Below are 72,089 nucleotides of genomic sequence, written 5' to 3'. Positions count from 1 at the left end.
AAAGGAAAATGCCATGAAACTGGACGCTTGGGATATGCAGAGAAGAAATCCACAAAAAGGAAAACGCCATGAAACTGGACGCTAGAGAAATGCAGAGAAGAAATTCGCAAAAAGAAATTCACAAAAAGGAAAACGCAATGAAATTGGATAGAGATATGCTGAAAAGAAATTTCCAAAAAGGAAAATGCAATGAAATAGAAAATAGTGAAAAAAGATTTGGGTTTGCTATGCAGAGAAGAAGAAAATGCAAAAAAGGAAAACGCAAAAAAGCAAAACTCAAAGAAGGAAAACGCAAAAAAGCAAAATGCAAAAAAGGAAAATACAAGATCAGAGCTGAGGGAGTTTGCTATGCAGAGAAGAGGGTATTTTCCAGCGAAGAAGCTTACAGATCTAAACACCGCCGTTTAAAGAGTGTTTTGGGGGTTGAATCGAGAGGCTCGGGTGCTGCCGCCATTGTTGCTGCTGGGTTTCGTAGTTTGTAGTTTTCTTATTGAAGAGTTTGTGCTGGGCAGGTCAAAGCTTGGGGATGCCTCTTCTCGGCTCGAGATCTCCTTCAATCCCAAGAGTCCAAGTCATTTCTAGAGGCAATTTCTGGAAGCAATAAAAGAATAATAATCATTTTATGTGAGTGAATTAACTCGTTTCTGGAAGCACGGAAACAATGTTGTTTTTAAAGGTCAGGTCATATGGGTTCGACCCGATTTGATTTTCTTCGGGTTGGTATGAGTCGGTTTGGCGCCTTAAATGGAGTTATTCGAGTCGGGTCAGGTGAAAACCCATTTGAAACAGACCGGGTTGCAAGCCTAGTCCAAACCGTGAGCTTCATTTTGGGCTTTCTTGTTGATTGTGTTCTTGCCGTAAGCTTTGTTTTGAGTCATTATCTTCTAGATTTTTATTCTAGTAAATCAGCCCTTTTATTTCATGAAAATTTCCTTGATTTCGAAATGTCCCAAAAATTGTGATTTTTTGGTGATTTATTTTCAAGCACGCTTTTGGCATTAAACTGGATGCTTGATCTTTCAAAATTTTGCTTTTAGCACTGTAAGTAATTTTCTAAAGAACCTTTTTGAGGTTTAAATATATTTTATACTAACAATCTTTTGTGATTTGGTTGGTTTTGCCGAACGTTGAGCCTGAGGAGTTTGGGGGTCAGTTGGATTGGAGGATGGAGTTGCTTATGAAATTGGATTATGGTGGAATATTTTATTTGTGGTGTTCGATTTCTTGGCATTTATCATTGTGTTCATGCATGTTCATGTGTTACAAATGAAAACTTGATTTTAATGTGTAAAATGATTTTTGGGTGCGTGTGTATCATGACCCCAAGCCGAGATGGGGCATTATCTTAGTAGAACTCATTTGGTCACTCGAGAGCATAATATAATAAGTGACATCCCCTGAGTTGTCGCTGGGCGACAAAAGGGTCAAATGGGATGGTAACGCTCTCATGCTGACTTTGTGGCCCCTCTGCTGGCGGTAGCTAGAGGATGCTTGGCCACGAACGGGCTGGACAAGGAACTGGGCATCGCTGGTTACGAAATCACATGTATGGTCGTTACCTATGTTGTGACAAAGTGAGATAGGGTGTGTAGATGATCCCTATGGGAGATCATGGTGCATACGGTTTAAAATTAGATTTTATACCAGGCCATTTTCTGGGAAAATGGCCGATAGTATTTTTAATGGACTTGATTTTTGGGCCAAATGGGATTTTGGCGTGTGTATGAAAATAATTATTTTTTGGAAATGATGATTTTTTGGTCTCATGCATATTTCATCATATACATGCATATTTGTTGTTGCATGAATGTATTTTCATATCTTGGGCTGTTTGGTTTATTATTTGCTGAGACTCGCAATCTCATGGTATTCGATACCCTGCAGTACCATTTTATAGTACTGTAAATTTTGATGCAGCGGATGAAGTAGAGCCTGAGGATGCGGCTCTGCTGGAGGAGTGATCGGGGATCACTTTCTCGTGTATCGGGATTTGTTTCCTCCTTTTGGTTATTGTATTTTGTTTTATTTATCTTTTCATCGGATAACTGTAATACTTTTAAAACGCTTGCATTTAAGTGAATTTGTATTTAACAATTTTGGTACTTAATTGATTGACTTTAACTTATCCGCTATGTCTTTTGTCCTACACGTGTTGCATGTGCACACACTTTGCATTTATCGTTGGGGTGCGTGACCCATGTGTTCATCATCCAAACGTCTCAATTCTCGCACTCTCGTATGTGGGAGTTGGGAGCGTCACACAAATATAGATCGAAATGGGAGGAGAAAAAAATAGTGCGAGGGAGAGGGAAAACCAGAGAGAGAGAGAGAGAGAGAGACCAAGGGACCTACCAGCCGATCTTTGGGGTCGGGTGGGGACGGTGGACAATGGCATTGATGCCAAAGATAGGAGAGAAGAGAAAGAGAGGTATGAGAGAAATCTAGGGGTGAAAAAAAGACTTGTAAATTGGACCGAACCAAACCAGTGTACCAGGTTCGGTCTGGTCCGGTACCAATTCCATTTTTCTCAAAACCAGTCAAAATCAGTCTGGTTCTAATTTTCATTTTTCTAACACGAGGCCGGACCAGTTCATATATATATATATATTAATTTTTTATATTATATAAAATATTTTTTATATTATGTATAATTTTTATATATAATTATATATAAAATAATTTTGTATTATATGATAAATTACTAATGAATATAATTTTAAATTTTAAATCCTATATAAATAACTATATATTATAATATACTATAATATATCAATATAGTCTACTATACAATTATATTATATATTATAATATACTACAATATATTATCACTATATTTTTGTTTTGGCAAAAAGGAATATTATCACTATATTATTATTATTATTATTATTATTATTATTATTATTATTATTATTATTATTATATTATATAATATACCGGACAAACCGGATTGGAACGAAGTACCGGTTTAATAGTGTTACCGATGCGGTATAGGTTCTTCAAGTCTCGAAACTAGTATATACATGTTCGATTCTAAAATATGTCCACCCTAGAGAAATCGAAGGTAGGGATAGTGAGACCAAGAGATGAGAGGAGAGTGGGCTTTCCCACGAGGCAGAGGAGCATGGTGGTAGTGTAGTGGGTGGTGTGATTCTCAATACTAAGAGCAATCGTAAGACAGAGGCAGAGACGTAGATGTAGAAAAAGACTTACCAGCGTGTAGAAGATTGGAGACAACAAAATGTGGCGGCACATGTGGCAACAAAAATAAAAACATAGAGAAGTGAGAGAGAAACATAGAAATGGAGAGATAAGAGAGAGAATGCAAGTGGGAGAAGAGTAATTGAGAGACAGATAGGTGGGGGACAAGGAGATGAAGTGGAGTTAGTGGAGAGGGAGACAGAGAAGGAGAAAGAGAGAGGTCAGGAGAAAGAAAAGAAGAATTTAGGGTGTTAGGAAGTGAGATGAAATGAGAATTTTGTGAATAATAGTAAGATAATTTGTGAATAGTAGTAAAATAGTTTGAATTTAATAATTTTTGGATTTTAGAAAATGAGAAAGAAAAAGTTGAATAACAAGTACTAGAAAGTCAAAATATTGTTAGAATATAATTTTATAATATTATTTTTGTTTGGGGATTTGAAAAAATTGAATTATTTTTTATTTGAAAGTTTATGAAAGTTGTAATAATTAGTTTGAAAAAGTTGTAATGATCAGTTTGAAAATTTTGTATTCAAATTATGTTTGGAAAGAATATGGAATGAGATGAGATGAGAATTTTGGGATAAGATCTATTTCCAAACGAGCCCTTATTCCACCTTTTTTTTCTCTCTCTTGAGTGAGCTGAGCCAAAGGGTTGGATTATCACACTAGTGGGTTGGGCCTAAGTTTGGGCGAGGCTTCATAGTATCCTATTAAAGGACAAAGTAGGTTGTATCTACCTTGCAAGATGCTTTTATGAAAGGGAGAAGCTTCACACAATACATCCTTATGTACAATGATCATGATAGAGTTATAGATTCAATGTACATAAGATAAACTCATGAAAAGTGTTTCATTGTTCCTCTAAACAATGAAAACACTCAACAAAACAAACTTGACTTTTAGAGACAAAATTTCAATTTTGTCCGTTCAAACGTTTATAATTAGGGACAAAATCATTTGTCCCTAAAAGTGATTGTCCGCTCTGATGATTTACTATAGTTGTTCGAATGATGATAATCATTTGAGTGTTTGAATGGTTTACTAATACATATAAACTTGAACACCCCATACCTAAAGGCCCAGGGAGTTAGTTCCTGCCACTTAAAATCACAACCCAACAATATAGGCATAAACTTCAAAGGCTTTCTAACACGTCAAACTAAACATATACATTCTTCTCTAGCGACATCAATTAAATCCTACAACATATATAATAAAAAACTCCACAAAGTCTCAATAAAATCACTCACTACAAGAGAATTAGTTTTTTGAGACAAAAACTTTTGTCTCAAAAAATCCAAATTTCGTCCCTAGAAATTTTTGGAGATGAAAAATTTTTGTCTCGTCTCGAAAAGAATTTGGAGACAAAAATTGATTTTCATTTCTAAAAAGTAATTTTAGGGATGAAATTGGGCAGAACCAGTCGAAATCGTTCAAACGGATTTTTTTTAGACAAAAAAATGTCATCTCAGAATCAAGTTCGAATGAAAAAAATTTTATTCGAACTTACACTTTTGTTTGAACAACATGAAATATTAATTCGAACCTATAACCATATTTGATCCTGTTTGTTCGAACCAACATACTTTTCAAGTGACTTTTGTTCGAAGATAAATATCAACCGTTCGAACAGACAATCTATTTTTGAAAATCTTCTTTCGAACGGAGTTTTGAAAAATAACGTTGTTCGAATAAATATTTAATTATTCAAACGAACGTACGGAATGTATTTCCCGATACGTTCGAATGGGTTGCTTTTGTTCGAATGGGTCTATTTTTGTTATAATGGATGCATAAATGGTAATTCACCATTCGAATGAGTCATTTAACGTTCAAAAGGTATTGGTCAAACAGATCAAAATTTAATTAAAAAGAACATACTAATATTACACAAATTGTAATGATATATACATCAATTGTTCAAATGTTTATGAATATCATAAATAAAGGCAATTAAAAAAAATTAAGTGAATTATGATTGTGGTGATGATGGTGGCATAGAGTTTTGGGACATCATTAACTAGAATTGTTCAAACATTTTGTAGTTATTTAATGGAGCCTCTCTTTTAATCTTGTCTCTAAATCTGCTGCTTGATCTAATTGGGTCAGCAACTCTTCTTCCTTCAACATCAATCGTTCTATCTCAAGTGCAAATTCATCTAATTCCTTAGTCCTGTCGTCATTTGATATGGCTTTCAAAGAGGATGATGATGTTAAGAATGAATTTACACAATGTCCTAAGCCCCTCAAATATCCAGAACGTGATCTTAGAACTTGAGAAAAGATTTGAGCATCGTTGACAGATGATTCATCAGATGGACTCGTAGCAGTTTCCTTAAGAGATATCATCTTGTCCTACAAAAAAAAATATTAAAATTAGTATAGGTAACAAAAATATCTTTAGACAATGGAATTAAAGAAACTTAAACTTACATAATTTGCCTCTGCCTCAGGATTGCTCCAAACACCATCACGATTTTTATGTATTTTAGCATACAATTGGATCAGATCATAGTTAGCAAGACTTTTTTCTTGTTGCAAAATGAAAATCTATATCATAATTTAAATCAGAAAAGTGTATATGTTAATATTTAATGGGAATTAGAATAACTTACCATTTTTTTTACAAGCGATGAAAAGATCGAGAACCCGCATGATGGTGTATCATTAAATTTGATCTATTTGCTTTGTTCACTGTACTCCGTTGCTAAAAAAAGGTATTATAATTTTATGTTTAATACATCTATCATATATTATTAAAAAAAGATAACAGCGAAATTACTTGATAAGCAGGATCTTCAAACAGATCACAAAATTTCTCTCATTCGTTTGGTGGCATTGCTTGGAATGGACTTTGACGCGCCTCTGTCGTAGTACTGAACTTCTGATAGTGTGCATGACATCGACCTTTGTACCTCCAGAATGCATTCGACATCAGTTCCTAAATTGTTAGTCGATCCTCTCGCCAGCCAAAATTTAGTTCAAACTCATCCTTAAAAAAATTATAAACAATTAGTATAAATACAAAAGTTGTTTAAATCAACATGTTATACAAAGTAACTTATTACCAGGCAATGATTTTTTATGTGGTCTTTCACATCTTTGGGAACTTTAGTCTAGGAGGATGTAGCCATCGGTGCATACGTGCGAGTAAGAGTACCAACATAAGAAGCAAGCCAAGATGCCATGTGACGCCCCCAAATCCCCATGCCCGAACACGGGGAAATCGAGACGTCCGGACGGTGACAACCCGGGTCACCATCCTATCGACGGGTGCCGAGTGTGTGCAAGGCAACATATGTGTACAAAGAAACACGCAGCGGATAACGAAAGTCATAACTAAGTACCATAATTTTTCTTAACGTAATACAAGCTGTTTAAAACATACATAAATAAAATATTACAAAAACACAAATACAGTTTTAAACCAAATATAAATCATAGCATTAGCAACCCGGCGGAGCCGCATCCTCGGGCTCAGCCTCCTCCTCTTCGTCCTCTAACTCTGCACCAAAAGCTACGGAACCAAAAATGGTACCGCAGGTAAGTAAAACCCAAACACTACCAGATAAAAACACATATAGAACTCAAACAATATGCATGAAACATGCCCAATGCACAAAGCCCATAAAACATAATTTTTCACACACGCCAAAAACCCATTTGGCCCAAAAACACATCCTTTCCGAAAAACACTCCAAAAGTCACATTTGGCCTTTGTCCGACTCAAACCATTATCCATATAAACCGTATGCACCATAACCTCCCCTAGGGGTCATCCGCACACCCTGGCTCCAGTGCCACACCGCAGAGTACCACCACGCATGTGACACCTAACGAGCGATGCCCAGTTCCGTGCCCCGCACGTTCGTAGCCAAGCATCCTCTAGCCCTCACCAGCGAAGGGCCACGGAGTCGGTGCGTAGAGCGATGCCCGGTTCCGCGCCCAGCGCGTTCATAGCCAAGCAACCCCTAGCCCCCGCTCTCGTCGTCTAGCGACAACTCAGGGGACATCACTCAGTTTATTCCACTCCCGAGTGACTAGAGGAGCTCCACCGGAATAATACCTCATCCCGGCTTGGGGTCGTGATACACACGCACCCGTAAGACCACTTACGCCAATACACAGGCTTTTCACACATAAACAAAAACACACATGCATGCACCATGTAATGCCATATCAATGCATAATAAAATAATCCAACACACATAAATCAATAAAACAAGTAACTCCGTCCTCCATCCATCCGACCCCCGAACTCCTCGGACTCAGTCCGGAATCAGCCAACCAACAGATAAAATTATTGAATGAGCAATATATATTTAAATCTGAAAATAGGGTTTGGAAAATACTTACAGCGCTATATGGCAATTTTAGAAAACACGAGGCGTTGCAAACGGCGGTGAAAAAGCAACGTCACAATGAAAATTCACTGTGGCCGTGGGTTGTGAAAAATCCACTTTTGAACGGGGACAAACTAGGGCTTGGGATTGATAGGGAATGGTCTAGGGATGGTTGTGAAGCTATTGGAAGTGGTGGTTGGCCGTGGGTGGCGGCGGAATCGCCGGAAAGAGACCGGATTTCCCAAAAAGGAAAGCTAGCTCGTAGGAGCTGTTCCGGTGGTCGTTGGAGGCCGAAAATAGGTGGGTTAGGACGGCAAGGGACCGGTGATGAAGTGGTGAGGAAATGGTGGCCGGAGGTGGAGCGACGGCGGCGGATCGGAGCCAAAGCCGTGCGGGCTTTAAGGAGGATTTCCGGCCAAACGGCCGGTCGGTTGGGGGTGAGTTTCGGTGGGGAGGTGCGCCAGAGGGAGACGAAGCGAATGGGACTGGCGGTGAGTCGCATGGTGGCCGGACGGCGGCAAACCGGGGGTGAGAAGCTTCCGACGTGAGGGAGAGAGAAGAGAGAGAGAGAGACCGGGGGGTCTCGAGCGGGAAAGAGAGAGAGAAAAAGAAAGAAAGAAAAAAAAAAGAAAAAGAAAGGAAAAAGAAAGAAGGAAAAAGAGAAAAAAGAAAAAGAAAAGGAAAAAGGGAAAGAGATGTAGGGAAAAGACGAGGTCTAATCCTCAGTCCGGGAAAAACAACACTAAACCGCCGCGAAGATATTAAAAACTACAAAACAACTAAAAGAAATAAAACACAACATCAATTAAATAAAAAAAATAATTTTAAAACGCAAATAAATTAAAATAAATAACTAAAATATTAATTAAAATAAAACAACTATTTCAGCGAAAATACACTCAAAAGCGGGTCATCACATGCCAAATCCTCAGAGCCACCGGTGTGATCATCAGGTATATCAACTTTAATTATGCTCAATTTCCTTACTTTCTCTATGCAGACACCCCTTGTAATGTCTCTAACTCGGAGCTGGTTTACAACAGCTATATATACAATAATTAAAACATATATTTTAATTAAATTATTTTATTTGAAAGATATACAGTGATAAAATACCTTGTTCTGGTTCTTGTTATGTTGGCCCACCATTGTTGGTAGGTGAACCACACGAGGAGTTAGTACGTGGTGGGAATAGCTCACGTGTTCTTTTGCGTTTAGGAGGCATATCTGTTAGAAATTATAATAAATTATTATTTGAACAAAATACATTATGGATTTTTGTAAGAATTAAAAATACACAAATATCTGTTTCAAAATCATTCAGTATCAGTTTTGTTGGACCAGTCGCTCTCATCTTCAGTAGACACTTCAATTGATTCATGTTCTTCCTACATTTCACATTCAATTACTTCGGGTTGAACATCTTCTCTATGCAATGGGACCATGTCATATTGGCTTAGATCAACAAATAGATCGATGTCTGATTCATTTTCTTGATATGCTTCTTCATGATATAGACTAACAACTTCTTCATGTGGTTTGTCTACCTCAGGAATATAATCATATACATTTCTTGATGCAAACTTCTCGACTACCCACCATGGATTTCCGTACTCCAGATCATCTAAATAAAAAACCTGATTTGCTTGGCAAACGAGAACGAAAGGATCCTCCTCATACCATTTGCGAGATGTATTGACACTTACAACATATTCATCCTTAGGCACTCCCAACCTAAGATTTGAGACATCCCACCAATTAAATTTAAATAACCAGACTTTAACGCTATGATATCTTCCACAATTCCGTAAAAATTGATATTATCATCCTCCTAACTTCCTTCAACTACGATTCCACAATTTTGAATTTTCCTATATCGTTCTCTGTTTGCTGTGTGAAATCTATATCCATGCACCAAACATCCTGAATATTGGATGGCTCGCTTAGACGGACCACATGCCAAAGCATACACTTATGGTGAGATTTCACTTGAATTTTCACTATATTTCGAAACAACCTACCTCAATAAATATTATTCTACTTATATCAATATCTTATATATGGTGCCATTCAAGGTATAAAGTTCAAAAAAATTCTGCATGTTTTTTTTAGTAATACTGTATGTTTAAACCACAAGGCAAATTCTTCTTCGTACGTCTTTTCTACGTTAGTCACACCATTCATGCGAAGTAGTTGTATATGTTCACTGCGTAAGTTAATATGAACTATTAATTTGTATCAATATATACTATATTATTATAAATGCACTTAAAAATACTATTGAATTAGATGACTATCACTAACTTCAAATAGTGGTCAATCTCTTCACAGTTATTCATGACATACCATCAACCCCTTGTGCACCTATGAGACGTACTTTCTGGGAAAACACGATAAATACTGAAGAAACTTCCATTTGTCCACCTTCATAATTTCAATCCGGTCTCATAAATCTAGTATCAACCCCATGAAAATATATTGAACAAAATGTATACCACACATTATCAATGTATGACTCTGCGATCGGTCCTTCCGAACGAGCCTTATTCCCCACAGATTGCTTAAGTTTTCCTAAAAACTGTTCAATAGGATACATCCATCTATACTGAACGGGGCCAGCAACTAAAGCCTCACGAGGTGGATGCACAGCCAAATGAACCATTACATCAAAGAATGAAGGCGGGTACAAACTCTCCAACTTGCACAATATCAATGCAATATTAGCTTCCATTTTTAATAAGGCATCAATTTTCAATGTTCTACTGCAAATACTCATAAAAGTCTCCTTGAATCTGTGAGAGTTGTACGAAGATCTCGAGTAAGCTTTCTGCGCATACCAACTAGCAACAATCGCTGCAAAAATATGTGGTAGTCGTGACTTTTGAGACAAGTTATCTTCTAATCACGAGTTCGGATACATCTTGACATATTCGAAGCATAACTGATTGAGCGGAAATATTGCATAGTTTAGCTATTTAAAACCAACGTATTTTAAATTCTTTGTGACACTATTATTGGTTTTAGATAGAAAAATGGTTAATAAGCATAAATACGAGTTGTGATTTTTAATTGATTGATATCATGTTTATGCTTAATTTTATAACTATGATTAATAGGACAATATTTCCTAACATATATAGTTTATTTTTGATAATCTATTTTTCTTTTAATTTATTTTTGAGTGTTATTTCTTTTTTCTTATTTTCAGCTTAAATAAAATTCAAATGGGATCCAGTTGGGACTTTTGACTAAAAGTTGAGAAGAATGAAGAGAAGGAAGTGTACTTGGAAACTGAAAAAAAGATACTGAAGATGACTTTTTGGTGGTGACTTTCTTATCTTGATTGCTTATAAACACATGAGATGAAGAAAATGTTTTGCGGTGGACAAATACATGCAAAGTTAAAGTCTAAAAAGGGAGGTGCCGTGCATTACTTGGATTGGAGGGAGTTGTACATTGAATCTATAATGAAGAGTGCCGTGCTTGACTTGTGGAGTTGGTGGTGATTATTTGTGAGAAGTCGGCTGGAGTGAATTGGGATTGGAGGAGTTTGGCACCGACTTGAGGCAGCTATATATATATATATATTGCTGGACGGAGAAGAAAAGGTGAGTTGGTGAGTAGTAAGGGTAGAGAACGTGAGGGAGTGCGTGCTTGGTTTGAATTGAGGAGAGGAAATCGGTGCTTGATTGAATAGATGAGAGAGGAGAAATCGGTGGGATTATTTCTTTATTCTCCAGTCGGTGTCTAGCTGGGAAAAGTGGAGTGTGAACATAAGGCTGCGGCAACTTCTTGTTATTTAGCTTGGCTTTTACGTTGATAAGAGGTGAAGACTAAAAGTGTAGCTTTCATTTCGGTGCTAAAAACGTGGTAAGCAGATCAATCAAATATTTGGAAGCTCTCGTGTGGGTTGGTGCAGCTAAAGTGGACGGAATTGGAGGATATTTTCGGTGGAGTCTTCAAATTGTAGTTCCCTTCAGTTATTTAATGATATATTCTTTTTTCTATAAAAGGGATGGTGAGTAGAGTGAAGAAAAAGGTGGGGAAGCCCCTCCTGGCTGGAGTGAGACTGGCTGGGGGAGGGAAGACGTGGAAAGGGAGAAGAGACATAGAGAGAGTTACGTGGGATACGGTTGGAGGTTGTACGTGGAAGGTAATTTATTTTCTTGGTGGGAGAGAAAATAAATAGAGCAGGTTACGTGGAGAGACATTGAGAGAATTAGAGTTGGATGTGAGTAGAGTCGGTGGTTGCTTTTGAGTTGAGAAGTGTCGGTCAATGCAGGCGAGAAAGAGGATTGAAGGAGTGAAAGAGTTAGTTGGTGGGTGCATGATTAGAGAGAGACGTGTAGAATCGGTGGGGAGTTTCCAGAATTAGAGAGGGAGACGTGTAGGGAGTGAGAATTGATTAAAAGAAGGAATAGGCTGGGATTGTTGTACGTGGAAGTCTATAGAAAGGGAAGAAAGTGCATTGCCGTGTTTGACTTGGTTTGTGTGAGGTGTCTTAATAGGTGAGTCGGTCATTTGGTTGGAGGAAAGGTAGTGAACGTGAAGTGGGAATTTGGAGGAGAGCAGTCGGTGGTTGCTTTTCCAGGAGAGTAGAAGGGGTGTCGGCTAAAAGGGAATTGATGTGGAGGGAGTTCTTGCCCAACCTTGCTAGCTTCATTTCTATTTTATGCAGTTCAACGATGACGTGGACTTTATTCTCTCAGCATCAACTGGATTCCAAATTTTGTTATTTCTAAATTGTTGCTTAGTATTTCTTATGTTTTATTTTAGTTTTCTAATGAAGAATATTTATGTGATTTCTATAGTACCTGTAATGAATATGTTTGGCTAAATTTTCATGCTAAGGTTAGAGGTAAAGTTTAATGATTTAAATATTATTTTCGGATCCACGTAAAAATTTATTCTGCGAACTTGATCGATTGAAGGATTTTATTATTGGATATATTGATTATCTATATATTTATCTTGATTCATTGTGATTTTCGAATACAGTGAATGCTTGAGAAATCCCTGTGATATTCAAATAGATTTGTGAAGTTTTTTAATCATCAATCATTCATGCTCAATCATAAGCGACTATTTTTTCTTGATCTTAAATGCTAAATCTTCCAATTAAACGGAATCATTATTCTAGTTTAATTGAAGTAAATCGATCGGAAATAATATCATAAATTATTAGATGGATCCTCGAAGTCTTAGTCTTTCTCCATATCAATTCATTTTATCATTTTAGTTTGATTCAGTTATTTTATCAATCTTCATTTGATTGCACGGTTCTTTTAGTCATTTCGTTTCATTGTCTGAATTTATTTTCTTTATCACAAAAGTCAATCCCTATGGATTCGATCCTGTAAGATACTACAATACCTGTATACTTGCAGATAAAACTGCACTAAATTTTTGATTCATTTAATTTGAGTCAAAGTTTAGGCGCAACAATAACCATTGGGTAAATTGATTGTCATGAACCATTCACAGAATTTCTCTTTCATCACTTGAAAGTGTATACCATCCAAGGGGCATATAGGCTGACGACCCAGTGTATTGCAAATGCAACTCCGATCTTATCCCAACTCTTTCAAATCTTTACGAGAGTTGACTGTATCTTTTGTCTTCCCTTGTATTGACATCAAGGTGCCCAAAATATTCTCACATATATTTTTTTAATGTGCATAACGTCTATATTGTGATACAGTGTTAAGGTAGACTAGTATGGCAACTCAAAGAAAATACACTTTTTTGTCCAATTCAACTCCACTGCTTATCATTTCCACTTTTGACATCTTGCATCATTCCCAAATCTGTTGTCTGGAACATATTCCAATTACGTGAGAATATCACCACCAGAATACTCTGGCGGTGATGACCTGTGCTCAACCCTTCCATCAAATATTGCTTTATTTGAATGCCATCTATGATCATGAGGTAGATATCGATGATATCTCATGAAACATAATTTTCAGCCATTCGTTAAATGCTGAGACTGTGTATCTTTGTTACAAACAAGACAAGCCATTTTTCCTTTTTTACTCCACCCAGACAAGTTCCCGTATGCTGGAAAAACATTTATTGTCCAAAGTACTACAGCATGCATCTTGAATTCACATTACAAAGTCTCATCATATGTATTGACACCCTGTTCCCACAACTCTTTCAACTCTGCCATCATTGACTACAAATATACGTCTATTTCATTTTCTGGTGACCTTGATCCTGGGATCAAAAGAGTCATCATAAAATAAGTATCCTTCATACACTTCTATGGTGGCAAATTATAGGGCATTAATATGACAGGCTAGGTGCTATGAGAATTACTCATGCTCCCAAATAGATTAAAGCCATCAGTTGCTAAACCAAGACGTACATTGCGAGGTTCTCCAGCAAACCATGGATACTTGTCATCCAATGTAGGTTCTCCAGCAAACCATGGATACTTGTCATCAAATTTCTTCCATTGAAAGGAATCTACATGATGCGTGAGGAATTGATCATTTTGGACTCTTTCTGTGTGATGCCAAGTCATATCTGTCGCAGTCATCAAGGAAGTAAACAATCTCCGAAGTTGAGTAATCAACGGAAAATGTCTTAGCACTTTATGGGGTACATTACGCTTATCTGATGTCCATCTTGCCTCATGACACACTAGACATGAACCAAATTCTGCATATTGCTTCCAGAAGGGAACACAATCATTCTTACATGCGTGGATGATATTATAATCAAATCCTGTGATGACCCGCTTTTGAGTGTATTTTCGCTGAAATGATTGTTTTTATTTTAATTAATATATTAGTTTATTATTTTAATTTATTTGCGTTTTAAAATTATTTTTTTTAATTTATTTGATGTTGTGTTTTATTTCTTTTAGTTGTTTTGTGGTTTTTAATCTCGTTTCGGCGGTTTAGTTTTGTTTTCCGGAGTGAGGATTAGACCTCATCTTTTTTTCCCTACACCTCTTTTCCTTTTTCCTCTTCTTTTTCCTTTTTCTCTTTTTTCTTCTTTCTTTTTCCTTTCTTTTTCTCTTTTTTCTTTCTTTTTCTTTTTCCTCTCCTTTCCCGCTCGACCCCCGTCCCTCTCTCTCTCCTCCTCTCTCACGCCGGAGCCTTCAACCCCTTGACCTGCCGCCGTCCGGCCACCGTATGGCTCACCGCCGGCACAGTTCGACTCCCCTCCCTCCGGCACACCTTCCCACCAAAACTCACCCCTCCAAAGGCTGCACGGCTTTTGCTCTGATCCGCCGCCGTCGCTCCACCTCCGGCCACCATTTCTTCACGACTTCATCACCGGTCCTTTGCCGTCCTAACCCACCTATTTTCGGCCTCCAACAACCACCGGAACAGCTCCTACGAGCTAGCTTTCCTTTTTGGGAAATCCGGCCTCCCACCGCCGTTTCTGCCGCCACCCACGGCCAACCACCACTTCCAATAGCTTCACAATCATCCCTAGACCATTTCCTATCGATCCCAAGCCCTGGTTTGTCCCCGTTCAAAAGTGGGTTTTTCACAACCCACGGCCACAGTGAATTTTCACTGTGACGTTGCTTTTTCTCCGCCATTTGCAACGCCGCGTGTTTTCTAAAATTGCCATATAGCGCTGTAAGTATTTTCCAAACCCTATTTTCAGATTTAAATATATATTACTCATTCTATTTATTTTATCTGTTGGTTGGCTGATTCCGGACTGAATCCAAGGAGTTCGAGGGTCGGATGGATGGAGGACGGAGTTGCCTGTTTATTTGATTTATGTTGTTGGATTATTTTTATGCATTGTTATGGCATTGCATGGTGCATGCACGTGTGTTTGTGAAATAGTGTGAAAAGCCTGTGTATTGGCGTAAGTGGTCTTACGGGTGCGTGTGTATCACGACCCCAAGCCGGGATGGGGTATTATCCCGGTGGAGCTCCTCTAGTCACTCAGGAGCGGAATAAACTGAGTGATGTCCCCTGGGTTGTCGCTAGACGACGGGAGCGGGGGTTAGGGGTTGCTTGGCTACGAACGCGCCGGGTGCGAAACCGGGCATCGCCCTACGCACCGACTCCGTGGCCCTTCGCTGGTGACGGCTAGAGGATGCTTGGCTACGAACACGCAGGGTGTGAAACTGGGCATCGCTCGTTAGGTGTCACATGCGTAGTGATACTCTGCGGTGTGGCACTGGAGCCAGGGTGTGCGGATGACCCCTAGGGGAGGTCATGGTGCATACGGATAAAATGGATTCTGGTTTGAGTCGGATAAAGGCCAATTGTGGCTTTTGGCGTGTTTTTCGGAAAGGATGTGTTTTTGGGCCAAATGGGTTTTTTTGGCATGTGTGGAAAAATTATGTTTTATGGGCTTTGTGCATTGGGCATGTTTCATGCATATTGTTTGAGTTCTATATGTTTTTACTTGGTAGTGTTTGGGTTTTACTTACCTGCGGTACCATTTTTGGTTCCGTAGCTTTTGGTGCAGAGTTTGAGGATGAAGAGGAGGAGGCTGAGCCCGAGGATGCGGCTTCGCCGGGTTGCTGATGCTATGCTTTATATTTGGTTTAAAGCTGTATTTGTGTTTTTGTAATATTTTATTTATGTATGTTTTAAATAGCTTGTATTACGTTAAGAAAAAATTCTGGTACTTAGTTATGACTTCCGTTATCCGCTGCGTGTTTCTTTGTGCACATATGTTGCCTTTGCACACACTTGGCACCTGTCGATAGGATGGTGACCCGGGTTGTCACCATCCGGACGTCTCGATTTCCCCGTGTTCGGGCGTGGGGATTTGGGGGCGTCACAGGTGGTATCAGAGCGGTTTGGCTCTGGGTAAAACCACATGTCCCGTAGGTAGTACCGGAATGCTTTTAAAGTTGTGTTTTAAAAATTATGTTAAGTACAGTTGTTTTATTTGTTTTATTTGTTTGAGCTTGTTTGCTTGTTTTTATTTATTTGGTTATGTTTTTGCAAGCTGGTTTCTTTTGTTTCTTGCTGTGTGGTGTTGGTTTTATTTTTGTTGGTTTTATGATGGTTTTATTTGTTTTCTTAAAGGAGGGTCAAGAGTGGTGTTGTGGCAGGAAAATGGGGAGACCAAAGAAATCTACTCAGGAGCCACGGGACAATACATCAAGAGATGACTCCATAGCTCAAGCCATACGGCAGATGACGGAGTTTATGCAGCAAAATTATAGGCCACAACAGACAGGGCCTTGGCCACAACCAGGGGGACCTTGGCCACAACAAGGGGGTCCCTGGCCGCCACAAGGAGGGCCTTGTCTGCAACAAGAAGGATTTTGGCCGCAACCAGGAGGTCCTTGGCCATATCAGGGAGGGCCTTGGCCTTACCTGGGAGGATCTAGCAGCATGGTGCAAGTCGGGTGCACCTATGAGCGCTTCCTGGCGCATAGGACTCCCCACTTCACTGGAGAAGAGGATCCGCTTCGAGCTGGAAAGTGGATCAAGGACCTGGAGAGAACATTTGAGGTGTGTGGATGCACCGAGGCGCAACAGGTACTCTATGCCAGCTATCTCTTGCAAGGTACTGCTTCTGATTGGTGGGATACCAAGAGGGTAATGCTGGAATCTGAATTGGGATCTTTCGCTGCGGTGACCTGGCAGCATTTCAAGAAGGAGTTCAATGACCGCTTCTTTCCCGCATCGGTAAGGAAGCAAAAGGCCAGAGAGTTCTCAAATCTAGTCCAAGGGGGCGTGACAGTGGAACAATACGGCCGGAGATTCATAGAACTTGGGCGATTTGCTCCTCACCTTATCGCCACTGAGGAGATGCGAGCAGATCGTTTTCAAGAAGGGCTATGCCATGACATACGCCGTATGGTGGTCAGCCATCAGATATCCACTTTTCAGGAATTAGTGGATGTGGCCACCCTTGTGGAGCGGGAAAATAATCTGAGTGTGGGCTCCCCTCCAGGGCATAAGAGGCGGGGTTTTTCTGGTGAAGGAAGCAGCTCGGGTTCGCCCCAGAAATTTGTTTAGCGGACCGGAACTCGACCTCAAACGTCCTCAGGTGTTCGTATGGCAGGACGGGTGCCTATTTGTGGAGCTTGTAATAGAGCTCATGAGGGCGAGTGTCGGATGAGTAGCGGACCCCAGTGTTACCGGTGCGGCCAAGTGGGACATATCGCTCGGGATTGCCCCGTCAGAGTTCAAGGAAGCTGTGGAGGTAGACACGGTGGAAGAACCAACCCGAGACAAGCAGTGCAAGCCCGGGTTTATGCTGTCACACCCGGAGAGGTGGATGATGAGGCGCCAGCGACCCATGATGCTGGAGTAATTACAGGTATGGATTAATTTAATTTTAAGTTGGATTTAATTTTTGGTGTATTTGGTTTATTCTTTGCTTTTTGGATTTCATGGGTTGATGTGTTTGGTTCAGGAAGAGTCCGTTTGTATGAGTTTTATGCTTGCACTTTGTTTGATTCCGGTGCGTCGCAGTCATTTGTATCTTCCACGTTTGCTCGGGTGTGTAATTTGGTCACGGAACCGTTGCCGAAGTCTATGGTAGTGGCTCTACCCCATGGTGAGATGGTGTGGTGTTCCAAGGTTGCTTTGGGATGCCCCATTAAATTTTGAGGGAAGATTCTTGGATGCTGATTTGTTGGTGTTCAAGCTGTTGGGCTTTGATATCATCCTTGGGATGGATTGGCTATACCGATATTCTGCGAGTATTAATTGCAGAAGTTGGATAATTAGCTTCTAGCTTCCAGATGGTGATTGTCTGGAATTTGCGGGGAGTAAATTAAAAGAAAAGCCGATGATTATATCGGCGATTCAGGCAAGAAGAGAGATTGCATGGGGAGCGGATGCGTTCTTGGTTCAGATGGTGTCTACGCCGTCTGAGAAGAAGTCTTTGGCAGACATTCCAGTTGTGGAAGAATTCCCCAATGTGTTTGTGGATGACTTGCCCGGACTACCCCCTGTGCGAGAGATGGAATTTGTTATAGACTTGGAACCTGGAGCGGCTCCTGTGCATAAAGCTCCTTATCGCATGGCACCGGCTGAATTAAAAGAGTTGAAAACTCAGTTGCAAGAACTGGTAGAGAAGGGATTTATTCAACCTAGTACGTCGCCGTGGGGTGCACCAGTTTTATTTGTTAAAAAGAAAGATGGAACCCTCCGTATGTGCATTGATTATCGGGAATTGAACAAGGTGACCATCAAAAATAAATATCCTCTCCCGCGGATAGATGATTTATTTGATCAGCTTCAAGGAGCAGCCGTGTTCTCTAAAATTGATCTGAGGTCGGGATACTACCAGCTGAGAATCAGAGACCAGGATGTGCCTAAAACTGCTTTCAGGTCGAGGTATGGGCATTATGAATTTAAGGTGATGCCGTTTGGGTTAGCTAATGCCCCTGCTGCTTTCATGGATTTAATGAATCGAGTATTTCCACCTTATCTGGATTCTTTTGTGGTAGTATTTATTGATGATATTCTGATTTATTCCCGAGATGTTGAAGAGCATGTGTATCATCTTCGTCTGGTACTTGGGAAATTGAGAGAACACCAACTGTACGCCAAGCTCAGTAAGTGTGAATTCTGGTTGGAAGAAGTTAAATTTCTTGGGCATGTAATTTCCCGAGACGGAGTGGCTGTTGATCCTAGTAAGGTAGAAGCCATTTTGTCATGGCCGCGCCCGACTACAGTGCGCGAGATTCGGAGTTTCTTGGGGCTGGCCGGGTATTACCGAAGATTTGTAGAGGGTTTTGCTCGCCTATCCGGACCTCTCACAGCTTTGACTCGGAAGAATACAGAATTTGTTTGGTCAGATAAGTGAGAGAGAAGCTTCCAAGAATTAAAGAACCGGTTGACGACGGCACCAGTGTTAGCGCTCCCAGAACCGCATAAGCCATTCGTAGTCTTCAGTGATGCGTCTAAGTTTGGTTTGGATTGTGTCCTTATGCAGGAAGGACGGGTTGTAGCCTATGCATCTCGTCAGCTAAAGGACCATGAGAAGAATTATCCGATGCACGATCTAGAATTGGCTGCGATTGTTTTTGCCCTCAAGATCTGGTGGTACTTCTTGTATGGGGAAGCTTGCGAGGTATTTACTGATCACAAGAGCTTGAAGCATTTGTTTTCCCAGAAAAATCTGAATATGAGGCAGAGGTGATGGCTGGAGCTAATTAGTGACTATCAGTGTGAGATCAAATACCACCCGGGGAAGGCTAATATAGTTGCTGATGCTTTGAGCCGGAAGTCACACTTGGAAGATGAAGCCGAGCCGTCAGAATTGGATTTGTTGCTTTGTGGGATGAGAAGGCTCCTTATAGAGAGTTCGCAGCAAGTGGAGATTTTATCTTCAGTTCTTGATATTCGGGTAACTGATTTTGAAGAATTGAAGACTCTCCAAAGAAAGGATCCGAAGCTGCTGAACATCAGAAAAAGAGTCAGAAAATCTCGAGGGCCGTTGCATTATAGCATGGATAACGATGGGATACTTTGGTTCCGAGATCGCAAAGTGGTCCCCAAGGACTCAGATTTCAAAGAACGGATCATGGCAGAAGCTCATGCGGCCCCTTATTCAGTTCATCCCGGCAGTACAAAGATGTATCGGGACTTGAAGAAAAATTACTGGTGGGATGGAATGAAGAAGGACATTGCCTTATATGTTGAGAAATACCACACATGCCGTCAGGTGAAGGCCGAGCATCGAAGACCTGCAGGTATGCTCCAACCCCTCCCTATTCCTGAGTGGAAGTGGGATGACATCACGATGGACTTTGTAGTGGGTTTGCCGAGAACGCCTAGTGGGAAAAATTCTGTTTGGGTGATTGTTGACCGGTTAACGAAGAGTGCTCATTTTCTGCCTGTTAATAACACCGACTCTTTGGGTAAGTTGACCTGCTTGTATGTCAAAGAGATAGTGCGACTACACGGCATACCAAAGAGTATAGTGTCGGATCGAGACCCGAGGTTCACGTCGCAGTTCTGGAAGAGTTTGCAGGCAGCTTTGGGTACTAAGTTGAAGTTCAGTACTGCTTATCACCCGCAGACAGACGGCCAGTCAGAGCGCACCATTCAGACCCTGGAAGACATGTTGCGAGCATGTGTCATGGAATTCCAAGGGAGTTGGGAAAATCATTTGCCGCTCATCGAGTTTGCATACAATAACAGCTTCCATGCGACCATTCAGATGGCTCCCTATGAAGCTCTTTATGGGAGAAAGTGCAGGTCGCCCTTGTGTTGGGATGAAGTTGGGGAGAGTAGGATAATTGGACCCGAAATAATTCTAGAGATGCAAAGCCAAGTCCGGATCATCAGAGATAAAATGGCGGCAGCTCAGAGTCGCCAGAAAAGTTACGCTGATACTAGGAGGAGAGAGTTGTCTTTTGAAGTTGGTGATTGGGTTTACCTTAAAGTCTCTCCCATGAGAGGTGTTAAGCGTTTTGGTAAGAAGAGGAAGCTAGATCCGAGGTATGTCGGCCCTTTTCAGATTCTGGAGAAGGTAGGGTCCGTCGCCTATAGAGTTGCTTTGCCAGTTTATTTTGGGGATGTTCATGATGTCTTCCACGTATCATCCCTGAAGAAGAGCTTTGGACAGCAAGAGCCACGCTTCGTCGACCCAGCGGGTATTCAGTTGCAACCGGATCTCACTTATGAAGTTGTTCCGTCGCAGATCTTGGATTGGAAGGAGCAACAGTTGAGGTCCAAGACGATACCTTTGGTTAAAGTGGCTTGGGGAGATCCGTTAGCTCAAGATTTCTCTTGGGAGCGAGCAGCGGACATGAGGGAGCAGTACCCGTATTTGTTCGAATAAAGAAGGTATGTATCTTAATCTTGGTCACAGTTGGTTTATGTGCTTTCATGTGGCTTGCTTTAAGTTGATGGTTGATCTTGCAAATTTCGAGGACGAAATTTGTTTTTAAGGAGGGGAGGATGTGATGACCCGCTTTTGAGTGTATTTTCACTGAAATGGTTGTTTTTATTTTAATTAATATATTAGTTTATTATTTTAATTTATTTGCATTTTAAAATTATTTTTTTTAATTTATTTGATGTTGTGTTTTATTTCTTTTAGTTGTTTTGTGGTTTTTAATCTGGTTTCGGCGGTTTAGTTTTGTTTTCCGGAGTGAGGATTAGACCTCATCTTTTTTTCCCTACACCTCTTTTCCTTTTTCCTCTTCTTTTTCCTTTTTCTCTTTTTTCTTCTTTCTTTTTCCTTTCTTTTTCTCTTTTTTCTTTCTTTTTCTTTTTCCTCTCCTTTCCCGCTCGACCCCCGTCCCTCTCTCTCTCCTCCTCTCTCATGCCGGAGCCTTCAATCCCTCGACCTGCCGCCGTCCGGCCACCGTGCGGCTCACCGCCGGCACCGTTCGACTCCCCTCCCTCCGGCGCACCTTCCCACCAAAACTCACCCCCATCCGGCTGGCCATTTGGCCGGAAAAGCCCTCCAAAGGCTGCACGGCTTTTGCTCTGATCTGCCGCCGTCGCTCCACCTCCGGCCACCATTTCTTCACCACTTCATCACCGGTCCCTTGTCGTCCTAACCCACCTATTTTCGGCCTCCAACAACCACCGGAACAGCTCCTACGAGCTAGCTTTCCTTTTTGGGAAATCCGGCCTCCCACCGCCGTTTCTGCCGCCACCCACGGCCAACCACCACTTCCAATAGCTTTACAATTATCCCTAGACCATTCCCTATCGATCCCAAGCCCTGGTTTGTCCCCGTTCAAAAGTGGGTTTTTCACAACCCACGGCCACAGTGAATTTTCACTGTGACGTTTCTTTTTCTCCGCCGTTTGCAACGCCGCGTGTTTTCTAAAATTGCCATATAGCGCTGTAAGTATTTTCCAAACCCTATTTTCAGATTTAAATATATATTACTCATTCTATTTATTTTATCTGTTGGTTGGCTGATTCCGGACTGAGTCTGAGGAGTTCGGGGGTCGGATGGATGGAGGACGGAGTTGCCTGTTTATTTGATTTATGTTGTTGGATTATTTTTATGCATTGTTATGGCATTGCATGGTGCATCCACATGTGTTTGTGAAATAGTGTGAAAAGCTTGTGTATTGGCGTAAGTGGTCTTATGGGTGCGTGTGTATCACGACCCCAAGCCGGGATGGGGTATTATCCCGGTGGAGCTCCTCTGGTCATTCGGGAGCGGAATAAACTGAGTGATGTCCCCTGGGTTGTCGCTAGACGACGGGAGCGGGGGCTAGGGGTTGCTTGGCTACAAACACGCCGGGCATCGCCCTAGGCACCGACTCCGTGGCCCTTCGCTGGTGAGGGCTAGAGGATGCTTGGCTACGAACACGCGGGGCGTGGAACTGGGCATCACTCGTTAGGTGTCACATGCGTAGTGGTACTCTGCGGTGTGGCACTGGAGCCAGGGTGTGCGGATGACCCCTAGGGGAGGTCATGGTGCATACGGATAAAATGGATTCTGGTTTGAGTCGGATAAAGGCCAAATGTGACTTTTGGCGTGTTTTTCGGAAAGGATGTGCTTTTGGGCCAAATGGGTTTTTTTAGCGTGTGTGGAAAAATTATGTTTTATGGGCTTTGTGCATTGGGCATGTTTCATGCATATTGTTTGAGTTCTATGTGTTTTTACCTGGTAGTGTTTGAGTTTTACTTACCTACGGTACCATTGTTGGTTCCGTAGCTTTTGGTGCAGAGTTTGAGGATGAAGAGGAGGAGGCTGAGCCCGAGGATGCGGTTCCGCCGGGTTGCTGATGCTATGCTTTATATTTGGTTTAAAGCTGTATTTGTGTTTTTGTAATATTTTATTTATGTATGTTTTAAACAGCTTGTATTACGTTAAGAAAAAATTCTGGTACTTAGTTATGACTTTCTTTATCCGCTGCTTGTTTCTTTGTGCACATATGTTGCCTTTGCACACACTTAGCACCCGTCGATAGGATGGTGACCCGGGTTGTCACCATCCGGATGTCTCGATTTTCCCGTGTTCGGGCGTGAGGATTTGGGGGCGTCACAAATCTCAACCCTAGCTTCAATTTCTTTGCTTCATAAAAATTTCGAGGTACTACGTTATCCTGTGGGAGAGCCTCTTTAAATAATTCAAGTAGCATATTAATGACGTTTGTAGAAATACGACAAATAGACTTAATATGGAGCAGCCTGACAGTGAATGACAACTTGCTATGATGGGTGCACCCTTCGTACATTTCTCATTGTGCATCCTCTCACAATGATCCAAAGTCTTCATTTCCCTCAAATCATTTTGTAGATGTTATTTCTCCATCCCTGGCACCAAATATGTCCGCGCCAAAATCTCCTAACATCTTAGTCATATCTTCTCCATTATCATAACTATCATTAGAAACATCAACATTTATGTCCCCCATGTCTATCTCATTACATTCATCCATCTGATTGAACTGATTGCCCAATCTAACTCCTTTAGGAAATGGTTCACCATGTAAAACCCAATGTGAGTTTTTAGGATCAATTCTATTTATGAATAAATAATCCTCCACTACGATCATATTATATGAACTAAGGTTTTTGCACTTCTTGCATGAGCATCTTATAAATCCTCGACTGTCAACACTTCCACAAGCAAATTCTAAGAAAGACTTCACCCCTTGTGCATACTCTTTATAGTCTCGACCAAGTCTATCTCCCAACAGCATCAAACTTTTATCCATCTATAAAAAATCCAATTCATGCGATAAATACTATCAAGAAACTACTACAATATACATGCTTAATTACTATATATTTTTAAGGTAGTTGGTCCTATCCCATTCAAGAGACTATCATCTATATCGCATATATACTTAGTCCAAAACTCATAAGTTAGTAAAACTTTCGGCAGCATTTCCTTACAATTCTCCAAGTATGCTAATCACGACAAGTCGTCGACCCTATTCATGCGCCAAGAAACTTACGAACTACACATCCGAAGAATGTAAGAAAATGTTAAACCAAAATTTTAATTAACTAACACAAGAGTTTTAACTGAATATATATGCCATATAAATGATAGAATCCCAAACTCTCCACTTTGACAATCCAAGAGTTGTACCCAAACATTTTTTAAGAGAATATTTGGCTACAACTCTCGAACGGGTCTAAGGTTTAACTACATGTAAAAATAACTAGTAAATCCAACAGCTTAGTAGTAAACATAACAATTGTTATAATCACATTCCAAATCACAAATACATTGCAAAATTACATTACGAATGATTTTAATTAAACAGCTTAAAGATATTTATTTATACATTATAATTTTTTAATTAAATATTTATAAGTATATTTCAAGTATTATAAATGTTTTTAATTAGAGTGCTTAAAGATTTTTAATTATATATTATATTATTTTAATCAAATATTTTATAAGTATATTTTAAGTATTACAAATGGTTTTTATTAAAGTGCTTAATGATTTTTAATTATACATTATAATTTTTTAATTAAATATTTTATAAGTATATTTTAAGTATTACAAATTGTTTTAATTAGAGTGCTTAAAGATTTTTAATTATACATTATAATCTTTTAATTAAATATTTTATAAGTATATTTCAAGTATTACAAATGGTTTTAATTAGAGTGCTTAAAGATTTTTAATTATATATTATATTATTTTAATCAAATATTTTATAAGTATATTTTAAGTATTACAAATGGTTTTAATTAAAGTGCTTAATGATTTTTAATTATACATTATAATTTTTTAATTAAATATTTTATAAGTATATTTTAAGTATTACAAATGGTTTTAATTAGAGTGCTTAAAGATTTTTAATTATACATTATAATCTTTTAATTAAATATTTTATAAGTATATTTAAGTATTAATCATTTTAATTAGAGTGCTTAAAGATTTTTAATTATACATCGTAATTTTTTTAATCAAATATTTTATAAGTATATTTTAAGTATTAATCACTTTAATTAGAGTGTTTAAAGGGTTTGATTCTATTCGAACAAATTAGCCAAATGCCCGAATAGAATTCTGTTTGAACTGGGTAAATTTAATTCGAATGGGATTCAGAGTGTTCGAATGGGACCAACTTAGAGCCCAATCACGAAATAGAGCAAAAAACTGAACCACAAAATCTAATTTTCACATATATGATGGCATATTTCAATATAATACATTGAAAACTATATGACTATACCTAAATATGATTATTAAATAACTTAGAAAACTATAAAAACTTACTTTTAATTTTTGCAATCCGATAAAAATATCAATCCACAATACCTATATATGCATAAAACACCTTAAACCTCTGTTCTATCTCAATAATAAATGCAACAAATATCCATAAATACGTAAACGAAAATCGGAATGAAAAATAACAAATATAAACATATGACCTCTTGGTGCACCTCTTTTCTCTCTTAAGAATCTCTTTTCTCTCACTTCTTTCTCTCTCCACAACACTCTCTCAAAGTCATCTGCCACGTTCTCTTTCTCTCAAACTTCAATCCGAGTGAAAATGAAATGAAATAACCATGTTAATAATATGTGGATTTCCGTTCGAACGGATTTTTTAGAAATTCGAACGCGAAAATAAAAAAATCTGCGAATTTTTCCCACAATATTTTCCCTTTCAAACGGATAATATTAGCGTTCAAACAAAAAATGAAATATTCTCCAACATATACCTATAATTTGGCGGGAAATTTCCCTCCAAACAAAAAAAATACTTTCGAACAAACTTAATCTCCATTCGAGCTTATTTGAAGTGAGCTCGAACATATAATTATAGCAATATATAAGTATACATAATACACCCGATATTATTATTAGTATATATTAAAACTATATACACTATATAATACTAAGTGTCACTAATAGTATAATATTTTATTTAGTATTACTAATAGTGTTATACTTATTAGTATCACTATAAGTAATAATATAGTATAAATAGCATAAATATATGAAAACTAATAGTACTATAATACTTTATAATATATTCTAAGTACTTAGCATATTACTAATATACAATATAAGTATATTAAATATAAGTATTTATACTTATATTTAATGCAATGTTTTACTATATACCATTTTATACTCATCTAATGCAATATATATATATACTATATTATATATATACTAGTTACTTATAGTATATATAGGATATATATAATACTCTATACTATATACTATATATAGTTATCTAATATATATTATATATATACACTATATTATATATACTAGTCCAGAAATTTTTTATTAATACTAATATTAGTATTATATACTAGTATTAGTAATATAAAACGCATTTTTTTTACCTGTTGTACTTATATATAGTTTTTCTCATTATTATATATTTCATTCAAATGAACATCCTTACCGTTCGAACTGATACCCTTTCCATTCGATCGAAATGACGTTATATAAGTCGTGATACAGTTTCTTCTCCATTCATTTCGTGTTCTCTCATTCTAACCAAAGGATCGTCTCCTCCGCTGTTCACAACCACAACGCCGCCACCAACTCCGACCAAATCCTCAAATCTCAATGAACAAGAGGTATGGGTCCTCATCTTGTCCGTTGGTTTGTTGTTTTTTTAAAATAAACATAGATTTTGAGGGGGTGGGATTTTGAATCAATCTGACCCCATTTTGTTGTTTTGGGGCCAAATAACACAAAAGTAATCGGTAGAAATGATGGGGCTTCACTCCTAAATCATTTCTACCGATTAAAACCAAGGATTATCAAGAATCCTTGATTTTTAAATTTGGGACTAAGTTGACTCAGCCATGTCTATTTGGTTCAGTTTCGTTCGAATGGAATTAAATGTCATTTGAATGGAATTTAAGGTCATTCGAATGGAATTTAAGGTCAATCAAATGGAATTTAATGTCATTCAAATGGAATTTAAGGTCATTCGAATGAAATTTAAGGTCATTCGAACTAAAGATGATGTTTGCCAGTGATTATTCGAACAAATTGGAATCCATTCGAATAAGCAGTTGCCAAACACTCGACAAACAGCATCAAGCTTCTTCACCTTAATTAGATTACATAATTATTTTGTGGATCAACAGTATATTAATGGCAAGCAGCAGCGGAAGAAAACATTTCCAACCCCAGACAGGCCAAAGTAGAGGAGCAGCTCCTTCTCAGCTGGCTGTGAGATCTATATTAGTTGAGCGGGAGATCATTTTGGATGACTTTAGCGATCTTACCTAGAAGGGATGGAGCATACATGACATCATCACCGATCGTGGATGGACACCAATCTGTTGGTAGAGGGGCACATCATATCCGGAGAAGGTCGGTGAGTTTTACCGTGCCATGGGAAAGTAGTCTGGTGAGGCTCTGTGCCACAACTTTGTAGTCTGAGGAGTGAGTATTATCTTCTCTCCCCGTGTTATTACTGAGTTTCTTGATTTGTGGTGGGAGCCCGGTGCATATCCTGTAGCAGTAGTGGTAGCACCGAGAGCAACGACTACACCAGCTAATGAGGAAACACTAGTCGTTTCCTCATCACCAGTGTCGGGTGTAGAGACCGCTGAGCTGAATGCTAGCTCGGATGATAGTGAGAACAGCGATGAGGTACCTGATGATAGTCTCACAAACGATCAGGTTCGTAAGCTAGTGCAATGACATAAAGTGATCCGACAGGCCGACTGTATAGCATTTTTCAGAATGCTTAATTTGATTGTCGGGTTTAACATTGATCCGAAAAAACACAAGACTGATTTCGGGGTCGAGCGGGCCAGATTTTTGTTATGGATAGCACAGGAGGAGCCAATTGATTTGGCATTCTATTTGTTCCCCCGCATTCGAATAGAGTCATACTATTCGAGTGGAGGTAGTTTACCATTTGCACTGCTGATATCTAACCTCCTACTCCAATTGGGGGTTACAATGACTTCGAGTGAGTGGAGGTCGCCACAGGTGGGGTCCGTTAACAAGATCACATTCAACAAGAGCAAGGGTCACTTGCCGAATACTCATGCAGTACATGATTTGCCTCCGCCTACTGATCCAGCTTCTACTGCTGTTGCCCGTGTTGAGAGACAGCCTGTTGGGGCTACTTTGGATGAGGTACGAGCTCTATTGGTAGAGCACCACCAAATTATGAAGAAGGAGTTTATTGAGCCCATCATGGAAAAGCTTAAGGACCTGAATGGATGCTTATATACCTTACAAGAGGATTTTCATTTACTTAACAAATAGATATTCTTAGTTATTATTTTACTTTTTTTATGTTGTATAGAACGTCTAACTCATTTTGGCATGTAATTAATCATGTATAATTTTTATTTTTAGTATTTTCTAGCTTCTTTATTGTTAATTATGTTTTCTTTTCATTATACTTAATGTTCACGATAATAGAAAAAATGACACTATCTTTAAAGTAATATTTATTTAACTAAAATATTTTTAAATTAATTACATAAAATTAATTTATGAATTCGTAAATATTTTAATTCATTGTAAATCATAATATATAATATATAGACATTTTTATTTACTTTGAAAATGATAACAAATTAATAAAAAAAATATGTATTACATTAATATTTTAGACCTGTTTAACAATATATTATTACAATTAAATAATCCCATTCGAACAAGGAAATAATCATTCGAACATATTATATTGCATTTGAATAGATTAATTATCTGTTTGAATTAAATTTTATTAGTTCGAACGGTTTAGACATTTGGAAAAGATCTAACTCGTCCCAGAATCTCCGGTTCGAACTAATATGTATTCGTTTGAACGGATTTATAAGATTTTCCATTTTTTGAGACAAAATTTAAATTTCGTCTCTAAAAAGTACTTTTAGAGACGAAATAAATTTCATCCCTAAAAATCAAATTTGTTGTAGTGACTCATATCCCAAATTTCCAATCCGAAGAAAATAACAATTTTTTTGAATAAGACCCTCTATTATTTCTTGTACCTTTGGCACTTATCCCAGTATGTGAATTCACTTGTATGTCTGAGGCACTACTCCACTACTTTCTACTATTTTTTTCCATGCTTCCTATTCATGATCATCACCTAAAGCATCAAAATTATCTAAACAATAATGGAGATAATTGGATAAGTTAACAACAACTCCGTAGGCACTGAACATATACTAGTGATCATGTGTAAACCTAAGTCAGTTACATAATTCATAAAAATGGAACATCAAAACAACCGAGGGACGGTTCAAAACATAATCAAATGGGCAGAGACAGAGAAGCAGGAGAAGTTTACCAAAGAAGATAATCAAAAGGGTTGTTGTCGTTGGACACAAGGGCATGGGAGAGTTGGAAGTAGATTAGGGCACGAGAGATAATGAGAAACATAGGAGGTTGATCAACCAAAAGAGAAGTGTATTTTAATCTTTTGGGGATCTACAATAGAGACCCATGATATATAGAGATCTACTGTGATTGCCCCAAAATATTTTTCCAAAATGTTCATTCGGATGTGGGCTCAAACGGAAGAATCCCCAAAACTTTTACCATAGTTTTGCTAAAAGTTAAAGTTACTTGTTTTGATCTGCCAGATTTGGATACTCAATATTTTGGTGCACCTTTGAGCACTCAATAAAAAAAGATACCCATCTAGGACAGGTACTTACTCGACAGTAGGAGAAAATCCCTCAGAATATCCTATCTGGGTTACCTCTTTACATGTAGTCACTACAACAAAAATAGGTTTTAGTGACAGATGAAACTGTCACAAGAAATGGAAAAAATGTCACGAAATATATTTTGTGACAGTTTCTGACCGTCACCACCACTGTCACGTAATGTGCATCACGGATTACATTTGGTGACAATTTACTGTACAAGCGTCACTAAAAATATTTTTAGTGACGGTTGGGGATATGCCGTTTGAAATAACGTTCGAACGTATTATTTTCTGTGACGGTTAGAATCTGTCACAAAAAATAACGTTCGAACTTAAAATATTACGTTCGAACGTAAAAAAGACGAGCTAACATCCGAACGAGAAAAGGTAACGTTTGTTGATTATAGTTCGGACGTATAATGTAAACGTTCGAACGTTTATACGTGCGAAAGTTACGTTCAAATCTCAAATCCAACGAAAAGGAAATAATGTCTGAACGTTTGTATCATAACGTTCGGACGTTAATTCGAATGCTAAGAGAGTAGACTTCGAACGTAAAGTGTACGTTCGGATGTTTGGAACGTTAAACTTTGTTGACATTCGAACGTTTTTTTAATTTGGGTTTAAACGTTCAAACGTTTTGTTACTATTTTGTATGGTTACGTTCGAACGTATTTTTGAATGTGTAATACTGTTGAAACGTATTTTATTTACATTTGAATGTACATATCAGAAATGCTAAACTCATCAACTTAATAAACAAACCAATTGTTTCATATTACAGTACATATTTCATAACCAACATTGTTTGAAACCATTTTCAAATTAGATGTTAAAAACGTAATACAGAAATAAAATTCATTTCTTTTTCTTTCCTCGCCCAGCACGATTTTGTTGCAATGACATAACACGCTCCATTTGCAGCATCATCTTCCGCTGCACATGCTCTTGGACCTCACTACGGATTCTTTCCTCCTGGTCGCTTTGTTGGTCCTGCAAACGCGTCTCTAAATGAGACTGTCGCTCTAACAGGGACTCCAACTCTTGCTGTCTAGACCTCATATACTCATTCTCGCGTCGTGCAGCTTCTAAATCTTTGGTAAGATTATTAATTTGTGATGTCGATGAGGTTGAGGAAGATGAACCGGAATGCTTAAAAGATCGTCCCAAACCTCTTGCCATACTAGAGTTGGGCCCAAGCACCTGTGAAAACATGTCCAAGTCACTAGGAGAGGAATCCCCAGAAGCTGACTGCATCTCCATCTTTTTTCCCTGCAGTTTGAAAGATCAAAACACACAATAAGTAACATATTAAAAGAAATACAAATAAAAAATAATTTAATCACATGTTACATAATTTATTTAACAAAAGGAACACCGCTTACATAATTAATTGCAGCTGCAAGATCCATCCACTCACTATGCTCATTAGTGTGAGCAGCAGCATAGACATGAATGAGGGAAAAGTTTTCAGGATCATCACGTTTCTAAGAAAACGACATTAGCAATTTGAAAAAGACAGTGTTAGTACTTATATAAAAGAATAATAAGAAAAAATATGAATTATTGCGTTTATTAATTACCATTTTTTCAGCAAGATGATGGAATGATCTTGAACCAGCACGATGGTGAATAGTCAGAGCAGATCTATTATTTGCATTTGTAGAACTTAAGTGATACAAAAATAATTCCCACCGTTAATTGTAATATATGTACATACATATAATATAAACAACAAATATAAACGTAAATAATTATAGAAAATAAATCTAGAATACCTGATATTCTAGAGAGGCAAAAAGATCACAACACTTTATCCAGTCGTCTAATTTCATCTGTTGGAAAGGGGACTGTGCAGCCTCTTCAAATGTCTCAAATTTCTTGAAATGGTCGTGACATCGTCCCTTGTGACGTCGGAATAGTGTAGCCATTAACTCATTCACAGTTCTCAAATCCTCGCTACGACCAAAGTCGAGGTCAAATTCATTCTAATTATAAATTAATTACGTTAAAAATATGATAAACTAATGTAGGTGAAAAAAATGATATAATAAGTAAACTCACCAGCACACGACTCCGAATGTGTTCCTTAATCTCATTCGGCACATCTCTCCAGGAGCGCACATAAAATGGAGCGTAATCTCGAACTACTGTGCCAATATAGGAGGAAAGCGCCACTGCACTATCATTCACTCCTCCAGTGGAATTATCAGGAATTGTGATTTTCAGTTTACCATGCCTTCGATTTTTCTCAAGTGAGATGCCGCGTGTATAGCCATGACCGCGACGAGCCAATTGTTCATCAACTAATAGATGATACTATAATTTTGAAGGTTATATATATATTATTTATTGAAACAAACCTCTTGATTATATATAGTATTAACGTAAACATTCCTTACCGGTAGGTGTCGACTGTGCATCATTCTCTATAATGTTAACTTCATCTTCAGGAACGAACTCCTCAGGTGGGGAGTCCTCAATGGGTTCAGGACTTGGACTCGGTGGAGGAGGCACATTTCTCCTTTGTCTTTTTGGCGGCATACTTGGAAATGATTATATATAACAAAAAAAATATTATTAGAATAAATTTATATTTATTATAAAATTCTATAATGGCTGTATATGAATAAACTTTTTAGTACTTTTAGTCTTCATCTTCGGATGTATTTTCCATGTTTATTTCAGAATCTCTCTGTATAACATCTTCATCATCATCATCAAGCTCTTCTTCGTCATCCTTATCCACTTCCCCCCCGGGATTCTTGTTCGTCTTTTTCTTCTGACTCTTCTTCTGTACTTTTCTCACTTTCTTCAATTGAATGATAATTTAATGAAGACGGGTCGAGATGGATGAGTGGGACGTCATCTCTACATAAGGGAAGCAACTCGAGTGCACCGAGGTCAACATATAAGTTAATACCCCCTCCTCCATCTTCCTGGTAGGCCTCTACATTTGGAGTGTCATCTTCATCTCCACTATTATCGTAATATGCACTCGTTCCTAATTCATATATATTTCGAGGGACAAATTTTTGTACAACTCGCCAAGTTATCTGTCCACTATCTTCATCAGCACTTTTCATTGGATCAATCAAGTAATAGATTTGAGTAGCTTGACAAGCCAATACGAATGGATCATCTTCGTACCATTTAGATGCAGTATTGACACTCGTAAAATGATTATCCCTATATATCGAATCCCGACCACCGCCTAGATCCCACCAATCACATTTAAAGACATATGTTATAGATCCACCCAGATATTTCAATCCGATAATATCACGAATGACACCATAATAATCAATATCATCTGTTCCATGACTCCCCTCGACCAAGACACCACAGTTTTGAGTTTGTCTATTACGTTCACGGTCCAAAGTATGGAATCTATAACCTCAAACTGTGCATGCAGTGTATCGAAGTGCTCTGTTTGATGGACCACGGGCCAATGCATACAATTCAAAAGAGACTGATTCGGGATCACGAGCACGTTGTTCCAATATCTAACAATTTAAATAATGTCATTTATTAAATATTAGCTAGAGTTAAAACTTTCATCATGTAACATATATCATAGAGTTTAGTTCATACACGTTGTTCAAACCATCCAGAAAATTCTGACTCGTGTCTTGCCACTATATCCTCGACGCCATCTTAAGTTTGTCCATATGCTCACTGTATAGTATAAGTTATCATATTATTTTACATAACAATAGTTAAAATTGTATATAATCTTTAGAATTTTATTAAACCTTATACAACGACATACCTGAGATAGTGATTAATCTCCTGACAATTATTTAGCACGTACCACCGAACTTTACCCAACTCTGTATCAAGTAAATCGTAACCCGTTTGTGCACCCAAAGGTCGTACATTATGAGAAAACATTGATAGCTCACGAGGAGGCGGAGCGGCAAGATCAGCATTTCGTTCTTGATGAAAAAATCGTGTCTCAACACCACGAAGATATAAAGAGCAAAATGTTAACCATTCATCGTGTATATAGGCCTCTGCTATTGAACCCTCAGCTCTGGCTTTATTCTCAACAGTGCGCTTCAGTCAACCTAAATATCTTTCAACTGGATACATCCAACGGAACTGTACCGGTCCACCCAACATGATCTCCCAGGGTAAATGTATTGCTAAATGGACCATGACATCAAAAAATGACGGTGGAAAGATTTGCTCAAATTTACATAGTATAGTAGCAATGTCTTCTTCCAGTTTCTGCAGCATATCTCGCTTCACTACCCGAGCACACAAATCTTTAAAAAACATACACAGTTCAATTATGGCAACACGTACAGCAGATGTTAACTTCCCACGAATTCCCACCGGTAATAACTTTTGCAAAAATACGTGACAGTCATGATTTTTCAATCCACCAATTTTCCAGTCATCATGGCTTACACATCTACTTATATTTGAAGCATAACCATCTGGGAACTTCACACCTTGCAACCATTTGCAGAAGTCTATCCTCTCCTCCCTTGTCATTATAAAACATGCATGCGGCATGACCACCCTCTCACCTTCCACTCGTAAATGGAAATTATGTTTAATTCCCATTCTCTCAAGATCTTTCCTTGTCTTAATCGTATCTTTCGTCTTTTTATTGATACTCATCAATGTATCCAGTATATTATCACAAATATTCTTCTCAATATGCATTACATCCAAACTATGTCGCAACATGCAGGACGACCAATACGGCAACTCAAAAAAAATACTACGCTTTGTCCAATTCAATTCTGCTACGCCTCGTTTTCTCTTGTTCTTTCCCTGACCTTTGCCAAAATTGTTCGCTGCCACATGTACCAATTGTTCCAGGATCTCTTCCCCAGACAACTCATTTGGCGCAATTCTATCTTCTACTCGTCCATCAAACTTAGAAGATGCTGTTCTCCATGCATGATTTGTTGGTAGATAACGTCGATGACCCATGAAACACAACTTTTGAGAATATTTTAACCACTCACTAGTAGTTTCTTTATTACACGTCGGACACGCTAACTTTCCTTTAGTACTCCAGCCGGAAAGATTCCCATATGCTGGAAAGTCATTTATAGTCCACATTACTGCAGCATGCATCTGAAAAGTTGTTAATGTGGATGCATCATAAGTTCTGACGCCTGCTTCCCATAACTCTTTCAACTCTTCAATCAACGGCTGCAAATATACGTCAATGTCATTCCCAGGTGATCTCGGGCCGAGGATAAGCAAAGTTAACAAAAAGTTGGGTGCCTTCATGCACCTCCATGGTGGAAGATTATACGGAATCACCACTACAGACCAAGTGCTTTAACTTGTACTCATATTTCCAAAAGGGTTGAATCCATCAGTTGTGAGTCCGAGACGCACGTTCCTTGCTTCTATCCCAAACTCTGGATACTGATTATCGAAAGATTGCCACGCAAGTGAGTCAGTAGGGTGCCTCATAAATTCATCATTTTGAACTCTTTTCTCTTTGTGCCACTTCATATCGTGAGCTATTTTCTTACACATGTATAATCTTTGCAATCGGGGTTTCAATGGGAAATATCGCAATACTTTAACCGGCACGCTTTTCTTATCCTTCCACCTCGACTCTCCGCATACAGGACATGCTTGTTTCTCCTCTTTCTCATTCCAAAATAAAACACAATCATTCTTGCACACATGTATGGACTTATACTCAAACCCTAATCCCTTTCTCAACTGTTTCGCTTCATAAAAGTTCTTCGGCAATGCAGATCCTTCGGGAAGCACTTTGTTAAATAAGTCTAATACCATGTTAATTGCTTTGGTTGACATTCCACACAATGATTTTATGTGAAGCAACCGCACAATAAACGGCATTTTAGAATGTTTTGTACAACCTGGATAAAACTCGCGCTTTGCATCTTCCCACATTTCTGGAAAATTAGCTGAATCATTCCGTCGCGTACTTGAGCCATTGTAGTCAACTTCATCCATAAACATCCCAGCTCCAATGTCACTCAGCATCTCCTCCATCTCATCTCGCTCATAATCATCATCCACGTGCCGAAAATTTTCCCGCTAACTGAATAAGTCATCAACTAATTCAGCATACAGCTCACCATGCAGTACCCATCGAGTATACCCCAAATCCATACCATTCACAAATATATGACTTTCAGCTTCATCCAATCCTATCGCACACAAATTTTTACAACCTCGACATGGATACTTAATATAACCACGACTATCAGGAGAGGCCTTTGCAAAATCAATGAAGGCCCTTACTCCACGCGCATAGGGTATGTAATCTTTTTCAAGTCTATCACATAGACGCATCCAAATTTTATCCATTTCTAAAAATATCTAATTTTTTAGTAATATATGGAAAATTTAAATACACATGCATGTCATGATACATCATGTTCAAAGTACTCTTTCTCAAGGTAGTTGGTCCTATCCCATTCGAGATTATATTCTCCATATTGCACAAGTCCCGTCACTCTACTACTTTGAATATTAGTAGAAATTTCGGCAGCACTTCCCTATAGTTCTCCAAGTATACATGTTCACATATAGGGATTATGACCCTAAGAACAGTATACCCGAAGAACAAATGAGGAAGACACCGAAACTTCATACTAAACATTCAAAGTAAGAATAACGTTTATGTGCAATACAGATAATATAATCTTAAACTATCCACACTGGACAATTCAGGAATTAATGTACACCTAAATGTACACTAATTCCCAAACGAGTCTAAGGTTATTTATGCAATGTTATACAATATCTAACAAAAAAGTCTACAAATAAATTAGTACACATTGTTTGAATTAACATTATGTACTAATAATATTTATATTATTAATGATTGATAACACTTAGAAATTATTATTAGACTTATATAAATCCTAATAACAGATTATATTTATTATCAGCTATATAATATATAACACTACTATAAAATAATTTATAATTACTATTATAAATTACTGATAATACTTATATTTTATATGTTATTATATAGCATAAAATAACAATTTGTAGACTTATTTATTTCCTATTTAATATAATATATAGTAAATTAGATTATAATTATTAGTTATACTAAATATTGATAACACTTAATTGTTATCAGTTATTATATAATTATTACTATTATTGCCAAAATTCTTATAATTATTATTTTAACTTCATAAGTAATTATTATTATAATTACTTATCTATTTCTTATTATTACTTCTTTAATACTATTTATAATTACTTGATAATTATTATTAGGGATTGATACTAATAACTCTATACAATATATTATTAGATAAAATATTTGTTATTATTGAGCTATTATATTTTAGGAATTATTATTTTATAATTATAATTTTTAATAATTGTTAATATATAATATAGATACTTATATGTTATTGATAATTTTACTAATATGAATTTTAATTCTTACTATATAATTATGCCTTATAATTGACACTTAGTAATATAAAATATTTATTATATTAGTTATTTAACTAATTATATAGATAATAGTTGTAAATAATATTATAACTTATAATTATGGTAACTATTCAAATATACTATATATATTGCATATAGTCCTCCAATTAGTGAATAATATCTATTATGCACAACAAATAATCACACTATTTATTTATTTCGAAATTGTTATATATATTCTTTAATTACAACATATTACTAAAACATACACTAAAACATACACAAAAATTCACAAATAATTATTATTCAACACCATACAATATACTAAAACATTAATATCTACTATGCACAACAAATAATCACACTATTTATTTATTTCAAAATTGTTATATATATTCTTTAATTACAACATATTACTAAAACTACAACTAAAACATACACAAAAATTCACAAATAATTATTATTCAACACCATACAATATACTAAAATATTATCACATTAAGAATAAACATATAAAAAGTTTACAATTTTTCTTTTTAATTCATCCAAACAACACAATCCATATCACAAATTAAATCCACAATAAAAATGTAACTAAATAGAGTTTAGTATATACCTTGTGCTCAAAATAAATTCCTCTTCAAAAATAAAAAATTCTCAACAATTCACAACAAATGATCCTTCAAAAAATACACAATATTAGTTAGTTAAATATATATAAAAAAAACATTGACAAATATTACGTAAATTACAAACAAAATAGAGAAAAAAATAATTTACCTTAATGCTTATAATTCCTTTGCAAACTCTCTCTCACACTAACTCTCTCTCACTCTCACGTTCTCTCCCTCTCTCTAAAACTCTCTCTCTCTCTCCAAATTCACGCACGGCAGAAAATAGAAATGACTCTATTTTCCCGTGCGTAAAACTTTTATATTCTGCTTCTTATACAATTAATATTCGGATGCTCATTAATTAACATTCGAATGTTAATTTACCCACCGAACGTTCACTTTGTAACGTTCGAACTTATAATTATCCCGCCTACCATTTATATAGTACGTTCGAACTTAACTTGATAACGTTCGAACGTTATACTTAAGGTTCGAACTTACTGTTACTTTTTGGTTTAAGCAGGAAAATTCCCTCCGAATTTATTATTACGTCCGAACGTTATTAAAGAAGATTCGAACGTAAATTTGACTATTTTATTTTTACATAACTGAAGTTAGTATAATATATAAATAATTTAAATATTAAATTATAATATTAGTTAATATTATATTAACTAATAATATAAAATATATTATTATATTATAACTATAATATAATAACTATATTTTATATTATAGTTATAATAAGTATATATGTAATATACTATATAGTACTAATTGTCTATTATACTAGTATAATAGTAGATATTATACTATATCTAATAACTATATTAAAGTAACAAAGTTATTAGATAATATAGTATAAGTATTATATAGTATATAAATCTATATATAATAACTATATAATATATTTAACGTTTAAATTATAGTATATATTATAGATATAATATGCTACTAGTATATTATATAGTATAACTACAACTTGTATAATAATATAGTATATATACTACAAATATATACTATATTTGTGTATACAATTAGTGTATATATATATCCAACAATATATATGGACTATAGTAGTATATTAAAGTCATATACTACTATAGTCTATATGTTTGTATATATATATTCAAATGTTCGACTCAAGACTGCTTGGTTACGGGAAACAATCTTGTGCTTTCTTGGATAATGAATTCCACTGCAAAGGAGATTCGAGGTAGTCTTCTTTACTTCAATAATGCTGCTGACATCTGGAATGAATTAAAGATTCGATACCTGCGTAGTGATGGTCCAAGAGTATTTGCTTTGGAAAAATCCTTGAGTTCTATTTCTCAGGGCTCAAGTTCAATCACTGAATACTTTAGTGGTTTCAAAGCACTATGGGATGAATATGTTAGTTATCGTCCCCTTCCCACTTGTAATTGTGGTTTTATGGAAAAATGCACCTGTTCAGTATTCAAGAATCTTGCTGATCAACAACAAGTTGACTATGTCATGAAATTCTTGATTGGATTACATAATTCTTTTTCAGCAATTCGTAGCCAACTATTGCTTCTATCTCCCTTACCATCAATGGGCAAGGTTTTCTCCTTATTGATACAAGAAGAAAGCCAACGTTCTTTAACTAATGCAGTACATATCCCTCTTGATTCCCATGCTATGGCTGCTGCACAACCATTCACACAAACTTCTTCAAATGCTGTTAAATTCAGCAAAGTCATAGGTAAAACAGATGTCATTTGCTCCCATTGTGGATTTTCTGGACATCTTGTAGATAAGTGTTTCCAACTTATAGGCTATCCACCAGGATGGAAAGTGCCTCGAGGAAAAAGAAGTAATTCTACGCGATTGCCCAATGCAAACTTTGCATCTTCTATGGAGCAAAACTTAAACAACCCATCTATGTTCTTTTCTCAAGAGCAAATACAGAATTTGATGACTCTTGCAAATAGTCTATCTATTTCTTCTATCAATTCCAATCCTGCAGCTAACACTGTCTCTACATCAGGTAATAATCCCATTCTTTATTCAGCCAATGTCTCATTAAATCCTATCTCTCCTTGGATATTAGATACTGGAGCAACAGATCATATGATCTGTTCTCCTCACTTGTTCACCTTTATAAAAATCCCACCAAGAACTTCTTCAATTCATTTACCAAATGGTCACTCAGTTCCTATCATCTTTACTGGCACTGTTAAATACTCTCCTGATCTAGTTTTACACAATGCTCTCTATGTTCCTTCTTTTCACTTTGTAACGTTCGAACTTATAATTATCCCGCCTACCATTTATATAGTACGTTTGAACTTAACTTGATAATGTTCGAACGTTATACTTAAGGTTCGAACTTACTGTTAATTTTTGGTTTAAGCGGGAAAATTCCCTCCGAATTTATTATTACGTCTGAACATTATTAAAGAAGATTCGAACGTAAATTTGATTATTTTATTTTTACATAACTGAAGTTAGTATAATATATAAATAATTTAAATATTAAATTATAATATTAGTTAATATTATATTAACAAATAATATAAAATATATTATTATATTATAACTATAATATAATAACTATATTTTATATTATAGTTATAATAAGTATATATGTAATATACTATATAGTACTAATTGTATATTATACTAGTATAATAGTAGATATTATACTATATCTAATAACTATATTAAAGTAACAAAGTTATTAGATAATATAGTATAAGTATTATATAGTATATAAATCTATATATAATAACTATATAATATATTTAACGTTTAAATTATAGTATATATTATAGATATAATATGCTACTAGTATATTATGTAGTATAACTACAACTTGTATAATAATATAGTATATATACTACAAATATATACTATATTTGTGTATACAATTAGTGTATATATATATCCAACAATATATATATGGACTATAGTAGTATATTAAAGTCATATACTACTATAGTCTATATGTAACTATGATATATATATTATACTAACCTATTATATATATAATTATTGTGACGCCCCCAAATCCCCACGTACGGACACGGGAAAATCGAGACGTCCGGATGGTGACAACCCGGGTCACCACCCTATCGACGAGTGCCAAGTGTGTGCAAAAGCAACAAATGTGCACGAAGAAATACGCAGCGGATAACGAAAGTCATATAACTAAGTACCAGAATTTTCTTAATATAATACAAGCCGTTTAAAACATACATAAATAAAATATTACAAAACACAAATATAGTTTTAAACCAAATTATAAAGCATAACTTCGACTCAAAACTCCGGCGGAGCCGCATCCTCGGGCTCAGCCTCCTCCTTCTCCTCGAATCCTGCACCAAAATCTACGAAACCAAAAATGGTACCGCAGGTAAGTAAAATCCAAACACCACCAGATAAAAGCATATAGAACTCAAACAATATGCATGAAGTGATGCCAATGCGCAAACCCATAAAAACATATTTTTCCACACACGCCAAAAACCCATTTGGCCCAAAAACAAACCCTTTCCAAATATCACGCCAAAAGTCACATTTGGCCCATATCCATCTTAAACCATTATCCAATTTTATCCGTATGCACCATGACCTCTCCTAGGGGTCATCCGCACACCCTGGCTCCAGTGCCACACCCCAGAGTACCGCCACGCATGTGACACCTAACGAGTGATGCCCAGTTTCGTGCCCCGCACGTTCGTAGTCAAGCATCCTCTAGCCCTCACCAACGAAGGGCCACGGAGTCGGTGCGTAGAGCGATGCCCAGTTCCGCGCCCGGCGCGTTCGTAGCCAAGCATCCCCTAGCCCCTGCCCCGTTGTCACCCAGCGACAACCCAGGGGACATCACTCAGTTTATTCCGCTCCCAAGTGACCAGAGGAGCTCCACCGAGATAATACCCCATCCCGGCTTGGGGTCGTGATACACACGCACCCGTAAGTCCACTTACGCCAATAAACAGGCTTTTCTCAATTAAAGAAAAAACACACGTGCATGCACCATGCAAATGCTAAATCAATGCACAAAATAATCAACTAACATATATCAATCAAACAAGCAACTCCATCCTCCATCCATCCGACCCCCAAACTCCTCGGACTCAGTCCAGAATCAACCAACCAGTAGATAAATTATTGAATGAGCAAAATATATTTAAATCTGAAAATAGGGTTTGGAAAATATTTACAGCGCTATATGGTATTTTTAGAAAGCTTGCGGCGTTGCAAACGGCGGAGAAAAAGCAACGTAACAGTGAAAATTCACTGTGGCTGTGGGTTGTAAAATACCCACTTTTGAACGGGGACAAACCAGGGCTTGGGATTGATAGGGAATGGTCTAAGGATGATTATGAAGCTATTGGAAGTGGTGGTTGGCCGTGGGTGGCGGCGAAAACGGTGGAGGGAGGCTAGATTTCCCAAAATGGAAGGCTAGCTCGTGGGAGCTGTTCCGGTGGCTATTAGCGGCCGAAAATGGGTGGGTTAGGACGGCAAGAGACCGGTGATGAAGTGGTGAAGAGGTGGTGGCCGGAGGTGGAGCAACGGCGGCAGATCGGGGCAAAAACCGTGGGGCTTCAAGGGCGTTTTCCGGCCAAACGGCTGGCCGGATAGGGCTAGGATTTGGTGGGGTGGTGCGCCGGAGGGAGGGGCTTCGACCGGTGGGGACGGTGTGCTGCACGGGGACCGGACGGCGGTGGGTCGAGGGGCTGAGCTGGGTTACGGCGTGTGAGAGGAGAGATAGAGAGAGACGGAACGCACGGGAGAGGAAGGAAGAAGAAAAAGAAAAGAAAGAAAAAAAGAGAAAAAAAGAAAAAGAAAGAAGAAAAAGAAAAGTGAAAAAAAGAAAAAGGGAAAAAGAGATGTAGTTAAGAGATGAGGTCCAATCCTCACTCCGGGAAAACAAAACAAAACCGCCGAGAAAGAGATTAAAAACCGCAAAATGACTAAAATAAATAAAACACAACATCAAATAAATTAAAACCAATTTTAAAACACAATAAATTAAAATAAATAAACTAATATATTAATTAAAATAAAAACAACCCTTCAGTGAAAATACACGCAAAAAGCAGGTCATCACATCCTCCCCCCCTTAAAAACAAATTTCGTCCTCAAAATTTGCAAGATCAACCACCAACTTAAAACAAGCCACATAAAATCACATAAACCACCTATGACCAAGATTAAGATACATACCTTCATTATTCAAACAAGTACGGGTACTGCTCCCTCTTGTCCGCTACTCGCTCCCAAGAGAAGTCTTGAGCTAACGGATCTCCCCACGCCACCTTAACCAAAGGTATCATCTTGGACCTCAACTGTTGCTTGTTCCAATCTATGATCTGCAACGGAACAACTTCATAAGTGAGATCCGGTTGCAACTGAATACCCTCTGGGTCGACGAAGCGTGGCTCTTGCTGTCCAAAACTCTTCTTCAGGGATGATACGTGGAAGACATCATGAATATCCCCAAAATAATCTGGCAAAGCAACTCTATAGGCGACGGACCCTACCTTCTCCAGAATCTGAAAAGGGCCGACATACCTCGGATCCAACTTCCTCTTCTTACCAAAACGCTTAACACCTCTCATGGGAGAGACTTTAAGGTAAACCCAATCACCAACTTCAAAAGATAACTCTCTCCTCCTGGTATCAGCGTAACTTTTCTGGCGACTCTAAGCTGCCGCCATTTTATCTCTGATGATCCAGACTTGGCTTTGCATCTCTTGAATTATTTCGGGTCCAATTATCCTACTCTCCTCGACTTCATCCCAACACAAGGGCGACCTGCACTTTCTCCCATAAAGAGCTTCATAGGGAGCCATCTGAATGGTCGCATGGAAGCTATTATTATATGCAAACTCGATGAGCGGCAAATGGTTTTCCCAACTCCCTTGAAATTCCATGACAAATGCTCGCAACATGTCTTCAAGGGTCTGAATGGTGCGCTCTGATTGGCCGTCTGTCTGCGGGTGATATGCAGTACTGAACTTCAACTAAGTACCCAAAGCTGCCTGCAAACTCTTCCAGAATTGCGACGTAAACCTTGGGTCTCGATCCGACACTATACTCTTTGGTATGCCGTGCAGCCGCACTATTTCTTTCACGTACAAGCGTGTCAACTTAGCCAAGGAGTCGGTGTTATTAACAAGCAGGAAATGAGCACTTTTCGTTAACCGATCAACAATCACCCAAACAGAATTTTTCCCACTAGGCGTTCTCGGCAAACCCACTACAAAGTCCATCGTGATGTCATCCCATTTCCACTCAGGAATAGGGAGGGGTTGGAGTATACCTGTAGGTCTTTGATGCTCGGCCTTCACTTGACGGCATGTGTGGCATTTCTCAACATATAAGGCAATGTCCTTCTTCATTCCATCCCACCAGTAATTTTTCTTCAAGTCCCGATACATCTTTGTACTGCAGGGATGAACTGAATAAGGGGCCGCATGAGCTTCTGCCATGATCCGCTCCTTGAATTCCGAATCTTTGGGGACCACTCTGCGATCTCGGAACCGAAGTATCCCATCTTTATCCATGCTATAATGCAACGGCCCTCGAGATTTTCTGACTCTTTTTCTGATATTCAGCAGCTTTGGATCCTTCTTTTGAAGAGTCTTCAATACTTCAAAATTAGTTACCCGAATATCAAGAACTGAAGATAAAATCTCTTCTTGCTGCGAACTCTCAATAAGGAGCCTTCTCATCCCACAAAGCAACGAATCCAATTCTGACGGCTCGGCTTCATCTTCCAAGTGCGACTTTCGGCTCAAAGCATCAACAACTATATTAGCCTTCCCCGGATGGTACTTGATCTCACACTGATAGTCACTGATTAGCTCTAGCCATCGCCTCTGCCTCATGTTCAAATTTTTCTGGGAAAACAAATGCTTCAAGCTCTTTTGATCAGTAAATACCTCGCAAGCTTCCCCATACAAGAAGTGCCGCCAGATCTTGAGAGCAAAAATAATCGCAGCCAATTCTAAATCGTGCGTCGGATAATTCTTCTCATGGTCCTTTAGCTGATGAGATGCATAGGCAACAACCCGTCCTTCCTGCATAAGGACACAACCCAAACCAAACTTAGACGCATCACTGAAGACTACAAATAGCTTATACGGTTCTGGGAGCGCTAACACTGGTGTCGTCGTCAACCTGTTCTTTAATTCCTGGAAGCTTCTCTCACACTTATCTGACCAAACAAATTCTGTATTCTTCCAAGTCAAAGCTGTGAGAGGTCCGGATAGGCGAGCAAATCCCTCCACAAATCTTCGGTAGTATCCGGCGAGCCCCAAGAAACTCCGGATCTCGCGCACTGTAGTCGGGCGCTGCCATGACAAAATGGCTTCTACCTTACTAGGATCAACAGCCACTCCGTCTCGGGAAATCACATGCCCAAGAAATCTAACTTCTTCCAACCAGAATTCACACTTGCTGAGCTTGGCGTACAACTGGTGTTCTCTCAATTTCCCAAGTATCAGACGAAGATGACACACATGCTCTTCAACATCTTGGGAATAAATCAGAATATCATCGATGAATACTACCATAAAGGAATCCAGATAAGGTCGAAATACTTGATTCATTAAATCCATGAAAGCAGTAGGGGCATTAGCTAACCCAAACGGCATCACCTTAAATTCATAATGCCCATACCTCGACCTGAAGGCAGTTTTAGGCACATCCTTGTCTCTGATCCTTAGCTGGTAGTATCCCAACCTCAGATCAATTTTAGAGAACACGGCTGCTCCTTGAAACTGATCAAATAAATCATCTATCTGCGGGAGAGGGTATTTATTTTTTATGGTCACCTTATTCAATTCTCGATAATCTATGCACATACGAAGGGTTCCATCTTTCTTTTTAACAAACAAAACTGGTGCACCCCACGACGACGTACTAGGCTGAATAAATCCCTTCTCTACCAGCTCTTGCAACTGAGTCTTCAACTCTTTTAATTCAGCTGGTGCCATGCGATAAGGAGCTTTATGCACAGGAGCCGCTCCAGGTTCCAAGTCTATAACAAATTCCATTTCCCGCACAGGGGGTAGTCCGGGCAAGTCATCCATAAACACATCGGGAAATTCTTCTACAACTGGAATGTCTACCAAAGACTTCTCCTCGGACGGCATGGACACCATCTGAACTAAGAATGCATCCGCTCCCCATGTAATCTCTCTTCTTGCTTGAATTGCCGATATAATTACCGGCTTTTCTTTCAATTTACTCCTCGCAAATTCCAGACAATCACCATCTGGAAGCTGAAAGCTAATTATCCGACTTCTGCAATTAATACTCGCAAAATATCGGTATAGCCAATCCATCCCGAGGATGATATCAAAACCCAACAGCTTAAACACCACCAAATCAGCATCCAAGAACCTTCCCTCAAAATTTAACGGGCATCCCAAAGCAACCTTGGAACACCACACCATTTCACCATCGGGTAGAGCCACTACCATAGACTTCGGCAACGGTTCCGTGACCAAATTACACACCCGAACAAAAGTGGAAGATACAAATGACTGTGACGCACCAGAATCTAACAAAGTGCAAGCATAAAACTCATACAAACGGACTCTTCCTGAACCAAACACATTAACCCATGAAATCCAAAAAAGCAAAGGAGAAACCAAATATACCCAAAAATTAAATCCAACTTAAAATTAAATTAATCTATACCTATAATTACTCCAGCATCATGGGTCGCTGGTGCCTCATCATCCACCTCTCCGGGTGTGACAGCATAAACCCGGGCTTGCACTGCTTGTCTCGGATTGGTTCTTCCACCGTGTCTACCTCCACGGCCTCCTTGAACTCTGACGGGGCATTCCCGAGCAATATGTCCCACTTGGCCGCACCGGTAACCCTGGGGTCCACTACTCAGCCGGCACTCGCCCTCATGGGCTCTATTACATGCTCCACAAATTAGCACCCGTCCTCCCATACGAACACCTGAGGACGTTTGAGGTCGAGTTCCGGTCTGCTGAACAAATTTCTGAGGCAAACCTGAGCTGCTTCCTTTACCAGAAAAACTCCGCCTCTTATGTCCTGGAGGGGAGCCCATACTCAGATTATTTTCTCGCTCCACAAGGGTGGCCACATCCACTAATTCCTGAAAAGTGGATATCCGATGGCTGACCACCATATGGCGTATATCAGGGCGTAGTCCCTCCTGAAAACGATCAGCTCACATCTCCTCTGAGGCGATAAGGTGGGGAGCAAACCGCCCAAGTTCTATGAATCTCCGGGCATACTGTTCCACTGTCGTGCCCCCTTGGACCAAATTTGAGAACTCTCTTGCCTTTTGCATCCTTACCGCTGCGGGAAAGAAGCGGTCATTAAATTCCTTCTTGAAGCGCTGCCAGGTCACAGCAGCAAAAGATCCCAATTCTGATTCCAGCATCACCCTCTTGGTATCCCACCAATCAGACGCGGTACCTTGCAACAGATAGCTGGCGTATAGTACCTGTTGCGCCTCGGTGCATCCACACACCTCGAATGTTCTTTCCAGGTCTTTGATCCATTTTTCAGCTTGAAGTGGATCCTCTTCTCCAGTGAAGTGTGGGGTTCTATGCGCCAGGAAGCGCTCATAGGTGCATCCGGCTTGCACCATGCTACTGGACCCTCCTGGGTACATCCAAGGCCCTCCCTGATGTGGCCAAGGACCTCCTGGTTGTGGCCAAAACCCTCCTTGCTGTGGACAAGGCCCTCCTTGTTGTGGCCAAGGACCCCCTTGTGATGGCCAAGGACCCCCTTGTGGTGGCCAAGGTCCTCCTTGTTGTGGCCAAGGCCCTGTCTATTGTGGCCTAATATTCTGCTGCATGAACTCCGTCATCTGTCGTATTGCCTCGGCTATGGAGTCATCTCTTGAGGTATTGTCCCGTGGCGCCTGAGTAGATTTCCTTGGTCTCCCAATTTTCCTGCCACCACAACCTTTGACCCTCCTTTAAGAAAACAAATAAAACCATCATAAAACCAACAAAAAACAAAACCAACCCCACACAGCAAGAAACAAAAGAAACCAGCATGCAAAACATAACCAAATAAATAAAAACAAACAAACAAGTTCAAACAAATAAAGCAAATAAAATAAATTAAATAACTGTACTTAACATAATTTTAAAACACAACTTTAAAAGTATTCTGGTACTAGCTACGGGACATGTGGTTTTACCCAGAGCCAAACCGCTCTGATACCACCTGTGACTCCCCCAAATCCCCACGCACGGACACGGGAAAATCGAGACGTCCGGATGGTGACAACCCGGGTCACCACCCTATCGACGAGTGCCAAGTGTGTGCAAAAGCAACAAATGTGCACGAAGAAACACGCAGCGGATAACGAAAGTCATATAACTAAGTACCAGAATTTTCTTAATATAATACAAGCTGTTTAAAACATACATAAATAAAATATTACAAAACACGAATATAGTTTTAAACCAAATTATAAAGCATAACTTCGACTCAAAACTCTGGCGGAGCCGCATTCTCGGGCTCAGCCTCCTCCTCCTCCTCGAATCCTGCACCAAAATCTACGAAACCAAAAATGGTACCGCAGGTAAGTAAAATCCAAACACCACCAGATAAAAGCATATAGAACTCAAACAATATGCATGAAGCGATGCCAATGCGCAAACCCATAAAAACATATTTTTCCACGCACGCCAAAAACCCATTTGGCCCAAAAACAAACCCTTTCCAAATATCACGCCAAAAGTCACATTTGGCCCATATCCATCTTAAACCATTATCCAATTTTATCCGTATGCACGATGACCTCCCCTAGGGGTCATCGGCACACCCTGGCTCCAGTGCCACACCGCAGAGTACCGCCACGCATGTGACACCTAACGACTGATGTCCAGTTCCACGCCCTGCACGTTCATAGCCAAGCATCCTCTAGCCCTCACCAGCGAAGGGCCACGGAGTCGGTGCGTAGAGCGATGCCCGGTTCCGCGCCCAGCATCGCTCGTAGCCAAGCATCCCCTAGCCCCCGCTCCCGTTGTCGCCCAGCGACAACCCAGGGGACATCACTCAGTTTATTCCACTCCCGAGTGATCAGAGGAGCTCCACCGAGATAATACCTCATCCCGGCTTGGGGTCGTGATACACACGCACCCGTAAGTCCACTTACGCCAATAAACAGGCTTTTCTCAATTAAACAAAAACACACGTGCATGCACCATGTAAATGCTAAATCAATGCACAAAATAATCAACCAACATATATCAATCAAACAAGCAACTCCATCCTCCATCCATCCGACCCCGGAACTCCTCGGACCAGTCCAAAATCAGCCAACCAGCAGATAAATTATTGAATGAGCAAAATATATTTAAATCTGAAAATAGGGTTTGGAAAATACTTACAGCGCTATATGGTATTTTTAGAAAGCTTGCGGCGTTACAAACGGCGGAGAAAAAGCAACGTAACAGTGAAAATTCACTGTGGCCGTGGGTTGTAAAATACCCACTTTGGAACGGGGACAAACCAGGGCTTGGGATTGGTAGGGAATGGTCTAAGGATGATTATGAAGCTATTGGAAGGGGTGGTTGGCCGTGGGTGGCGGCGAAAACGGTGGAGGGAGGCCGAATTTCCCAAAATGGAAAGCTAGCTCGTGGGAGCTGTTCCGGTGGCTATTAGGGGCTGAAAATGGGTGGGTTAGGACGACAAGGGACCGGTGATGAAGTGGTGAAGAGGTGGTGGCCGGAGGTGAAGCGACGGCGGCGGATCGAGGCAAAAACCGTGGGGCTTCAAGGGCGTTTTCCGGCCAAACGGTTGGCCGGATAGGGCTGGGATTTGGTGGGGTGGTACGCCGGAGGGAGTGGCTTCGACCGGTGAGGGCGGTGTGCCGCACGGCGACCGGACGGCGGTGGGTCGAGGGGCTGAGCTGGGTTACGGCGTGGGAGAGAAGAGAGAGAGAGAGAGACGGAATGCACAGGAGAGGAAGGAAGAAGAAAAAGAAAAGAAAGAAAAAAAGAGAAAAAAAGAAAAAGAAAGAAGAAAAAGAAAAGAGAAAAAGGAAAAAAAGAAAAAGGGAAAAAGAGATGTAGGAAAGAGATGAGGTCCAATCCTCACTCTGGAAAAACAAAACAAAACCGCCAAGAAAGAGATTAAAAACCGCAAAATGAATAAAATAAATAAAACACAACATCAAATAAATTAAAAACCAATTTTAAAACGCAATAAATTAAAATAAATAAACTAATATATTAATTAAATTAGAAACAACCCTTCAGTGAAAATACAAGCAAAAAGCAGGTCATCACAATTATATTCAGACGTATATATTATTTAGAAAATTAATATTTATAATAACTTTATGTTAATATATAAAGTTACTATATATATTATAGTTAATAGTATAGTAACTATAGTATATATTATATATATTTTATAGTTAATACTATAGTATTATATAGGAAAGTATATTATATATATAGTTAATAACTATATAACAATAGTATAATATACGTTAGTTATTATACTATTGTTAATATTAGACTATATTATATACTATATTATATAATAACTATATTATATAATATACTTATTATATAGATACAATAGTATATTAACTATAGTGTAATATATGAAATAAACATTGGTAAATTTTTAAAAAGTCTCCTCTCTAGAGCTTTCAAGCTTCGGAGGTGGTGTTTGTTTACAGTCCCGTGGCTATCATGGCTAGCGGAGAACGTGGTGGAGCTGAAGTCTTAATGGATCAATGGAGAAAGTTCAAACTGTCCGAGGAGGAGGAAGAAATAGTGGAGCTAATGCAAACTGGAAATAAAGAGATTGACCGCAAGGGAGAAAAGAGTTTGATAGGAAGGGTCTGGTCAGATCGACCAGTTAGCAAAACACTGATTAGTAATGCCATGGCAAAAATATGGCGTATTAGCAGAAGGGCAGTCTTTCAAGAAGTGGAACGCAACACATTTGTAATCTCATTTGAAACTCATGCAGACATGTACAGAATTCTTGATGGGAAACCGTGGTCTTTTGATTCATCTTTGCTTGTCCTGATCCCATACGAGGGGAAGTTATGCCTCAGGGAAATAGTATTCGACAAAGAAACCTTCTGGGTACAAATACATAACTTGCCTTTAGGGTGCATGTCTATGGAATGGGGAAACCAAATCGGTAGCTCAGTGGGAAGGGTTCTAGAGGTGGATGTGGAAGAAGATGGTACCGGATGGGGAAGGTTTTTAAGGGTAAAAATAGAACTAGCTTTGATGAAGGCAATCCCAAGGGGGCGCTTTATCATCGTAGAGCAAACCAAGCACTGGGTTTCTTTCCGTTATGAAAACTTACCCCGAATCTGCCTTAAGTGCGGATGGATTGTTCATGGAGGGACGGGTTGCCTGGCTAAGCAGGCAGACCAAACAGTGGAGGGAGGGTCGGAGGCTCAGTTTGGATCATGGTTAAGGGCAGAGAGCTTCTCAAAACGAAGCTTATTCTCTAACCGAAACAACAAGGGAAGGGAGGCCAGTGGGCAAGTAGAGGTGGGGGGTGCAGGTGGAAATGAGGTAGATGACCGGATAGCCAAAGTCAGAAACGTGCATTCTAGCTCAACCTTCTCCAACACACAGGGTCCAGGGACAGTCGAAGCTAGAAGAAGAACAGTGGAAAAGGAGATAGTATGTACCACAGAAGTGTCAGAGGAAGGTATGGCAACCTGGGTCGAGGTGCAACAACCCGGTATGGGTGACACAGTGACAGCAGGTCAGCAGAAGGAAAGAAAAGGGCGGGAAGAAAAGCTTGTAGAAAAACAGGAAAGCAGGCCGGGTCTTGCTGTTGGGCTTGTTGGTGACCCAGACCTATCGGCCCCAAAGCCCATCAACCAGAGGATTACATCCTCCACGGCTAGTTCTCTGGCCAATGAGATAGACAGAGTTGCCTGCACTGTACAGGAGACACAGAGTAAAAGAACTGATCGAAGATGGAAGAGGTTAGCAAGAAATATGAAGAAACCACCCTCCTCAACCGTGGTTACCCGATCCCAAGGGGAAAAACGCACATCATTGGAGAGTATAGCAAACTATAGCCCCCTGAAAAAACATAAGTCATTGGCTACTGATGGCATACTGGGAAAGGAAACACTCTCAGTGGAAATGGTGGAGGCTGCTAGGCAGCCCCACCAGGGATTATGAATATCCTAAGCTAGAACTGTAGGGGGCTTGGGAACCCCCAAACAGTTCAATTCCTTGATATGCTGATCAAGGAAAAGAAGCCCGAGTTGGTCTTTCTAATGGAGACCAAGTTATCGTATACAAAAGCTTGTAGGATATCAAAGAGGTTCAGGTTTCAAGGTTGTGTAGTGGTAGAGGAAGTGGGAAGAGGGGGGGGGGGGGGACTTATGCTTATGCGGAAGGAAGAGAGTATGGTAGAGCTCATCAATTACTCTCAATACCATATTAATGTGCGTATGAGTGATGAATCAGGCAGTAAGAGTTGGCTGCTATCTTGTTTCTATGGCCATCCTGTTACAAGTTTAAGAAATAAGACTTGGAATTTATTATCATCTTTTAAGCCTGCAGATGGGGGATGGGGTGTCATAGGTGATTTCAATGAGGTCCTGTTCAGTGATGAGAAGGAAGGAGGAAATCCTAGGAGTGAGCTTTTGATGAGACAGTTCAGAGAGGTGATGGAGGAAGGCAGGTTATGCGATCTGGGATGGGTTGGAAACAAATTCACATGGAGCAATTGCCATGAAGGTGAATCCTTTACGAAGGAGAGATTGGATAGAGCCTTAGCTAATGTGGAGTGGAAATCTCTATATCCAGTGCACACAGTTGAGACTCTCCCAGCCATCTGTTCTGATCACAGCCCAATATTGTTAGAGTTCAGTATTGAGAGGTGCTCATTTCGGAGATGGCATCATTCCTTCAAGTATGAGGCCAACTGGAACTATGAGGAGGGTTGTAAAGAGGTAGTAGCAGAAGCATGGAACAAACATGTGGGAGAGAGGAGCAGGATGGAAGTTTTGATGGGAAAGCTGGAAATAACCCAAAGGAAGCTCAGCCAATGGAGTAGGAATTTGAATAGAGAAAGGTTGGAGGCTATTAAAGTAAAGACTCACCAACTAGGTCTCTTACAAAGGAATGCAGGGTCAGGGAACTCGAGAGAACAGAAAAAGCTTCAAGTAGACCTTAGTCTTCTTTTAAACCAAGAAGACATTAAGTGGAAACAAAGGGCTAAAAGACACTGGTTGGTTGAAGGGGACAGAAACACCAAATTCTATCATGCCTGTGTGAACCAGAGAAGAAAGAAAAATACCATCAGGAGAGTGAAGGACCTGAATGGGATTGAACTAGTGGAGAAAGAAGCTATAGCAGAACGTTTTAAAACCTTTTTCACTTCAGTTTATCAGTCTACTCAACCAGATTCAACATGCATCAACAAGTGTCTGCAGGGAATAGTTCTTAAGGTTTCAAATCAAATGAGATCTAAGCTGGAAAGGAAGTTCACTACAAAAGAAATAGAAGTGGCTCTAAAGCAAATGTCTCCCTTCAAGTCACCTGGACCCGATGGGTATAGTGCAGGCTTCTATCAAGAACATTGGAAGATTGTGGGGAAGGATGTGTCCAGTGCCGTTTTGGAGTTTCTAAGTTCAGGAATAATGCCATGGAGAATGAACCATACCCATCTAGTCCTCATTCCTAAGGTAAACCAGCCTATCTCAGTCCAAGACTTCAGACCTATATCCCTTTGTAATGTTGCTTACAAGCTAGTTTCCAAAGTATTAGCAAATAGAATGATAGGGGTCTTGGATAAGGTTATATCGTGGAACTAAAGTGCCTTTCTTCCCAACAGGCTCATCACCGACAACATTATGGTGGCTTTCGAGATGTTACATACCATGAATTCAAAAAAGAAAGGAAGGGAGGGCTCTATGGCAATTAAACTAGACATGTCAAAAGCCTATGATAGGGTGGAGTGGGACTTTTTAGAGGCTATCCTGATTAAGTTGGGTTTCGGCTTGAAGTGGACTAATCTTCTTATGAACTGTGTCAGATCAGTTACTTACTCTACAATATTGAATGGCATACTAGGAGAGGTGATAACACCCACAAGAGGATTGAGACAAGGTGACCCTTTGTCACCCTATCTATTTCTTCTATGTGCTGAAGCTCTCAGTTCACTTCTAAATGGTGCTGAACAAAGAGGTATCATCAAGGGGGTTGCAGTATCAAGGAATGGAACTAGGATTAACCACCTACTTTTTGCAGATGACTGTGCTATTTTTTGCAGAGCTCAACTGGTGGAGTGGTACCAGATCAAGGGACTTCTGTCAATATATGAGGAAGCATCGGGCCAAACACTGAATAAAGAGAAGACAAGTGTGTTCTTCAGCTCCAATACAAGGGATGAAACAAAGAACTTTATTTTGCAGCAGATAAATGGCTCAAGGTGTAACAACTATAACAAGTACCTCGGACTTCCAACAATTGTGGGCAGATCGAGATATAACACATTCCAAAGTCTTAAAGAAAAGGTGTGGAAGAGGGTCAATAGTTGGAAGCATCGGTTCCTTTCCACTGCTAGAAAGGAAATTCTTATAAAAAGTGTGTTACAAGCTATCCCAACCTATGCCATGAGTGTTTTCAAGATACCAAGGAAACTACTAAAAGAAATAGAAGCTATCATAGCCAAATTCTGGTGGTGTCAGACAGAGGCAGGAAGAGGTATTCACTGGAAGTCTCGGAGCAGCATGGGGACAGTCAAAAACCAAGGTGGGTTGGGATTCAGGGATTTTACTAGCTTTAATAGGGCTCTATTAGCAAAACAACTGTGGAGAATGATTAAAGAGCCTCAATCATTGGTCTCAAGAGTATTCAAAGAGAAGTATTTCCTGAACTGTGATGTGATGGAGGCTGAATTGAAGGGTTCTCCATCGTATATATGGAGAAGCATCTGGTCTAGTAGGAACCTGGTGAAAGAATGATTAGTATGGAGAGTGGGCAATGGAAGAGACATATCAATATGGAAGGAAAAGTGGCTGCCTCGACCAGTAACATACCAAGTACAAACCCCCCCCCCCCATCACTTTGGATTTAAACAGTAAGGTGAGTGATTTAATCAATGTAAACACAAAGTCATGGAAGGAGGATTTAGTCAAGGCCTTTTTCTGTAAAGAGGAAGCAGACTTGATACTTTCAATATCCATTAGCAAGAGAGGGGCCAGTGACAAAAGGATATGGGCAGGGTCGACTAAAGGAACGTTCACAGTCAAAAGTGCTTATTATATGGATACTTGTCTTTCAAAAAGAAGTAGGGGAGAACCCTCTTCAGGAGGGGATAGTGCAGGGATGTGGAAGGACTTGTGGAAGTTAGAAGCCCCAGGGAAAATCAGAATGTTTGTATGGAGGAGCCTATCCAATGTACTTCCAACCAAAGATATGTTGTACAGGAAGAACATTGTGGAGAATAACCTCTGTCCTATCTGTATCAGAGAGACTGAATCTGTAATACATGCACTGTGGTCCTGTCCAGCAGCTCGAGATGTGTGGGGAGATGACAGAAGCAAGCTAAAGAAGTGGAACAGCTCCTTCAGTGATTTTCAGCAGTTATGGAAAGAAATGTCTACAAGACTCGACAGTGAGGAGCTACAAATGGCAGCAGTGATGTGTCACCTTCTATGGAGAAGGAGAAATGCTTTTGTCTTTAAGAACCAATTCATGAGTCCTGAGTCCATCACAACAATGGCTCAGGCTGAAGTTTCAATGCTGAGGGAGGTTAATTCCATGGTTAGTAGAAGGGTGGAGGAAGGGGAATTGTCTGCAATGGCCAGTAGACAGTGGCAGCTTCCTGAGTGGCCTGCAGTTAAGGTGAACTTCGATGCTGCTTTTGACAAGTCTTTGAATAGAGGTGGAATAGGCATAGTAGTTAGAGATTGTGAAGGACAGTTAAAGGCATGCCTAACTACACCAAGGAACAAGGTGTTCTCGGCTGCCCAAGCAGAAAAAGCAGCATTGCAAAGGGCATTGGATATGTGTATAGACATGAAGTTGACCCAGGTTGTATTCGAAGGAGATGCTAAGGCTATCATAGAGGCTGTCAATTCAAGAATTGAGGATCTTTCGTGGGGCGGCCAAGACACAGATGATTTGCAGAATGAGATGAGGCTTCATCCGGGATGGAAGCTGTCTTTTGTTCACAGGTCAGCAAATGGAGCAGCTCACAATGCTGCAAGGTTAGCTATTAAGGAATCCAACGAGAGAGTGTGGACTGAGAGTGGACCCTTGGCGGTTAAAAACTTTGTTTTGAGTGATGTATCTATTGCAATTGCAAGTTAATCAATGAAAGCAGGTCTTCTATCAAAAAAAAAAAAAAAAACACTATAGTGTAATATATATATAGTATACTATACTATATACTTTATATATATAGTATACTATATATATATTATTCACTATAATAATATAGTTTAACATAAATAAGATAAAAATCATAATTATATATAATTATATATACTATTTTATATTAATATATATATATAATAGGTAACTATAGTATTGGATATATAAATAACTCTATATACTACTATATAATATATACTATATATATTAACATATTAAATAGTATATAATATATATATTAATATTATTACAATAATATATACAATAATATTATATAATTATTATATATACCATCGCGGTAGAGTCTTAATTTCCTGTAATTTATCAAAATGGAGAAACCAGGAATGGCGCAAATTCTTATTCTGTCGTAAGAATGTTTTGTTCCATGCTTGTTGATAATCGTAGTAATCGAAATAAGGAGGATCATATGGCTGAGAAAATCTTCTCGTCAAGTACGGGCTTTTTCCCCACTGTTCTAAGGTAAGAACTTGTTTAATAGTAACTTTGTGGAATGCAATGACCGGAGTTGCAGGTGGAGAAGGTTGAGATTGTAAAGAGCAGGGGATTTCAGAGATAATAATAGAATCAGTGTCTACTAAAATAAATTCATAAAAGTTCTGAGTCTTGGTAATGTTCTGGGGAACATAATGCCAATCTGGTAATAGAAAAGCGTCAAGTAATTTTTGAGGTTCAGATAGATGCTGTAATTCTGATTCAATAGGAAAGACTGGATGCCAATGGGATTTAAAGATAATAGGAGTTACAGAGGGCTGAGATAAAGGTGGAGGATTAATAATTTGAGAAGGAGAAGAACTAGTAGAAGAAACAGCTTTTGAGTATGTGGGTAATTTTGAAGAGGATAATGGTGAAAATGGATTATAGGATGGCCTAATGTTTTGTGGTAATGTCCCTAGTACTGTATAGGGTTTTGGTGTGACGGAAGGACAGGGTGAAGGATAAGGAGGAGAAGGTGATTTGGCATAGGAGGATTTGGTTTTCACTCTGGACTTTGAGGAAGACATGATTTTCCCTGTAAGAATTCTCGGGATAGAAAATCAGGAAGAGAATTAGAATCTCCTTTAATATGCTCAATATCAAAATCAAAAATACTTAAAATAGCTTGCCATCTTGCAAAAATTTGTTTAGCAGCCAAGTTTTTAACATCTTTTACTAAAACTTCCTTGGCTGATTTGCAATCAATTCTAAGTAAAAACTTTTGATTCAAAAGATCATCTTGAAATTTAGAAATGCATAATACAATAGCTAAAATTTCTTTTTTAATAGTACTGTAATTCTTTTGAGCAGGATTCCAGCATCCTGAATGAAATCGAGTAATCTGTTCTTTTCCATCTGATAATTTTTGTTTCAAAATTCCTCCATAACCAAGATCAGAGGCATCTGTTTCAACAATTTTAAAGGCATCAGGTGATGGGAGTCCTAAGCATGGTAATTTCTTAACATGGGCCTTTATTTGTTTTATAATATTTGTATGTTCCTCTGTCCATGGAGGTGGATTCTTTTTTAATCTCTTGAATAATGGTTCACATAAAGGTCTAAGTGCTTGATAAAAATCAGCAACATAATTTAAACTTCCTAGAAATCTTTGTAGTTGTTGCTTATCTTTTATTTCATCAGGGAATTTATTAGCAAATTCTATGGCCCTACTTATTGGGGTAATAGTTCCTTGATAAATATCATGTCCAAGAAATCTAATCTTGTCTTGGAATAATTTGACTTTAGATGATGAAACTACTAATCCATTTTGTTTAATGATTTGAACAAAGGTATTTAAATGTTTCCAATGTTGTTCAATTGATGAAGAGAATATTAATACATCATCTATATAAACTATAGAAAAATGGGTGAAAGGTGTAAATATTTCGTTCATAATATTTTGAAATTCACTAGGAGCATTTTTTAATCCGAAAGGCATAACATTCCATTCATAATGTCCAAAAGGGACTGTAAATGCAGTTTTGTATCTATCTTTTTCAGCAATCTGGATTTGCCAAAATCCGCTTTTCATGTCAAATTTTGAAAATATAGTAGCAGCATAAAGTCGGGATAATAAATCTTTTTTATTAGGAATAGGGTATCTAATCCATTGTAAAACTTTATTTAAAGGCTTATAATTTATAACTAATCTAGGAACACCTCTTTCTAATTCTGCTTGTTTTTGTACATAAAAAGCAGCACAGCTCCATGGTGATTTGCTATTTCTAATAAGTCCTTTAGTTAATAGATCATTAATTTCTTGTTTACAGAATTCTAATAATTCTTTATTCATTTGAATGGGTCTGGCCTTAGTAGGAATATTCTTTTCAGAAAATTCTTTTTCATAAGGTAATTCGACTATATGTTGTTTTCTACTCCAAAAAGCATTAGGTAAATTAGAGCATACTTCGTTTTCAATTATATTTTTGAAATTATTAATTTTTTGGATTAATAAAGGATCTTTTAATTGTTCTTCAATTCTTTTGTATTTTAATTCTTGTTTTAAGAAATTTATTTGTTTTTCTTTTCTTTTGATTTTGACTTTTGTTAAAAAATTAATTTCTTTAGTCAATGATGCTTCTTTTAAGGAATTAATCTCTCTTGAGACTGGAGGGAATAAAAATTTAAATTGAATTTCTTTTCCTAATATTTTAGTAGAAATTCCTTCTTCTGTTACAGAGAAAGGGTAAAGTAAAGCAAGAAATGGGTTTCCTAATATTACTTTGGTGTTGATATTTTTTACTAGAATGAATGTTGTTTTAAAGCAAATTCCATTATTACATATATGCGCATTTGATAATTTATAATTTATATTTAATTTTGCTCCATTAGCTTGAGATAATGTCTCTTTTGTTTTTTCAAAATATTTAGAGGGTATTATTCCTTCTTGTATGCAGTTTAAATCTGCACCTGTATCTAATAAGGCTATTGCAGAAAAAGAGAATTCTTCATTAATGGAAATAGTTACTTCAGTATACCATTTTTGAAAATTCATTTTATTAAGTATGTTTATAAAATTATCTGATTCTTCTTTTGTAATTTTTACTGAGCTTTCTCCTTGTTCTTTTTTATGAGTGTCATTATTTTTATCTATTTTTAATAGTATAATTTCTTGTAATAATTGTTCATTAGAAACTTCAAGTTTGGTGTTAGAAGCTTTCAAATTTCTAATTTCTTTCTTTATTTCATTAATTTCTTGATGTAAATCTTTTAAAGTAATATTTTGTTTTTCTGATTGAAATCTATTTACTATTTCCATAAAATCATATGATGAGGGGGTTGAATTGAGTTCAAAAGTCTTGGGATTACTAAAAGTATCTTTTAATTTTTCTAAATATTCTTTTCTTTCTTGTGGATTATTAATTTTATCTATTAATTCTAATATAATATTTTCATGTGAAGATAATACGTTAATAGTTTTATTACAGATACAATTATTTCTATCTAAACAATTACAAACATGAATTTCATCTTCTTCTGACTTGTTATCAGAAGATTGTTCTGAAAAACTTGATTCTTTTAATTGGTAAATTTCATCTTCTTCTGAAGAAATTTCATCTTCTTCACTTGATTGTATAAAGATATTTAATAATTTTTCTTTTACTTCTTCAGGTATATCTAATTCATTAATTTCTTTTTTAACCTTACAATTTGATGCATAATGTCCAACCTTTCCACATTTATAACATACAATTTGTTTTTTCTTTTTATTAAACTTTTTTGTATTCTTTACTGGTTTCTTATATACGGATTTTTCATTGGGTTTTTTATAAGGTTTCTTATAATTTCTTTTCTTAGTTGGATAAGTTTTATAAATTCTTTTTCCTTTTTTGTGTCTTGTAGAAGGAGCTAATAATGGAGAATAACCAAACTGTTCACAAAAGGTACCTAATTCTTTTGTAGCAAATTTCTTTTCTTTTTCCATTTGCTTTTTTAATCTTATATCATTACACATAGTCAGACCAGTTCTATTAATAGAAGATATTATATCTCCATACGTAAGATTAATAAAATCAATAGTACCATCTGATTTTACTAAAGATTCTCGTACCTTTTGGGCGAAGTAATATGGAAGTCCGGCTATGAACTTTTCCTTCCAGTATGGTTGTTGGCAATCATCTCTGATCATAACTTTAGTTAGAAAGACATCTTTATACCATCTAAAATCAGATAATCTAGGACATCTTAAATTGATTAATAAATCACTAGTTCTTTCTTTAAATTGGGAAGGATCACCTACAAAATGTTTTGTTAATATAAATATTAGAGTATTAACAGCATCTTCTATAGGTTGACCATCTTCTGTCTTAATCTCCTGTAGATTTTCATCATGCTTATAGGCACTTAATATTCTTATTCTTTGTTCTTGTGTAAGATAATGATCCCACCAGCCTTTTAATTGGCCAGTGAATCCTGTAACTAGAACATGTGCTACTTGATGATCTGATCTTCTACTGGCTTTATAAACATTAGCTACCATAATCATTTCTTGAAAATGATTTAATATTTCATATTCAGATAATCCATCTATATTCCATTCATATAATGCATCTGATGCAAAAGCAGATCTCACTATATGTTCTCTTTCCTCGAATTGTATATCCGGAGGGGTAGGCCTTGGATACCAATTTCGAGTAGTAAAAGTATGCGTTGCTGATTCCCTAGGATAAAATTGCCCACTATGATTTCCTTTAATTTTGTTTATCTGTAATTCTTTAAATTGGTTTTCAAGATTATTAATTTCAGAATCAGATAGATCAGGTGAATCTGTCTTACTTAATACATTAATATGAGATTGTCTTGAAGTGGATGCATTATTATCAATATTTAATTTTTCTAATTTGCTAGAGATCTGTTCTAGTAAATCTTCTTTAGTCTTGGAAAAACTAGATTTTAAGTGAGCAGGTATTTCATGGGGAATAAACAAAGGAATTTCTTTAGCTTCTTTAACAGGAGTTTTAATAGGAGATATTAAGTTTTCAATTCTTTCTAATTGTTTACTCATGGTTTTTAAATATAAATTAGTATAATTATTTTGTTGGATTATATTATCAGTATTTTTAGTTTCTGGAGAAGTTAATCTCTTTATTGGTGATGCTAATATTTGTGTATTTCTTTGATTATATTTAATAGCCTCAAAAGGAGGGTATTCTTCATAAATAATTTGATTATTTTCTACTTTAACCCATTGATTAGTGGTCCTATTTATAGTCGACAACTGATTTGATTTATATATTTCAAACCATATGAAGAAAGGTATATTAATTTTTATGCTTTCTAAATATTCATAGTATTTTACTTGGATATAATCTCTTTCTAGTTGTGAGAAAGTAGAGAAAAACAAAAGTCTTTTCTGCTTATTTTCTTCTTTCATATAATCTTGTTTAAGATATTCTTTATTGATTTTGAATTCTTCTTTACTCAGGGTAAATATTTGGGAATCATCTCCAACTACCTGTGAATAGGTTGGAGAAGAAGGTTCAGGTTCTTTATTCTGATGAGGATTAGAAGAGGATGCTGAATCAGGGTGATTGACTGAATATACAGGTGTATCAATAATATTTCCAGGAATAATTCCCCGGACTTGTGTATCTAGATTTTGTATTTTATTTCTAGAGACTGAAGTCATTGTAGATCTATTGTCAAAATTTTGAGATCTATTCCTACTAATTGTAGATCGTGGTGTATGGTAACTGGAGGATGCTGGAGAAGAATAATGAGAAAATGATCTCCTAAAAGGTTGGAAGGCAATTTGGACTGTTCCGTCCTGGTTTTGATCTATATAATCTAAATCATCTTTAGAATTATTTTCTACATTCGGTAATGGAATAATATTTTCTAATTGCCATTCATTAGGAAGAGTAACCTGATTCCAATGAATTTGTTTAGGAATTTGTATACTAGAATTTGGTGTACTAGATTGTAATAATAATGTATAGCCCTTTGGACTAGTAATGAGAGCTTGTGGCTCTAATGTTGTTTTCATTAATTTATAATGGATTCTATATACTACAGTTAAAGGATGTGATCCTTTCATCATATGATAGCCATTTGTTTTAATATTTAATGTTAAGGCATGTAGAATATTAGAGTCAAATAATGAGAGTGAATAATTAGGATAACAGTTAAAATATACTGGGCCTTGGAATAAACTAGATTCAACCATGCCAAGTAATGAATCATGGAAATTATAATGTCTTCCATCTCTTAAACAGAGTAATACTGAAGCATTTAGTCCATTTCTGGTAAGTGGTTTTACAGCCACTTGTACTAATCCAATATGTATAAATGAATATTTCTGTTCCTTATGGTGTTTAATGGCTTCTTTTGTTAATAGTTGTAATGATTCATAATCATTATTTAGGCTAATAGTCTTTTCTACTGTTTTAATTGTATAATTTGTGAGGAATGATAATTTTGAAGAAAAAGTTGAATATTTATATATTTGGTTTTTAGGTACATTAGGAATTGTCCAATCTTGTAAATTTCTTTCTATGTCTATAATGCTATAATCTTCTTGATTTACATTTTCAGTTTCTAAAGGTGTGTTAACCGTAGATGTTTCAGGTTTGAATAAAGAATTCATTGAAATAGAATTTTTATGCAAAGATTTCCTATATAAAAGAGAAATAAGTAGATTAAGATCTTGAGGGAACACCACCGGGACCACCCTTAAAGCCTCCTTGGCAAGATTGGGCTGACCAACGGATTTTCACGGCTTACCATCACAAGATTCTCAATATACTCTATTTTCTTTTATGTAGGTTACCGTTGATAAAATTCTATACCAACGAATTTTTACTCTTTTTTTTTTTTTTTTTTTTTTTTTTTTTTTTTTTTATAAAGCAAGAATACTTAGGTGATTTTTTAAACTTTTAATTTCAGATCTTAAGAAGTTACAGTGATCTTCTAATTCTTCTATTGCAGCTTGCCTACTTCTATATACGTGATATCTTTCCATCATTGAGCAATAATCTAGTTTCATTAATAATTGTTTTTCTTTAAGATGTTTTATCCTTTCTTGTAAATTATTTAATTCAAGTCTCAAATTATATTCTAAACAATTTAATTCATAGCGATCACGGAAACCAACATCATGTGCGTAATAATTCATCATGAAATTAAACATAAACAGAATGAAACAACAATATAACTATATATATATAATAACCGTTGGCTCTGATACCAACTACGTATACCAGGATATATATATATATATATATAGTATATATATAATAGCTAATATAATGGATATATTAATAGATTATAGAATATATAATAATAAACAAATAAATGAAGTGCAGGAAGTAAAGGCATGAATAAAAGTAAAGATCAAAATAAGATAAACTCAATTTTATTGAAAACATAATACTTACAAGGAGATTAATTCTCAGAAGTTTGAAAGGCAGGAGACATGGAAAGGAGTTTACAAGAGAGAAGTTTTGAGAGTGACGAGGGACTAGGATTGGCTTCAGATGAGAATTTCTGAATGCCTTTCCTCACTTACAAACTGCCTATTTATAGACTCCAAAACAGTACCTTACAATAATATTACTGACATGTACAGTGACTCATACACAGTAAATAGGCGGCTACATTTATTAAACATGGGCGGCTAAACAGTAACTAGACAGCTGGATGATTCTTGACTGACGGGCATCTTGAACAGTGACGAGCATCTTAAACAGTGTTCTGATAATGGAAGAAAGACTCTACCGCGATGGTTCCTATTATGGTGGGATCAATTTGGACCAGAATCTCTCATTCTTCCTCCACCTCTCCAGGAGAGTCTTCAGGCTTTCACATTACAGAATGATTGTCCACCTTCATTATCACACTGTTCACCACTTCTCCTTTTCTTTCTTAAAACAAAATTAAATTGGATCATGAAGTGGGAATATGTCATCAAACCTCATCCTTCTCTCAAAAATATTATGTTCTTGGCCCGCCAAGTCTCTGTAAAATGGTGGGAAAAGTATAATTATGATCATGTTGTAAAAATGTTCTCAAAAATTACCAAGGCTCCTGAGGTTCTTGTTCAGAGAAGCAGATTCCAAGCTCAATTAGCAACAATTACCAATAAAAAAGACTTGAAAAAATTAGCAGAAGCAATGTCACAAGTATCAGACAGTGATGAAGAAGAAGACCATCAAGTCAGATTATCTCCAGCACAGCAGACAACATCATCGCCACTACAGCAGGCCTCTCCATCCCAACAGGCCTCTCATTCTCATGACAACTCACCATATTATCCCTCACAGATGATGGATTCTCAAGATCCGTATGAATTGGAACTGGCAAATTATGACCCTCAGATTATGTAATTCCAAAAGATTATCGTCCTTTTCTTCCATTATCAGAACACTGTTTAAGATGCTCGTCACTGTTCAAGATGCCCGTCAGTCAAGAATCATCCAGCTGTCTAGTTACTGTTTAATACGTATATAATATAGTATATACTATAATACTATATACTATATAATATAGGTTTCAATAATACGTATTAACACTACATACTATATAACACTATATAGTATACACTATATACACTATTAACACTATATACTATATAATATACATATATTATAAGTATATAATATTATACATTATATAGTATATAATATATATTATAAAATATATCATATTATATAGTAATATATAGATAATATAATATATATTATATTAATATATTATATAATATATATAATGTAATATATAGTGTAAAAACGTTCAAATGTTATAATTAAAACGTTCGGACGTTCTAATTAACGTCTGAACTTATACGTTATACGTTCGCATGTTAACATAAAGTCCGAAAGTACAAGTTATACGTTCGCACGTATGATTCTAAGTTCGAACGTAATCTATATAACATTCGCATGTAGATGAAACATCCGAACATTAATTAATTAACGTTCGAACGTTAACTGTATATAAAGCCAGGCCCGACGGTTTCCAGGCCATAACTTGTATGAAAAATCAAACTCTCTCTTCCTCTCCGCCATGCACGCCGCCGCAACCGTCACCATCCGCCACCGCAACAGTCACTAAAAGGTAATGTGCCCTCTCCCTCTTCTATTTCCTTGCTTTTAATCGGTGGGTTTCAAAAATTCGAAACCCACCGTAGGTCGATTATAACACTTGTATTTCCGGCCACCATTCGCAGTAAATTGATAAAATAGGATCGTAGAAACATTCCCCTCTCTAAGTAGATGCTTATTTTGGTTGTTTGTGGCTTCGAAACATGCGTTTCAAAGCTTTCGGTAATGGCTAAGTCGACTCAGCGATTCCGCATCGTAACGTTCGAATATCACGACACAACTTCCGAACGTGTGACCTTTAGTATTCTTTACGTTCACACGTTATATTGTAACGTGCGAACGTATTATTTTTACGTGCGAATGTTTTTATCCAACGCTTTAATAGAACGTTGGATAAAACGTTCGAACGTAAACCGTTGGTCTTCTTCGGGTAGTGAGAACGTCTGAACGTATGACGGTTCAAATTCATTACGTCCGAACATTTATATAATACATTCGGACGTAATGAACTCATTCGGACGTTTTTATCGAACGTTTGAATGAAACGTTCGATAAAAATGTCCGAACGTATCATCTTTGTAAATTCGTACGTGACAGTTTTAATTTTAACGTGCAAACGTACTTTCAATAACGTTCGAACGTTTCCTATTAAAATATTTTTATATTGTTTCTTTTTATTATTATTATTTTAGATATTGAAAAAGTGAAATTATTTAAAAATTTTACTGGTAAAATTATGTAAATTTATAAGGATGATATTTTAATTTTCTGTATAATCCATATATGTCATAATACGTATGTATATGTGATTCTAATCATTTTTTTTAAATATTATAACTTATATATATTTTTTTAATTTTCAGGATATGGCTCAGTATATGACGACAAGGAAGCGAGGGAGGGATGGAGGCAATCCGGACATTGCTCGACTGGGGGCACGAACTGTTATGGGGGAACGAGAAATCCTCATTAATGAGTTTGATGAGCTCAACTGGGAGCAGAAGATGCTAAGAGACGTCTTCGTCACCAGAGGCTGGGACCCCATATGCACATTGAGGGGAAAGATTTATCCCACAATAGTTCGAGAGTTTTACATTGGGATGGCCACCATGCCTAACGATGCATCATCCCATACTCTCAGTGTACGCAGTGTACAGTTTCAGTTCTCGGCGGATGTTCTCGCCGACTTACTCCAGATTCCGCATATACTACCTGAGTCGACAGCTGCTCAGGCTGGTGACAAAGCAGCTGCATTTTCCCCGGGCATATTCGAGGCAGATCCAACCGCTTTTGCTTCATCTTCGAGCCTTGTTGAGTTTATGCCCAGTCATGAAGAAGGTCGACCCGAGGGCGATCCTATTGCTGCTGAGGTTGGTGACGATGACCGGGACCAGGATTTCTACATCCTTACTGGCACAGGCCGCACGAAGCTCGATAGGCCGAACTCCTTCAGCCAGAATCAGCTGCTGCCTTTCTTTCGCATGTTGCACATTTTTGTTGCAACAAATGTAGACCCGGTGGCACATAAGAGCACATTCAATCAGGCTCGTGCACAGTTCCTGATTTGCTTGGCATGTGGTGAGCCCATTGACTTGCCCCTTGTTATATTTGAGCGGATCCGTTATGAGGCCAGCATTGTTACCACGGATAATCTCCCGTACGGAGTCATCATCAGCTGCTTATTACTAGCCCAGGGAGTGCCACTCCAGGTGGAGGAGATGGTGATAAACCAGATGAGCCCCATCAACATAACCACACACCGCCAGAGCATTGGACAGGGGAGAGGCTCAGCTCGGCGTCAGTCTAGTCCTACGCCAGATCTTGTTCCCCCAACTGAGTCTGGGGCCGATGTTGCTCGCCCGTCAGCGAGTACTAGTCAGCAGCCGGGAGTTACATCCGCTGGGGATGTGCGACCTGCTTAGATTGATGCAATGATGACAGATATGAAGGCGCATATAGACCGACAGATCGATAGACAGATTGCACATATAGATCAGGCTGTCGCACATCTTGCACATCATGTAGATGTGCTAAACAATAAGGTTGAGACATTGACTGAGGAGTTTCGATCTTTTGTAAACCAGCAGTTCTGAAAATGATTTGTAAAAATTTATCATATTTTATTTTTTATTTTCGACATATGTAATGGACACAAATATTTAATGTATGTATTGTGTAGCTTAATTTCTACTCTTAATTTTTTTTTTAATATAACGTTACTCAACCTTACTATTAAAAAAATATATATTATGGTTAATTTATGTAATTTAACATATAACGTTCGAACTTTATCACATTAACGTTCGAACATTGGCGCTAATATATTAACGTTCTCACGTAATTAGTTAAAACGTTCGAACGTTCGCGCTAAATTTTTTACGTTCACACATAAATATACATAACGTTCGAACGTTACTGTGATGTGCGAACGTATTATGTGAAACATCCGAACGTTTTGAAATTCTTGCCCAACATTTAGTGACAGTTCTCACAAACTATCACAGTAAATATGTTTTAGTCACATTTGGAAACCATCATTGTCACTAAAAGCCATATTTGTTGTAGTGAGTATTTTATGCGACGCGTGCTCCACTTCATTCTCGACTTCTTGTATGTTCATGGTTTTAGTTGGATGAGAGAATCAGTGGGTCTCTAATAATATTCATGATGATCTATTATTCTTGAGTTAAGTTCCATATAATTTGGTGTATTCGATCTATTCAAGCTAGTTCATAAACATATTAAAATAACTAATATGACAGCTTTATATTACATATTATATTATATGAAATTTAAGTAATGCGTTATATATATTTATATAATATTCCCTCCTTCGTATCTTCTTGAGGTACTTAGTTCAGACGAAGGAGGTTTCAATTTTTTATTTTTTTTTAATTAACAGGTCTAGCTAGCTATAAGTTAGAATATTTATTTTATTTAACTTTTTTTTTATAAAAAATAAATAAATATAAAATCCTTCCACTAATAATAAATTTTACTATTTCTCAAAATAATTGTGCGAATTTTTAATCCAATTGATTACACAATTTAAATGAGATAAAATGAGACGTTTCGTTAAAAGTTAAATAAAATATTATTATAATAGAATTTTTTAATATTAATTTTATTTTAAGATATAAAAAAATAAAATTATTTATTATATTTTATATAAAAATTTAAAAATATTATAATAATAAAATAAGATAAAATAGTTTAAATTTGAATAAACGCCTCCCCAGGCTCCCCTCCATGACTATAGGTATAGTTACTTTTTCTAATAATTTAACGTTGTTTTGCATCGATTCTCACATCCACTCCGCTTCCAAGTCAATGCTGACGCGAGGACGAACCTAGCGACCAATGTTTTGTCGTTTTCCTTCTTTTCCCGCCACATGTTTGTACGTCGTACATAAACAATGTTCATTTATTTTTATTTCTTTTATAGGCAGCCGGATGGGTTTTATTGCGTATAAATAAAATAGTATATTAATATATGTATTAATATTAGTTTATTTATATTTTAAATTTAAATTCATATTATTTTTAATAAAATTTATTTTTTAATTAATTATATTAAATTATTATACATATTAATATATATTTATACTTGTAATTATATTTTTTCTTAAATAAAATTACTAATTTTAAAGTTCTAGCAAAGATATTGAAGTTTGTGGACCAAAGCGAACCGAAGCCTTTTTTGGTGTTGGATTCTATTTAGATATAAAAACTATTACATCTTATCTCATCATTATAATTATTTTAAATTTTTACATAAAATATAATAAATAATTTAATTTTTTTAAATTTTAAAACAATAATAATATTAAAAAATAATATTATAATAATATTTTATTCAAATTTTAATTATTATTTCAAATTATCTTATCTAATCTCATTATCCTGCAGTCTTAATATTGCATGACTTTCCTTTATTAAAATAAAAATGAGAAAATAATGCTGAGAGAAAGATCACTTGGAGAAGAAAAATAAAAAACTGATGAAACCACTTGCTGAAGTACTGTCATTCAATATTATTCACGCATGAAACATGATATGCACGCACTGGCAAACAGTATAGCATGCATTAAATTAAGCACAACCTTAACCACTAACTTTTGAGCAAAGGGTTGGTATCTTCGACAATAAATAGGGTACCTCTCCCTCAACATAATCACCACAAACTCACGTTCGACACTACAGAAAGCGCAGAGAGAGATGGAAGTTGTAAAAGTGCTGCAAATGAATGGAGGAATGGGAGACACAAGTTACGCAAATAACTCCCTAGTTCAGGTGAATTACTTAAGCATTAACCGTTGTTTTGTTATGGTATAAATATATATATATTAATGCACTGCCACTGTTGTTGGCTTGATAAACGTATGCAAAGAAGAGCAAATTTTTTGGTACTTTCATGATTTATTTGAAGTACTTAGGCTTCGTACTCATCATCGACTTCGATTTTACTAGCTAGCTAGTAATAAAGTTTCCAATCCACAAGGGTTTTCCTCCATGTGTCGTACCATCACAAATGTGCACAGATGAAACTAGCCTGCTTACACTGGCTATCTTTTCCTAAGCATGGATTGCTGCATTCAAACGTTTGACTCGGACAAAAGCAGTTTCGTTGAAAAAAACTATTGCTGTATTTCATGTTAGGCAGTTTTGCTAGTGTGATTTTAGCACTTTTTTTTCATGAAAATCATTGATATAGAGCAGCTGTTTGCACACTTTCTGTGTAAACTGTAGAGATATATACATGGAGAAGAACTCATTCCAGTTCTATATTTTGGACATGTAGCAAAAGGTCATAACCATGACCAAGCCCATTACAGAGGATGCCATTACCCAACTCTACTGCAGCACGTTGCCAAAGAGCCTAGTGATCGCAGACTTGGGTTGTTCTTCCGGACCAAATACTTTGTTCGTGGTTTCTGAACTTATCAAGGTAGTGAACCAACTTCGCCAAAAACTAGGGCATCGATCACCCGAATATCAAGTGTTCTTGAACGACCTACCGCGGAATGACTTCAATGCAATTTTCAAGTCGTTGCCAAGATTCCAGAAAAAAATGAGCAGTCAATTGGGAGCTGGTGCTGGTCCATGCTTCTTTGTAGGTGTTCCAGGTTCTTTCTACAGCAGGCTGTTTCCGAGCAAAACTCTGCATTTTGTCGATTCTTCTTATAGCCTCCAATGGTTATCTAAGGTAATCAACATTTTCTTTGACAGGAAAAATTAAATCAAGGCATAATGTCATGATTGGAACATCTAGTACTAGTGCCGAACCAAATGAAACAAGCTGATTAACGTATCTTTAACTTTAAAATGTAGATTATGTGAAAAAAATCCAGAAGTTTTTTGGACTTCAAAACTGAGGTTCATATTATATTTAGATATGTTAAAATATATATATATATATATATATGCATATGCACATGTATGTCATTTGGAGGGATGATTAAGATAAAATAGACCAATCCGACAATTGTACAGGGGATTCCTCTTTTTTATAGTACTTTTCAGTACTTGAGATAATTTTGCTTTATTAAAAAGAGATTTAATTGTTTTAACTTGATTGGATCGATTTTACCAAGTTCAGTAATAGAAATGATCGAATCATGTTGCTGTTAATTATTAGGTTCCCAAGCAGCTGGAGAGCAACAAAGGGAACATTTACATGGCACGGACAAGCCAGCCAAGCGTACCAAGGGCTTACCATGCCCAGTTTCAACAAGATTTCTCAATGTTTTTGAAGTGTCGTGCAGAGGAGTTGGTGCTAAGCGGGCGAATGGTTTTGACACTTTTTGGGAAGAAGAAGTGAAGATCCGTCAAGCAGAGAGTGTTGTTACATATGGGAACTTTTGGCTATTGTACTCAATGAAATGGTCTCCGAGGTAACCTTTTAGTAATATATATACAATCTATCAATAGACTCATCATGATAATCTATTAATTATCAGCCATAAACAATTAAGTATTAGTTATTCGTTTCATTAATTTTGTATTAGTTATTGAATTCACGACAACTTCATTATATTTTCCATTTGTATTTAGGAAATATGTCTCACCATATACATTACTTAATTTATGTTCTCTATTACCTAAATCCTTGTAGGGACTCATAGACGATGAAAAAATGGATTCTTTCAACATTCCTCAGTATACACCATCTCCATCAGAAGTTAAATATGAAGTTCTGAAAGAAGGATCCTTCTTCATTGATTGCTTAGAGGTATCTGAAGTGAATTGGAGCGTTAATAACAATGATGGTGGTTATAATGTTGCACAGTGCATGAGAGCCGTGGCAGAACCCTTACTTGTTAGTCACTTTGGAGAAGCAATCATTGAGGAGGTTTTTAGTCGCTATAGGGAAATTCTTTCTGATCGGTTTTCAAAAAAGAACACTCACTTTGTCAATGTGATTGTTCCTTGATAAAAAAGGAATGATGATCACAATCAAGATATGTTAATGGCTTTCATTGAAGTAGTACTATCATAGATTGAAATAAGGCCAGGTTCTTCAGCCTTGCGTCATTTCACGGCATGAATGAATCATGCACTTAGCTATAGTTCGTAATGGTTATCAAAGAATAATTTGGTAGTTCAAAGCTAGC

The 72,089-nt window shown here is 37.4% G+C and overlaps 1 protein-coding gene and 1 pseudogene across 1 annotated transcript; both read left to right on the top strand.

Annotated features, from left to right (window-relative positions):
- Positions 1–39,263: 39,263 nt before the first annotated feature.
- LOC122316121 lies at positions 39,264–40,394 on the top strand. Its single transcript, XM_043132660.1, has one exon. The coding sequence runs from the start codon at positions 39,264–39,266 to the stop codon at positions 40,392–40,394; it is 1,131 nt and encodes a 376-aa protein (XP_042988594.1).
- A 29,297-nt stretch (positions 40,395–69,691) lies between these two features.
- Positions 69,692–71,908, top strand: LOC122316120 (annotated as a pseudogene).
- The last annotated feature ends 181 nt before the right edge of the window (positions 71,909–72,089 follow it).

The sequence above is a fragment of the Carya illinoinensis genome, chromosome 7 (genome assembly GCF_018687715.1).
Source record: "Carya illinoinensis cultivar Pawnee chromosome 7, C.illinoinensisPawnee_v1, whole genome shotgun sequence".
NCBI lineage: Eukaryota > Viridiplantae > Streptophyta > Magnoliopsida > Fagales > Juglandaceae > Carya > Carya illinoinensis.
This window is presented reverse-complemented; position numbering and strand designations above follow the sequence as displayed.

Coding starts and splice junctions, on each gene's coding strand:
- LOC122316121 (XM_043132660.1), top strand. CDS start 39,264: ATGAATTCCACTGCAAAGGAGATTCGAGGTAGTCTTCTTTACTTCAAT.